General features: G+C 28.7%; 1 protein-coding gene and 5 non-coding genes across 6 annotated transcripts; 2 read left to right on the top strand and 4 right to left on the bottom strand.

Annotated features, from left to right (window-relative positions):
• Positions 1-22,460: 22,460 nt before the first annotated feature.
• On the top strand, positions 22,461-22,532 carry TRNAT-UGU (transfer RNA threonine (anticodon UGU)). Its single transcript has one exon. It is a non-coding gene; the product is annotated as a tRNA-Thr (tRNA).
• Positions 22,533-25,583: 3,051 nt separating this feature from the next.
• On the top strand, positions 25,584-25,655 carry TRNAT-UGU (transfer RNA threonine (anticodon UGU)). The gene has a single exon. It is a non-coding gene; the product is annotated as a tRNA-Thr (tRNA).
• A 327-nt stretch (positions 25,656-25,982) lies between these two features.
• TRNAT-CGU (transfer RNA threonine (anticodon CGU)) lies at positions 25,983-26,054 on the bottom strand. The gene has a single exon. It is a non-coding gene; the product is annotated as a tRNA-Thr (tRNA).
• Positions 26,055-30,409: 4,355 nt separating this feature from the next.
• TRNAT-CGU (transfer RNA threonine (anticodon CGU)) lies at positions 30,410-30,481 on the bottom strand. Its single transcript has one exon. It is a non-coding gene; the product is annotated as a tRNA-Thr (tRNA).
• A 6,277-nt stretch (positions 30,482-36,758) lies between these two features.
• On the bottom strand, positions 36,759-40,016 carry LOC142239569 (uncharacterized). The gene is made up of 6 exons (XM_075311362.1): positions 39,876-40,016; positions 39,723-39,796; positions 38,448-39,556; positions 38,234-38,282; positions 37,127-38,140; positions 36,759-36,789 (listed from the first exon to the last, which is right to left on the bottom strand). Exons 1-6 carry the CDS (start codon positions 40,014-40,016, stop codon positions 36,759-36,761), a joined length of 2,418 nt encoding a protein of 805 aa, XP_075167477.1.
• An 8,773-nt stretch (positions 40,017-48,789) lies between these two features.
• Positions 48,790-48,861, bottom strand: TRNAT-UGU (transfer RNA threonine (anticodon UGU)). Its single transcript has one exon. It is a non-coding gene; the product is annotated as a tRNA-Thr (tRNA).
• Between the last annotated feature and the right edge of the window lie 23,228 nt (positions 48,862-72,089).

Genomic DNA, 72,089 nt, shown 5'->3' on the forward strand with positions numbered 1-72,089 from the left:
TTTTATGTGAAAATAAAATTTTGACAAAATTTTCTATAGAAAATAAAATATTGAAAAAATTTTGACAGTATTTTCTATAGAAATAAAATTTTGATAAAATTTTCTATAGAAATAAAATTTTGACAAAATTTTCTACAGAAATAAAATTTTGGCAATTTTTTTTTTTAGAAATAAAATTTTGACAAAATTTTCTATAGAAATAAAATTTTGACAAAATTTTCCATAGAAATAACATTTTGACAAAATTTTCTATAGAAATAAAATTTTGACAAAATTTTCTACAGAAATAAAATTTTGAAAAAAATTTTTTGTAGAAATAAAATTTTGACAAAATTTTCTATAGAAATAAAATTTTGGCAAAATTTTGCATAGAAATAAAATTTTGACAAAATTTTCTATAGAAATAAAATTTTGACCAATTTTTCTATAGAAATAAAATTTTGAAACAATTTTCTATAAAAATAATATTTTGACAAAATTTTCTGTGAAAATAAAATTTTGAAAAAAATTTCTATAGAAATACTATTTTCGATAGGAATAAAATGTTGACAAAATTTTCTATAAAAACAAAATTTTGAAAAAATTTTCTATAGCAATAACATTTTGAAACAAATTTCTGTAGAAATAAAATGTTGACAGAATTTTCTGTTAAAATAAAATATTGACAAATGTTTCTATTGAAATAAAATGTTGTCTAATTTTTATATAGAAATAAAATTTTGACAAAATTTTCTATAGAAATAAAATTTTGACAAAATTTTCTATAGAAAAAAAATTTTGACAAAATTTTTTATATAAATAAAATTTTGAAAAAATTTTCTATAGAAAAAAAATTTTTGAAAAAATTTTCTTTAGAAATAAAATTTTCTATAGAAATAAAATTTGGACAAAATTTTCTATAGAAATAAAATTTTGACAAAATTTTCTATAGAAATAAAATTTTGACAAAATTTTCTATAGAAATATAATGTTGACCAAATTTTTATAGAAATAAAATTTTGACCAATTTTTCTATAGAAATAAAATTTTGAAACAATTTTCTATAAAAATAATATTTTGACAAAATTTTCTGTGAAAATAACATTTTGACAAAATTTTGTATAGAAAATAAAATATTGGCAAAATTTTGACAGAATTTTCTATAGAAATAAAATTTTGACAGAATTTTCTATAGAAATAAAATTTTGACAAAATTTTCTATAGGAATAAAATTTTGATAAAAATGTTTATAGAAAAAAAATTTCAGTCTAATTTTAGTTTTAGAAACGAATAGTCCATCAAAATCAATAATATCACTCTGTCTGCAAGTAGGGTGACTCCAAAGGAAAACATATTTGCCTCTAAACACACATACACAAAATATCTTGGCTCTTCTAACTTGATTTAGCGATGATTATTTCATCTTCATAGTTGCTGCTCTTTGAGGGTGACAATGTGACCATAACATAAAGTGGTCACTTATTTACTTCACTTAACATATGAGCACATCTAAATATCTCAAATTGCTTGCCCAATAGAATCGAAAACATATGCAGACATACTACTCGTCGGCTACATAGTTTCCATTTACAACTGAAAGGCATATGCATAAATGCTTCAGCCCATCCATCTAGATATTCAGAGTAAACAGAAGGATGAGGTCGCTGATAAAGCAAAAATCCCATTATTTTTGCCTAAGACTAAAGCCATCATTTATTATTTTTACCATTGCCTCTTTCCAAGCTTCGTGCTTTTTTTATGTTAGACAATGGAGAGTTAGTTTTTTAACACCAAATCACTATGGGTCTTTGTATCCAGATTAAGTTGGAACATAGCCTTAACGCTCTACACTACCCTACCACCTTGAGGGCTAAGAAAAATTGAACAATCTCTGCGTGTGTCGGCCAAAGACAACGCATGTTTCTAATGTCTTTTTCAAAATGGCTTTTTTTGACCATTGCCAATGCCAATGATGACAATGATTGGAAGCTGATTTCTGCTTGGGTAGTAAGGTCCTTCTCTCAATGTTTCACATATATGAACTTAGGCTTGAAGAAGTTTTTGTTTTTGTCTCCATATGAGGAATCACCATCATCACCTTCCATGTTCAAATTTTTGGTCCATATTTGATTTACTCTTGGTGGTTTAGGATTTCACGAAAATACACGAAACCACATTTGTCAATCTTTGATTGATTGAGTCTTATATGGAGAGGAGATGGAGAAGATATGTCAATTGCATTCCATATTCCAATGGGGGCGGGGTCTAGCTTCTGCTGCCACCAAACCATGTGATATGGGTGCTTCGAATAAATCAACATGCCAAGTTATAAATCATTTAATAGGCAAGTTTTTAAAAAGTTTTCAGGCTATCGAGCTAACCTGTTAGAAAAAGTTGAAATCGAAATTTTCACAATTCACAAAAATCGACAATACAAAATTTAAAAAATACCCATTTTGAAATTTTTTGATCAAACTTTCGAGGATGGTATGGGAGAAACGCTAGTCTTTCAAAGAAATATTTGGAACACAAACGCCGGATTTTTTTTTTAATGCTTGAGATTTTTTTCCCAAAAACAAATTGTGAAATTTTGTTTGTTAGCCACTTGCCTTTCTGGCAGGGTACGGATACCTCGATGAAAAACGACTCGTCTTTTGACTCAATCCACGAATCGACCCAATTTATGGCTTCCTCAAAAGAAATGCTGATGAGCTAGGTCACGCGTGATCAAACGGACCAAATGACAATCAGAAGAAGCCAAATGTGGTCTATACGGAGGCTGGGGTAGGACTCCCCATATGAGTGTTTCCAATAGAATAAGTTTTTACATGTCGTGCTGCAAGATCACCTTGCCGTCAAGTTACTTGCTGGCGGTTTTTGCAGTGGTGACAAAGAATCCTTGTTGATTGCATATAAGGCAATTTACCGGGTCAGTAAACTAAGCAGCGCTAGAGTAGACACCTCAGTGAAACATACCAGGATAACATATGTTACAGACCTGTCAGAACCCTGCCCGTGGAGACCACGGACATCCCCGTGAGTAGGCACAATTACATGTTGTCAAAGCAATATCTCTTGGGTTGTTTTGTTACCATCCTTTGATAGGAACTCACCAACCAGGATTGTAAGGGGTTGATATTCACCTTCTAGAACGGGAGATCCAGCCTTACAATAGAGAGCCTGCCTCTAAATCAGGCAACATAATTAGGCAGATCTGAAGAGCATGCATTGGGATACTGAGGATAGGATTAACTACAAGGTTAATGCTCTTCTGGAATGTCTATGGTCTGCCGCCATAATGGAGTCCTACTGGTCTCCATTATGGAATGCCCATGGTCTGCCGCCGAAATTTTTCTCTGTTCAGAGCTTCTTTAGGACTTTGCTGTCTTGAGGACATTTTCCCGATAATATGCTTCAATTAGTTTGACCCCACGGTCAATTAATACGAGCAAGGAGAAGCAGTCATTATCATCGGCGGCGCTTGAGGTCTGGTCACCGCCCAGTCGGTGGTATAAGTAGTCAGCAGACTTCTTTGGTAAGTAAACCCGATCATTTTTTGTTTGTTTGGAATGGCTTCTCATAAATAGGAAAAAACCAAATTCGATAACTGGCCAGTTTCGTGTAAGCGAAGCAACTCCTTGGCTCTTTCCAGTCTAACATTTTGTTGCTCTTGCACTTCTTCAATTGCACTTTCAATGTTGTCCAAAATGGAGGGGAAGATAGCTGCTTCTGATTTCCGGATCCTCATCAGTTTCCTTCATTTAGAGATTTACCCATTCTAATTATGAGACTGTAATGGTAAAGTCGTTGTTCATCCATTCTTCCGATACGAGCATGTTTTCTACAACTGCGGGGTAGCATTCAGTTTTCGGATCATTTCTTGTGTTGTTACCGTTTTTTTCGTCCACTTTTTGGATGCTATGCAATCACGGTTGCTATCGTTGGTAGAATTCTACCAAATATGGTAGATTTTTTACTGTTTAGTAAATTGGTAGAATTCTTGATGTTTTGGTAGAATTTGCAAAATATTCTATAGAAATAAAATTTTGACAAAATTTTCTATAAAAATAAAATTTTGAAAAAGAATTCTATAGAAATAAAATTTTGTATAGAAAAAATTTTGAAAATTTTTGAAAAAAAAATCTATAGAAATAAAAGTTTGCCAAAATTTTCTATAGAAAAAAAATTTGACAAAATTTTCTATGGAAATAAAATTTTGAAAAAATATCTATAAAAATAAAGAAGACAAAATTTTCTATAGAAATAAAATTTTGGCAATATTTTTTAGAATTCTACCAAATATGGTAAATTTTTTACTGTTTGGTACATTGGTAGACATTAGCGTAGCTAGACAATTTTCCTAGGGGGGGGGCTATAGCCCCCCTAGCTAAAATTTGTAGACTGAACTTATAGGTTCAATTAATGTTTTATTTCATAAAATTGAATAAAAAATTAGACATCAAAATAACTCGACAAACAATTTATAATAAAGCAACTAAAAGTAGTTCCACACTTTTCCCAGCAAAAAAATTGTGAGTTGTTCTAAAGGAACAACTTTAAAAGTACTTCCAAAAATGTCCTCAATTATTTTAACTACACAGGAAGTTTTTTTACTTAATTTTTTTTTTCATATTTTAATGTGTAATTTTTTGTTTTCTTTTTTTTTTCAAATAGTTTAAAAAAAGAGTAAGAATAAATAAATTGGTACAAATTATTCAAATTTTGCCACAAACTTGCTAAATCCATTATAGAAAAATCGATAATTTTGGAAATTATTCCAGGAAAAACGTTTCAAACAAGCGTCAGAATGCATTAAAAATCATAAAAACAATATAAAAATTATTTATTTGGGAAAAAATTTTTTAATTCACATTCAAAACACTGAATTCGGATCTCACCTTAAGAAGTGATGCAAATTCATTGCAACGGCTGTTGAAACGGTGGACATTTGTCGTATGACAAGCTCATATTACATTCATTGCTTCTCCGCCAATTTTGCACCACTTCTAGACCAAAAAAGAACATTTTCACTACTTTTTTGGCAACGCTTTTTCGCAGCATTATTAAGATATTAATTTATGAAAGAATAGTTTTAATATTAACTACTATTTTTTTAATTATATTGACTAAACTAAATCAATCATAAGTTCAACCACAGCTTTATTTCATAAATATCTGACTTCAAACATTGCCATCGGCAACTGCTACCACAACCCAAGTAATTCGATTCTTCATGAAAGTCTTTAGCGGAAATTTGTGCGATTGTATATACTTGTTTAATTTTTATAAAAATTAAAAAAACTATTGATATTTATTGAAAAATGGAAAATCATAAATAGAGTTTCAAATTCTGGGGGGGGCTAAAATTTGTCTGGGGGGTCTAAGCCCCCTCCCCAGAGGCCTTCCTACGCTTATGTTGGTAGAAATGACATTTTGGTAGATTTTGCAAAATGTTGTATAGAAATAAAATTTTGATAAAATTTTCTATAAAAATAAAATTTTCAAAAAGAATTCTATAGAAATAAAATTTTTGAAAAATTTTGAAAAAAATCTATAGAGATAAAAGTTTGCCAATATTTTCTATAGAAAAAAAAATTAACAAAATTTTCTATGGAAATAAAATTTTGAAAAAATATCTATAGAAATAGAAGACAAAATTTTCTATAGAAACAAAATTTTGACAAAATTGTCTATAGCGGAAATAAAATTTTGACAAATTTTTTTATAGAAATAAAATCTTGACAAAATTTTTTATAGAAATAAAATTTTGACAAAATTTTCTTTAAGAATAAAATTATAGAAAAATTTTCTATAGAAATTAAACTTTGGCAAATTTTTCTACGGAAATAAAATTTTGTCAAAATTTGCTATTGACAAAATTTTATTCTATAGTGGAAATAAAATTTTGGCAAAATGTTCTATAGTAATAAAATTTTGACAAAATTTTTATAGAAATAAAATGTTGGCAAAATGTTCTATAGAAATAAAATTTTGACAAAATTTTCTATAGATGTTCAATTTCACTTTGGGTTTAGTGAATTACCCGAATTTATTCTAATAATTGGTTGATAGTTTTGCTGCAAGTAGAGGATGCTTATGAGGAATGTGGTAATTCCGAATCTCGCAGTCTATAGGGCCTTGTTCAAAAAAATTTGACACGAATACTTTTCCTCTGTTGGTTAAGCTATTCTTGAACTAAGCTGAAATCAAAACATCAGTAATGAAATAAACTTCGACAAAATTTTCTATAGAAATAAAATTTAGATAAAATAAATTTTTGACAAAATTTTCTATAGAAAAAAAAAAATGTTAACAAAATTTTCTATAGAAATAATTTTTTGAAAAAATTTTATACAGAAATAAAAATTTTGACAAAGTTTTCTATAGAAATAAAGTTTTGCAAAAATTGTTCTGCGGATATAAAATTTTGCAAAAATTTCTATAGAAATAAAATTTTAACAATTTTCTATGGAAATCAAAATTTTGACAAAATTTTCTATAGAAATAAAATTTTGACAAAATTTTCTATAGAAATAAAATTTTGGCAAAATTTTCTATAGAAATAAATTTCCTATAGAAACAAAGGCTCCATGAAATAAGTCCCCATGAAATAACTCCCCGAAATATAAAATGAAATAAGTCCCCAATTTCCTCTACAGAGAACAAAAACAACGATTTTTGGGGAGTTTGTTATTTCATATTTTGCCGAGCTCTTTCATTTTCAATTTTGGGGAGTTAATGAAATAACACCCACATTTGTCATAATGAAATAATTCCCCAATATGGATTTTGGGGGGGTTATTTTTCTTTCTTAAATTTTAAAATAATTTATAAAAGTAGTGGCGGGAACCGTTATGTTTATGCATTTTTGTGTAAGTCTATAGGTATGCTTAGTTTTTGAAAAAAAAAAAACGTGAAGCGGTAAAGATATAAAATGAATAACGATTTATAAACGGGCGTAGAAAAAAATAGTAAATTATCCTACGTTGTGGATCAAAAAACAGATTTCTCAAAAGAAATCTATACAATGGTGAGTGCAGGTTTAAGTCGTGTCAAGCGAGAGTAATACGGTCACTCTCGCTTTACACGACTTAAACCTGCACTCACCATTGTATAGATTTCTTTTGAGAAATCAGTTTTTTGCAGATGAATAATATGTTATGGTAGTATATTGAGTCATTTTTGGACGCAGGTATTCGAGTATACTGCAAGTGATCCCAAAGGTTAATAATATTTCGTCTGTCAGCATCGCGCGAATTTTTTAATTTCTGTTTCTCGTACGCACAAAAACTAAAATATATTTTGCCTTTGCATTCACCGAATTGTATGTCTTCCACTCCTTCTTCTGCAAAAGCAAAAGTAAAAAATTTTTTAGTTTTTGGAGCGAGCGAGAAACAGAAATTAAAAAATTCGGAGTCTAATAAGACTCCTGGTTGATTGTCGTACTTTAGTTAAAAATTGGTTACAAATATATACCCAAATAAATATTCTACTACATCTGTTAGAAGTTGAAATTGTTATGAACTATAATGAATAAATAATGTATTTTATTCATAAAATTATTATTATTTTTACGAAATAAGTCTCCAAAATATTGGGGATATATTTCATTTTGCGTTTTGGGGGCTTATTTAATTTTTTGGGGTATAATTTCATAAAATATTTTGGGGATTTATTTCATAATGAAATAAGTCCCCAATTTTATGAACTTATTTCATTTTTCATTTTGGGGAGTTATTTCATGGGGACTTATTTCATGGTGCCAGAAATAAAACCTTAAACAAATTTTCTATATTTTCTATAAAATTTTGACAACATTTTTGTGTGGAAATAAAATTTTGGCAACATTTTTATGTGGAAATAAAATTTTGGCAAAATTTTTATGTGCAAATAAAATCTTGACAAAATTTTCTTTAAAAAATAAAATTTTGAAAAATAATCTATAAAAATAGAATTTTGATAAAATTTCTAATAGAAATATAATTTTGACAAAATTTTCTAACGAAATAGAATTTTGACAAAATTTATTACAAAAATAGGATTTTGACAAAATGCTCTTTAGAAATAGAATTTTAACAAAATTTATTATAGAAATAGAATTTTGACAAAATTTTCTATTGAAATAAAATTTTGAAAAAAATTTCTATAGAAATAACATTTTGAAAAAAAATTCTATAGAAATAAAGTTTTGACAAAATTTTCTATAAAAATAAAATTTTGACAACATTTTCTATACAAAAAAAAAAAATTTGCATAAATTTTCTATAAAAATAAAATGTTGAAAAAATTTCCTGTAGAAATAAAATTTTGATAAAATTTTCTATAAAAATAAAATTAAGACAAAGTTTTCTATAGAAATAGAATTTTAACAAAATTTATTACAGAAATAGAATTTTGACAAAATTTTCTATAGAAATAAAATTTTGACAAATTTTTCTATAGAAATAGAATTTTGACAACATTTTCTATAAAAATACAATTTTGACAAAATTTTCTATAGAAATACAGTTTTTACAAAATTTGTCTAAATGTTCTAACAGGATTGACTTAGAAATCATAGCAAAGTTGGTCGCAATACACAATAACCACCTTGTGTTTTATGACTCTTCTTGTTCGTGTTTTTATAGGACCTATCACTCTGTTAATGTCTTCTTTAATTGGTTATATATTGCAGCTATGAATGTTTATACTCAGTTTAAAATTTTCTTATGTAATTCCATTCTCCTTAGTTCTTCCCCCTTCAGTTTTTTCCAATAAAAGATCACTAAACTTAGTCCATGTTATTTTAAAAATATCTTTCTGCTTTTTTGGAGACAATCACTTGCAAGTAAAATCCTCTGTTATGGTTGCATCAGACCGCCATAATATCTGCCCCATCCCCTTCTTCTTGTAAAAAAAAGTAAATATGTGATTGTGGCCGGATGTCGACGACCCCTCCATACACTCATTTGAATATTTTCCATAAATAAATTCATTAGTTCTTTTCTACGATGTATGAGTTGTTTTTCTTTTCACTTCATTTTTGTTCAGACATAAAAAAAAATGTTCTTAATTTAGAAAAAAATTTCGTCAATAAATGAAGGGGGAGAATTTGTGGTTGGAGTACATGTGATGAAGTTCTTTCATTGGTTTATCTGTGGAAGAACTAACGAAATTTTTGAAAAAGACATTCCTAAGGAATTCGTTTCATTTCTTGCATAAGTTTCGAACGAAAGGGATTGGTTGAAAAAGGGGTGAAGCTCCGCCTCTCATTGCTGTTCATGTTCAGTGTTGTCTTGCTACGAATTGGAGGAGTATGGGATAGGTATTAATCACTAAGGTGTAAATAGAGATATAGGAATTCGTAAATATAACGAACTTTTTTGTTATTACAAACAGATTTTTGCCAAACAACGAAACTTTTTACACTATTAACGAAAATTTCCATTGTATACTATACATGTAAAATATTCACTACAACATATAAATGAAAAAATTTGGTTTGATCTAAAAAAAAGAAGGGTGGGACGACCGAACATTGGCTTAGTTACCATTAAGAATTTACAAAAAAGTGACACAAAAAGTGTCACATGTCATTGCTATAAAGCAAAAATACAAATTAAAATAATTCTTTAATCCAGCAAAAAAGCTTCGCGAAAACAGTAGTGAAAATGTTCTTTTTGGATCCGGAAGTGGTGTAAAATTGTCGCAGAAGCGATGATTTTAACATGGACTTGTCATAGAGCGGATGTCCACCATTTCAGCAGCCATTGCACTGAATTTGCATCACTTCTAAAGGTGTGATACAAATTCAGAGTTTTGGATGTAAATTGACAAAATTTTCTATAGAAATAAAATCTTGACAAAATTTTCTATAGGAATAAAATTTTGACAAAATTTCCTATAGAAATAAAATTTTGACAAAATTTTCTATAGAAATTAAATTTTGACAAAATTTTGACAAAATTTTCTATAGAAATAAAATTTTGACAAAATTTTCTATAGAAATAAAATTTTGACAAAATTTTCTATAGAAATAAAATTTTAGCAAAATTTTCTATAGAAACCAAATTTTGACAATATTTTCTATAGAAATCAAATTTTGACAAAATTTTCTATAGAAATCAAATTTTGACAAAATTTTCTATAGAAATAAAAATTTGATAAAATTGTCTATAGAAATAAAATTTTTACACAATTTACAATGGAAATAAAATTTTGACAAAATTTTCTATAAAAACAAAATTTAGACAAAATTTTCAATAAAGATAAAATTTTGACAAATTTTTCTATAGAAATAAAATTTTGACAAAATTGTCCATAGAAATAAAATTTTGACACAATTTTCTATGGAAATAAAATTTTGACAATATTTTCTATAGAAATCAAATTTTGACAAAATTTTCTATAGAAATAAAATCTTGACAAAATTTTCTATAGAAATAAAATTTTAACAAAATTTTTTATAAAAATAAAATTTTGACACAATTTTCTATAGAAATAAAATTGTGACAAAATTCTCTATAGAAATAAAATTTTGACAAAATTCTCTATAGAAGTAAAATTTTGACAAAATTTTCTATGGAAATAAAATTTTGACAAAATTTTCTATAGAAATAAAGTTTTGACAAAATTTTCTACAAAAATAAAACGTTGACAAAATTTTCAATAAAAATAAAATTTTGACAACATTTTCTATAGAAATAAAATTTTGACAAAATTTTCTATAGAAATAAAATTTTGACACAATTTCTATAGAAATACAATTTTGACACAATTTTCTATAGGAATACAATTTTGACAAAATTTTCTATAGCTATAAAAATTTTACAAAATTTTCTATAACTATAGACCGATACGGACCAATTTTGGCATGGTTGTTTAGCAGCCATATACTAGCGCAATGTACCAAAGTACAACCGTATCGGATGAATTTTGCTCCTCCAAGAGACTCCGGAGGTCAAATCTGGAGATCGATTTATATGGGGACTATACGTAAAAGTGGTGCGATATGGCCGATTTGCAATACCATCCGACCTACATCAATAACAACTACTTGTGCCAAGTTTCAAGTCTATAGAAATAAAATCTTGACAAAATTTTTTATAGAAATAAAATTTTGACAAAATTTTCTATAGAAATAAAATTTTCACAAAGTTTTCTATAGAAATAAAATTTTCACAAAATTTTCTATAGAAATAAAATTTTGACAAAATATCCTATAGAAATAAAATTTTCATAAAATTTGCTATAGAAATAATATTTTGACAAAATTTGCTATAGAAATAAAATTTTGACACAATTTCCTATAAAAACAAAATGATGAAAAAATTGTCTATAGACCAAAAATTTTGACAAAATTTTCTATAAAAATAAAACTTTGACAAAATTTTCAATAAAAATAAAATTTTGACAAAATTTTCTATAGAAATAAAATTTTGACACAATTTCTATAGAAATAAAATTTTGACACAATTTCTATAGAAATACAATTTTGACACAATTTTCTATGGGAATACAATTTTGACAAAATTTTCTATAGAAATACAAGTTTGACACAATTTTCTATAGGCATACAATTTTGAAAAAATTTTCTATAGAACTAAAATTTTGACAAAATTTTCTATAGAAATAAAATTTTGACAAATTTTTCAATAAAAACAAAATTTTGACAAAAATTTCTATAAAAATAAAATTTTGACAAATTTTTCAATAAAAACAAAATTTTGTCAAAATTTTCTATAAAGATAAAACTTGGACAAAATTTTCTATAGAAATAAATTTTTTACAAAATTTTCTATAGTTATAAAATTTTTAAAAAAATTTCTATAGATATAAAATTTGGCAAACTTTTCTATAGAAATAAAATTCTGACAAAATTTTCTATAAAAATAAAACTTTGACAAAATTTTCTAGAGAAATAAAATTTTGACAAAATTTTCTATAGAAATAAAATTTTGACACAATTTCCTATAAAAACAAAATGATGAAAAAATTGTCTATAGACCAAAAATTTTGACAAAATTTTCTATAAAAATAAAACTTTGACAAAATTTTCAATAAAAATAAAATTTTGACAAAATTTTCTATAGAAATAAAATTTTGACAAAATTTTCTATAGAAATAAAATTTTGACACAATTTCTATAGAAATACAATTTTGACACAATTTTCTATGGGAATACAATTTTGAAAAAATTTTCTATAGAAATACAAGTTTGACACAATTTTCTATAGGCATACAATTTTGAAAAAATTTTCTATAGAACTAAAATTTTGACAAAATTTTCTATAGAAATAAAATTTTGACAAATTTTTCAATAAAAACAAAATTTTGACAAAAATTTCTATAAAAATAAAATTTTGACAAATTTTTCAATAAAAACAAAATTTTGTCAAAATTTTCTATAAAGATAAAACTTGGACAAAATTTTCTATAGAAATAAATTTTTGACAAAATTTTCTATAGTTATAAAATTTTTAAAAAAATTTCTATAGATATAAAATTTGGCAAACTTTTCTATAGAAATAAAATTTTGACAAAATTTTCTATAGAAATAAAATGTTGACAAAATTTTCTGTAGAAATAAAATGTTGACAAAATGTTCTATAGAAATAAAATTTTGACAAAATTTTCTATAGAAATAAAATTTTGACAAAATTTTCTATAGAAATAAAATTTTGACAAAATTTTCTATAGAAATAAAATTTTGACAAAATTTTCTATAGAAATAAAATTTTGACAAAATTTTCTATAGAAATAAAATTTTGACAAACTTTTCTATAGAAATAAATTTTTCACAAACGTTTCTATAGAAATAAAATTTGACAAAATTTTCTATAGAAATAAAATTTTAACAAAAATTTCTATAAATATAAAATTTTGACAAATTTTTCAATAAAAATAAAATTTTGACAAAATGTTCTATAAAAATAAAATTTTGACAAACTTTTCTATAGAAATAAAATTTTGACAAAATTGTCAATAGAAATAAAATGTTTACACAATTTCCTATAAAAATAAAATTTTGACAAAATTGTCTATAGAAATAAAATTTTGACGAAATTTTCTATAAAAATAAAATTTTGACAAAATTTTTTATAAAAATAAAATTTTGACAAAATTTTCAATAAAAATAAAATTTTGACAAAATTTTCTATAGAAATAAATTTTTGACAAAATTGTCTATAGAAATAAAATTTTTACAACATTTTCTATAAAAGAATAAAATTTTGACAAAATTTTCTATAAAAATAAAATTTTGACAAAATTTTCTATAGAAATAAAATTTTGACAAAATTTTCTATAGAAATAAAATTTTGACAAAATTTTCTATGGCTATAAAAATTTTACGAAATTTTCTATAACTATAGACCGATATGGACCAATTTTGGCATGGTTGTTTAGCAGCCATATACTAGCGCAATGTACCAAAGTTCAACCGTATCGGATGAATTTTGCTCCTCCAAGAGACTCCGGAGATCAAATTTGGGGATCGATTTATATGGGGACTATACGTAAAAATGGTGCGATATGACCGATTTGCAATACCATCCGACCTACATCAATAACAACTACTTGTGCCAAGTTTCAAGTCGATAGCTTATTTCGTTCGGTAGTTAGCGTGATTTCACCAGACGGACGGGCGGAATGACAAAGTTTATACACCCCCATCCTATGGCGGAGGGTATAAAAATGGGGCCGCCATTATACCTAACCTAACCTCTCGCAAAGGACTTGGTAATAATCTAAATTTCTTAGTTTCACTGTTCCACTGCCGAAAATGTTTGTCATCATCAGCGTCATTGGAACCATTGTTCCAATGACGCTGTTTTAGGGAGGGCGATATAGTAAAATTCTATCAATGTCCTCCCGCTGGTTTTCCTCAAGGTATTTCGTCTTCCTCAGGGGCATTCGATATTGTCAATATTTATGCTACCAAATGACACAACAATTCCATCTTGCCATCTTACAATGGCCAAGTAATTATTGTGGTCCTCTGAGTAAACATATGAAGCATTACGTAGGCGAAATTTGTTCTTCATTATTGGGATTTTACAAAGGCTCTTAAGCAAACACATGCACTGGAAATTTTATCAAAATCTAAGGAGTTTCGATAGAATTGAAAAAACAAAACAAAAGACTCTAACTATTGATGTCACGTTATCCAATATCCAATTCTAGGAGATTAAGATTAGGCGCATGTCATTGGTTAGCATTTGGAAAACTGCGTAATATATTTTTTTGTTTTTCAAGGAAGAAGGGAAAGAAAGGGAGAAGACATTGTTACCAATGACACATCAGCAGTTGCATCAACGAATTAAGCAGCTAGGCATGCGTCTAATGTCCTTAGCAATGATTATGCAAGTTGTGTTGTAATTGCAATTGTATAAATTTTCTTATTCCGCTGCCATCAAAACTCCAATATCTCCAGACACATTTATCGGCCTTTGTTTACTATGTTACCATATGCTACTGCTGGTTACCTTGTTTTTTCAATAACAAATACTTGTGGATGATGTCCTTTATATTTTGGTCCTTTAGTCTGATTGTGTGGGTCTTGTTTAAGATGAAATATTACTACAGATATTCTCGTTTCGTTGTTGTTTTTCTTTTTTTTTTGTAAAATTTTGGTAGAGCATGGCATGTGTTTCTCTTTATTTTGCTAAATTTCAAGTGGTCAGTTTATGGGTTTTTCTAGTTGTTAGGCATTATTTTCCATGTTTTTGAGGTTATACCTGCAGGTATCTGCATATGAAGTAACCGATGGAATGACCATAATCTTATCTTAAATGTGGTAACATTTGCCACAAGTTTAATGTTGCAGTTGTCCAACCAATTTAAGACTGACCATATTGTAATCTATGCATATATGACAGTTGCAAACTAACATCTAAAATACGTAAAAACTACACTGAGGACAATATTTTCCTAATACGAAGATTAAACAGCCTCAATATTAGGATACTACATCAAAGAGGATATATTTCTTAAAATAAAAAAATTAATTAATATAAAATTTAAATTTGTTAAAACATTATTTCTATAGAAAATTTTGTCAAAATTGTATTTCTATAGAAAATTTTATTTCAATAGAAAATTTTGTCAAAATTTTATTTCTATAGAAAATTTTGCTAAAAATTTATTGCTATAGGAAATTTTGCCAAATTTTATTTATCTATATAAAATTTTGCCACAATTGTATTTTTTGAAAATTTTGTCAAAATTTTATATCTATAGAAAATTTTGTCAAAATTTTATTTCTGTAGAAAATTTTGTTAAAATTATATTTTGTTTGGAAATTTTGCCAAAAGTTTAATTCAATAGAAAATGTTTATTAAAATTGTATTTTTACAGATATTGTTTGTCAAAATTTTATTTCTATACGAAATTTTTTCAATATTTTATTTCTATAGACAAGTTTGCCAAAATTTTATTTCTATAAAAAATTTTGTCAAAATTTTATTTCTATAAAAAAATTTTGTCAACATTTTATTTCTATAGAAAATTTTGTCAAAATTTTATTTCTCAAGGAAATATTGTCAAATTTTATTTCTATAGAAAATTTTGCTAAAAATTTATTGCTATAGGAAATTTTGCCAAATTTTACTTGTCCATAAAAATTTTTGCAAAAATGTAGTTTTTTGAAAATTTTGTCAAAATTTTATTTTTTTATAAAATTTTATTTCTATAGAAAATTTTGTTCAAATTATATTTTGTTTGGAAATTTTGCCAAAAGTTTAATTCCATAGCAAATATTTATTAAAATAGTATTTTTATAGATATTGTCTGTCAAAATTTTATTTCTATAGAAATTTTTTTTTTCAAAATTTTATTTTTAAGCATTGTTGTTGTTTTTTATTGCAGCTTAAAACCATGCATTGACTAAACTACAAGTGTAGCTTAACCAACAGAGGAAAAGAATGTTTATCAAATTTATTTGGACAAAGCCCTATGACTGCAAGATGGTTGAATGGACGCACGTTTCGGAATTACCACATTCCTCATCAGCATCATCTACTTGCCGCAACACTATCAACCAATTATCAGAATAAATTCAGGCAGTTCACTAAACCCAAAAGTGAACCACACTTGAACCTTCCGAAAAAAGGTTTTACATGATAGCCGGCTTATGCCGAAATAAATTCGTACAAACATCTCTTTTCCAAAGGTGAACTGCCGGAATTTATTCTTATAATTGGTTTATAGTTTTGCTGCTAGTAGAGGCTGTTGATGAGGAATGTGGTAATTCCGAAACGTGGGTCCATCCAACCAAATTGCAGTCTATAGGGCTTTGCCCAAATAAATTTGACAAACATACTTTTCCTCTGTTAGTTAAGCAACTCTTGTAGTTAAGGTTTTAAAGCTAAGATGAAAACAACAAATATGATTGAAGTATAAACAAACTTTTTTACTATAGAAAATTTTGTCAACATTTTATTTCTATAGAAAATTTTTTCAAAATTTTCTTTCTATAGAAAATATTGTCAAAATTTTAGTTCTATAGAAAATTTTGTCAAAATTTTATTTCTATAGAAAATCAAAATTTTATTTATGTAGAACATTTTTTCAAAATTGTATTTATAGAGTATTTGGTGAAAATTTTATTTCTATAGAAAATTTTGTTTTTTTTTTTAATTCTGTCAATTTTTTTTTAACGAAAATATTGCCAAAATTTTATTATTAACAAAATTATCGAAATTTTATTCTATAAAAATTTTGTCAAAATTTTGTTTCTATAGAAAATTTTATTTTTTATAGAAAATTTTGTCAAAATTTTTTTCTATAGCAAATTTTATTTCTATAGAAAATTTGTGAACTATTTTGCAAAATCTACAAAAACTTCAGGAATTCGACCAACTACCAAACAGTAAAAAATCTACTATTTTTGGTGGAATTCTACCAACTGTGGCAACCGTGCTTGCTGAGCTTCCTTGAGATGGAATTTCATCCGATCTGGTTGAAATTTGGTATATGGTGTTAGAATATGGTCTCTAATAACCACGCAATAATATATCGATATCGACCTAAAATTATATATTCCCTATATAAACCGAACCCCAGATTTGGCTTGCGGAGATGGTTGCCACTCGAGCCAAAAATAATCTACCAAAGTTTGGAGTAAATTTTACCACAAAACTATCAAACAACAAAAATCTTTTATTTATTTTATTTCTATAGAAAATTTTGCCAAATTTTATTGTTATAGAAAATTTTGTTAAAATTTTATTTCTAAGAAGATTTTGTCAAAATTTCATTTCTATAGAAAATTTTGCCAAAATTTCATTTCTATAGAAAATTTTATCAAGATTTTATTTCTATAGAAAATTTTGTAAAATTTTATTTCTATAGAAAATTTTGTAAAATTTTATTTCCATAGAAAATTTTGTCAAAATTTTATTTCCATAGAAAATTTTGCTAAAACTTTATTGCTATAGGAATTTTTTATCAAAATTTTATTTGTCTATAGAAAATTTTGCCAAAATTGTATTTTTATACCCACCACCATAGAATGGTGACGGGGGTATAATAAGTTTGTCATTCCGTTTGTAACACATCGAAATATCGATTTCCGACTATATAAAGTATATATATTCTTGATCAGGGAGAAATTCTAAGACGATATAACGATGTCCGTCTGTCCGTCTGTCTGTCTGTCTGTTGTAATCACGCTATAGTCTTCAATAATGAAGCAATCGTGCTGAAATTTTGCACAAGCTCGTCTTTTGTCTGCAGGCAGGTCAAGTTCGAAGATGGGCTATATCGGTCCAGGTTTTGATATAGTCCCCATATAAACCGACCTCCCGATTTGGGGTCTTGGGCTTATAGAAATCGTAGTTTTTATCCAATTTGTCTGAAATTTGAAATCTAGAGGTATTTGATGACCATAAAGAGGTGTGCCAAAAATGGTGAGTATCGGTCCATGTTTTGGTATAGCCCTCATATAGACCGATCTCCCGATTTTACTTCTTGGGCTTATAGAAACCCCAGTTTTTATTCAATTTACTTGAAATTGGAAATCTAGTGGTATTGTAGGACCACAAATACGTGTGCCAAAAATTGTGAGTATTGGTCCATGTTTTGATATGGTCCCCATATAAAACGACCTCCCGATTTGGGGTCTTGGGCTTTAGAAACCGTAGTTTTTATTCAATTTGTCCGAAATTGGAAATCTAGGGGTATTTTAGGACCATAAAGAGGTGTGCCGAAAATGGTGAGTATCGGTCCATATTTTGGTATAGCCCCCATATAGACCGATTTCCCGATTTTACTTCTTGGGCTTCTATAATCCGAAGTTTTTATCCTATTTGCCTGAAATTGGAAATCTAGAGGTATTTTCGGGTCATAAAGAGGTGTGCCGAAAACGGTGAGTATCGGTCCATATTTTAGTATAGCCCCCATAAGAACGATCTCCCGATTTAACTCCTTGGGTTTCTAGAAACCGTAGTTTTTATCTAATTTGCCTGAAATCGTAAATATTCTGGTATTTTAGGCTCACAAAAACGTGTATCGGATAAAGTTTTTATCGGTCCATTTGGTAATGCCTCCATATAGACCGACTTCACTTCTTGAGGGTGTAGAAGGCGCACTGATCATGAAAATTGCTTGAAACTCAATGTAAAATTTCCAAATTTACTTCTACAGATTTAAGATTTCAAATCAAGACGTTATTTTATAATTTTCTTGCACACTTACAAGAGATGTTAATGATTCCTCTAAAACTCAAACAAAAATGGTTCTTATAAATCCAGAATCTGATATAGTCCTCATAGGTGAAATCTTTAAATTTATCTTCGGGAAGTGTCCTCACGCCCTGAAGCCCTCCTAAAATTTCAAAGGAAACCCTAATATTTGGTTCATGGTGGTGGGTATGTAAGATTCGGCCCGGCCGAACTTAGTGCTGTATATACTTGTTTTCATTCGTTTTGTTTTGTTATTGTTGGTTTTGTTTTTTTTTTTATTTCAGCTTAAAACCATGAATTGACTAAATTACAAGTGTAGCTTCTTAAACAACAGAGGAAAAGAATGTTTGTCAAATTTATTTGGGCAAAGCCCTATAGACTGCAAGATGGTTGGATGGACGCACGTTTCGGAATTACCACATTCCTCATCAGCATCCTCTGGGTTTATTTTGAGCGAGCTTCCTCTTTTTTTTGAGGAAGCACGCTCAAAATAAAACCAGCCAACTGCACTCAAATCGATGATTTGATGGTGGCAAAGGAAAAGAGAAATGTTTGTATGAATTTATTTCGGCATAAGCCGGCTATCATAAACCTTTATTCGGAAGGTTCAAGTGTGGTTCATTGTTGGGTTTAATGAGCTGCCTGAATATATTCTGATAATTGGTTGATAGTTTTGCTGCAAGTAGAGGATGCTGATGAGGAATGTGTAATTCCGACTCGTGTGTCCATCCAACCATCTTGCAGTCTATAGGGCTTTGCCCAAATAAATTTGACAAACATTCTTTTCCTCTGTTGGTTAAGCTATACTTGTAGTTTAGTCAATTCATGGTTTTAAACTGAAATCAAAAAACAACAAAAATTTAATTTCTATAGATTTTTTCCAAAATTTTATTTCTATAGAAAATTTTGTCAAAATTTTATTTCTATAAAAAATTTTAGCAAAATTTTTTCCTATAGGAAATTTTGTCAAAATTTTATTTCTGTAGGAAATTTTGTCAAAATTTTATTTTTCACGGATAAGTTTGTCAATATTTTATTTTTATTGACAATTTGGTTCAAATTTTATTTCTATTGAAAATTTAGTGCAAATTTTATTTGTATTGAAAATTTTGTCCAAATTTTATTTCCATAGAATATTTTGTCAAAATTTTATTTCTATCGAAAATTTTGTCAAAATTTTATATCTATAGAAAATTTTGTCAAAACTTCATTTCTGTAGAAAATTTTGTCAAAATTTTATTTCTATAGAAAATTTTGTCAAAATTTTATTTCTATAGAAAATTTTGTCAAAATTTTATTTCTATAGAAAATTTTGTCAAAATTTTATTTTTCATGGATAAGTTTGTCAATATTTTATTTTTATTGAAAATTTGGTTCAAATTTTATTTCTATAGAAAATTTTGTCAAAATTTTATTTTTCATGGATAAGTTTGTCAATATTTTATTTTTATTGAAAATTTGGTTCAAATTTTATTTCTATAGAAAATTTTGTCAAAATTTTATTTTTCATGGATAAGTTTGTCAATATTTTATTTTTATTGAAAATTTGGTTCAAATTTTATTTCTATTGAAAATTTAGTGCAAATTTTATTTGTATTGAAAATTTTGTCCAAATTTTATTTCCATAGAATATTTTGTCAAATTTTATTTCTATCGAAAATTTTGTCAAAATTTTTATATCTATAGAAAATTTTGTCAAAACTTCATTTCTGTAGAAAACTTTGTCAAAATTTTATTTTTATAGAAAATTTTGTCAACATTTTATTTCTATAGAAAATTTTGTCAAAATTTTATTTTTCATGGATAAGTTTGTCAATATTTTATTTTTCATGGATAAGTTTGTCAATATTTTATTTTTATTGAAAATTTGGTTCAAATTTTATTTCTATTGAAAATTTTGTTCAAATTTTATTTCCATAGAATATTTTGTCAAAATTTTATTTCTATAGAAAATTTTGTCAAAATTTTATATCTATAGAAAATTTTGTCCACATTTTATTTCTATAGAAAATTTTGTAAAAAATTTATTCCTATAGAAAATTTTGTCCAAATTTTATTTCTATAGAAAATTTTGTAAACAATTTATTTCTATAGAAATTGTCAAAATTTTATTTCTATAGAAAATTTTGTCAATATTATATTTCTATAGAAAATTTTTTAAAAATGTTATTTCTATAGAAAATTTGTGAAGTAGCTCTTAGATGGAGAGTTGGCCTCAAACCTATTTCAATAATTGTAATGGCTTTAACCCAAATTCCTTGAATACTGATATATTTGAATGAACAAAAATTCTTTAAGCTTTATAAAATATTAACTTAATATTCTCTCTCATTTTTTTTTTGTTTTTTGCTAAATATCCCAAACAACAAAAAACCCTCATAAGAAATTCCTTAAATCATAGCTCCTTTTTAGGGAAATCTTCGACCCCATTCATACACTTGCCATTTTGTATGAATATATGCGTATGCGTATATTCAAGATTTATGTTTCATTTAAATTCTAAGCTTCTCATGTATATTAAGTTTTACTTCCTTCCTTTAGATCCCAAAAAAAAACAAACAACAAACTGAAAAACTATCCCTTTTTTTAGACCAACATATACGCATAAATAACATAAAAAGGGTCCAAGCAAATATAACCCCAACTCCACCTTCTCTGAACCACCCTTCCAGGCTAGCCCAAGCAAAACAAATTTTAACTCGTGCCAATTCATGAAGAGGGAGGTGAAGGCGTAAAAAACTCGTGTAACCTTTCCCTATGTATGCCAGCAGCGTTGGAATCAAAACACTAAACACAACGCATGCATGGATACAACGAAACCCCAACAATCAACTGAATTTCTAAAATTGCCATTAGCATTTTTCTGTTTTTGGCTCGACCTTACCCCCATCCACAGAGATGTTTCACCCACAGGAATGGATGATGAATGAAAATGTCAAAAAATGCCAATGCCAAAAAAAAACAACAAACAACAAAAAACGGACTGGCCCTACCCAAAACAACCGGTTCCGAGTCCAAGACATCAGGCTAAAAAAAAAAAAAAACATCAACCTATGAACGGATAACGCATGGTAAGGAAACAGCATCCGCATCAGAATAGGAAATCAAATTGATACACATGGGTAAAGTCGCCACGGATACATCACCATCCCAAAACAACATGTGAGTCCATTTGAATTAACCCAACGCACTGATGGGGGGGGGGGGGGGGGACATATGAGGTCGGGTTGTTGAAGTTGGTTTAGCAAAGTATCGCAAATGTTTTGCAGTTTACTACGTTAGGTTACGTTGAAAATGGCATCCAGAGTTCCCCGTTGGATGTCAACTGACATACACCTAAGATTGTTTCACATTTTAGGAATTGGCTTCCCAATTCCCATTCTTTAAGTTGAGCCAGGTCTGCATTATGTCTTCCCCCATGTGGCAGCCCGTCTCATATCCGCTGACATATGTCTAAGTCCCTTTCAAATTTTAGAAATTGATTTCCTTAATGAGTCCCCCAGATAGTCTCCAATTCCTATTCTCCAAGTTACGCTGGGTGTGTATTATCCGGCGGCCTGAAATACAGGTGATTTTCCTGCATTAAATTTACTTAAATTGAGAGGATTCAAAGAAAATTTTTAAAATTTGCAAAATTTGTTTATCTCTTTAAGAACTTTGAAATCTGGAAGAGATGTCGATTAATGTGTTTGTATAAAATCAATAACACGCTTCCAAGCTGCAAATGAATAACTCGTTCTTAAGATATCGTTCTTGGCTCGATTCTACATTTTGGTAGATTAATCAATCAATTATTGTATTGATGCATCGATTATTGTAGCCTCTTTAGCTCAGTGGCAGAGCACTGGTCTTGTAAACCAGGGGTCGTGAGTTCAATCCTCACAGGAGGCAGATTTTTTTGATTATTTTTATTGCTGTGTAAAATCATAAATGTAAGAGAAGATCCTTCAAATTGACGTACCTTTAAGTAGCACTTAAGTAGCAATTTTGGTGTTCCAAATTATATTTAGGAAATCTTAAATCGTTCTTATGTATTCGCTTTAATACTACGTTCACACTATGCTCGAAATCTCGCTGCTTGGAGATTTTCAAAACGCCTTTTCATATAAAAGCGAATGTAAACAAGTATATACGGCCGTAAGTTCGGCCAGGCCGAAGCTTATGTACCCTCCATCATGGATTGCGTGGAAACTTCTTCTAAACACTGCCATCCACAATCGAATTACTTAAGTTGCGCCATCTTCTAAATTGTATGTAAGTCCATACGTGGATATATTAAATCAAAAAAGATCGATCCAACACGTATATAATTCAGTTTGACAAAGTAGACATACAATTTTGACAAAATTTTCTACAGAAATAAAATTTTAACAAAATTTTCTATAGAAATAAAATTTTCACAAAATTTTCTATAGAAATAAAAATTTTCTATTGAAAGAAAATTTCGACAAAAATTTCTACAGATATAAAATTTTAACAAAATTTTCTATAGAAATAAACTTTTGACAAAATTTTCTATAGAAATAAAATTTTGACAAAATTTTCTATAGAAATAAAATTTTGACAATGATGAAAATTTTACTATGAACCGAATAAACTTTTAACAAAATTTTCTCTAGAAATAAAATTTTGACAAAATTTTCTATAGAAATAAAATTTTGACAAAATTTTCTATAGAAATAAAATTTTGAAAAAAAAATTCTATAGAAATAAAATTTTGGTAGATTATTTTTGGCTCTAGTGGCAACCATGATTATGAACCGATATGGACCAATTTTTGTGTGATTGGACCTTTTTGGTATGGTTGTTAGCGACCATATACTAACACCACGTTCCTAATTTGAACCGGATCGAATGAATTTTGCTCCTCCAAGAGGCTCCGGAGGTCAAATCTGGAGAACGTTTTATATGGGGGCTATATATAATAATGGACCGATATGGACCAATTCTGGCACGGTTGTTAAAGATCATATACTAACACCATGTTCCACATTACAACCGGATTGGATGAAATTTGCTTCTCTTGGAGACTTCGCAAGCCAAATCTAGGGATCGGTTTATATGGGTTGTTAGAGACCATATACCAATACCATGTACCAAATTTCAGCCGGATCGGATGCAATTTGCTTCTCTTTGAGGCTTCGCAAACCAAATCTGGAGATCGGTTTATATGGCGTCTATATATAATTAAGGACCGATATGGACCAATTTTCGCATGGTTGTTAGAGACCATATACCAACATCATGTACCAAATTTCAGCCGGATCGGATGAAATTTTCTTCTCTTTGAGGCTCCGCAAGCCAAATCTGGGGATCGGTTTATATGGGGGCTATATACAATTATGGACCGATGTGGACCAATTTTTGCATGGTTGTTAGAGACCATATACCAACATCGTGTACCAAATTTCAGCCGGATCGGATGAAATTTACTTCTCTTTTAGGCTCAGCAAGCCAAATCTGGGGATCGGTTTATATGGGGGCTATATATAATTACGGACCGATGTTGACCAATTTTTGCATGGTTGTTAGAGACCATATACCAACACCATATACCAAATTTCAGCCGGATCGGATGAAATATGCTTCTGTTAGAGGCTCCACAAGCCAAATCTGAGGGTCCCTTTATATGGGGGCTATACGTAAAAGTGGACCGATATGACCCATTTTCAATACCATCCGACCTACATCGATAACAACTACTTGTGCCAAGTTTCAAGCCGATAGCTTGTTTCGTTCGGAAGTTAGCGTGATTTCAACAGACGGACGGACGGACGGACATGCTTAGATCGACTCAGAATTTCACCACGACCCAGAATATATATACTTTATGGGGTCTTAGAGCAATATTTCGATGTGTTACAAACGGAATGACAAAGTTAATATACCCCCATCCTATGATGGAGGGTATAAAAAGGGTGATATCGGGCTTAGTGTGAATTCCTATAAAGGTTGGTTAAATTGTAAGGGCCGATGCTGAATGTGAACCACACCTAAACGCCAAGTTTTTTTCCGAATTTTTTTTTGACATTTCTCTATTTCAGACTTACTCAATTTGAAAAATGGAGAGATACACAATCCAACAACGTGTTAAATGGTTCCAAGAAATGGCAACAGTGGATGATCAATTTTCGAAGAAAATCATCTTCAGTGATGAGGCACATTTTCACCTCAGTGGTTTCGTCAATAAACAGAATTGCCGCATTTGGGCGAGTGAGAATCCAAGAGTGATTGTCGAAAAACCAATGCACCCACAAAGAGTGACTGTTTGGTGCGGTTTATGGGCTGGCGGCATCATCGGGCCGTATTTTTTCCAAAATGAGGCTGGTCAGGCAGTTACTGTGAATGGTGCTCGCTATCGTGAGATGATAACGAACTTTTTATGGCCCGAATTGGAAGATATGGATGTGGACGATATGTGGTTTCAGCAGGACGATGCCACTTGCCACACAGCTAACGAAACAATGGCTCTTTTGCGCAACAAATTTAATGGCCGTGTTATCTCACGTAATGGCGATGTCAATTGGCCGCCAAGATCATGTGATTTGACACCGTTGGAGTTTTTTCTTTGAGGTTATTTGAAAGAAAAGGTGTACGTCGATAAGCCAGCAACAATTTAAGAGCTAAAGGATGAGATAATTCGGCACATTAACGGCATAGAACCTCCATTATACCTCAGCGTCATCGAAAATTTGGACCATCGGATGAAGGTGAGCCACCGATGTCGCGGCGCCCATTTGGCCGATATTTTGTTCCATTCGTAATTGAGTAATACCAATATATCATAATAAAATAAAATTACAATAATTTCCTAAATAGTTTGTGTTGTGTGGCCCTTTAAATTTTAACCACCCTTTACATTTTAATAAAATAATCAGTAAGAATATGTATTTATTAGTTTTTCAAATGCAATAGTACTGAATTGACACAGCTATCACTACAGCCTCTTTAGCTCAGTGGCAGAGCACTGGTCTTGTAAACCAGGGGTCGTGAGTTCAATCCTCACAGGAGGCAAAGTAATTAAATTTTTGAATTTATATCATTAACTTATTGTGTTTTTTTCTCTTTAACGGATAAAAAAAAAAACTTTTCTAGATGGCATATTCGCTGAAAAATAAGGATTTGTCTTTATGAAGGTATTCGTCTATAAAGGTTACATTTGTAACTTTTGTACTGAAAATTTATTTTCTTCACACTGACAAAAAAATGTTTACTATTGTTTTCTAAAATGTATGCTCCTTCATCTTTCATATCAAATCAATAATTTTTCCAATGTTGATATGCCACCCTATGAGTTTTCTAAGCAATCCTAAATAGGTCTTTTGAAACAATAAATTTCGTTGCCTCCTGTGAGGATTGAACTCACGACCCCTGGTTTACGAGACCAGTGCTCTACCACTGAGCTAAAGAGGCTGTGTACTTTTCGAAACCTTCAAAAAGATTATTTGGATCCAGAAGTTTTGAAATTACTTGTTAGTCCAACAGTGGAGCATCTTTAAAATAAAGACATTTTTTGACAAAATTTTCAATAAATATAAAATTTTGACAAATTTTTTTATAGAATTAAATTTTGACAAAAATTATTGTAGAAATAAAATGTTAACAAAATTTTCTATATACATAAAATTTTGACAAAATTGTCTATAGAAATAAAAATGTTGACAATTTTTTCTAAAGAAATGAAATTTTGTTGTTTTTTTTTATTTCAGCTTAAAACCATACATTGACTAAACTACAAGTGTAGCTTAACCAACAGAGGAAAAGAATGTTTGTCAAATTTATTTGGGCAAAGCCCTATAGATTGCAAGATGGTTGGATGGACGCACGTGTCGGAATTACCACATTCCTCATCAGCATCCCCTACTTGCGGCAAAACTATCAACCAATTATCAGAATAAATTCAGGCAGTTCATTAAACCCAACAATAAACCACACTTGAACCCTCCGAAAAAAGGTTTTATATTGATAGCCGGCTATTGCCGAAATAAATTCATACAAACATCTCTCTTTTCCTATGCCACCATCGAATCATCGATTTGAATGAAGTTGGCTGTCAAAATGTTTTATAGAAAAAAAAATTGTGAAAATTTTCTATAGAAATAAAATTTTGTGCAAATTTTCTATAGAAATAACATTTTGTGAAAATTTTCTATATAGTAATAAAATTTTGTGAAAATTTTCTATAGAAATAAAATTTTGTGAAAATTTCCTATAGAAATAAAATTTTGTGAAAATTTTCTATATAGTAATAAAATTTTGTGTAAATGTTCTATTGAAATAAAATATTGATAAAGTTTCAACAAAATTTTCTATAGAAATAAAATTTTAACAAAATTTTCTACAGAAATAAAGTTTTGTGAAAATTTTCTATGGAAATAAAATTTTGACAAAATTTTCTATAGAAATAAAATTTTGTGAAAATTTTCTATATAATAGTAATAAAATTTTGTATAAATGTTCTATTGAAATAAAATATTGATAAAATTTTATATAGAAATAAAATTTTAACAAAATTTTCTATAGAAATAAAATTTTGTGAAATTTGCTAACAAATAACATTTTGACAAAATTTTCTATAAAAATAAAATTTTGTGTAAATTTCCTATAGAAGTGAAATTTTGTAAAAATTTTCTATATAAATGAAACTTTTGTGAAAATTTTCTATAGAAATAAAATTTTGTGAAAATTTTCTATAGAAATAAAATTTTGACAAAATTTTCGATAGAAATAAAATTTTGAAAAAATTTTCTATAGAAATAAATTTTTGTGAAAATTTTCTATAGAAATAAACCTTTTACAAAATATTCTATAGAAATAAAATTTTGTGAAAATTTTTTATAGAAATAAAATGTTGACAAAATTTTGCATAGAAATAAAATTTTAACAAAGTTTTCTATAGAAATAAAATTTTGACAAAATGTTCTATAGAAATAAAAATTTGACAAAATTTTCTTTAGAAATAAAATTTAGTGAAATTTTCTATAGAAATAAAATCTTGACAACATTTTCTATAGAAATAAAATTTTGAGATAACTTTCTATAGAAATAATATTTTGTGATAATTTTCTATAGAAATAAAATTATGTGAAATTTTCTATAGAAATAAATTTTTGTGAAAATTATCTATAGAAATACAATTTTGTGTAAATGTTCTATTGACATAAAATTTTAATAAAATTTTATATAGAAATAAAATTTTAACAAAATTTTCTATAGAAAAAAATTTGTGAAAATTTTCTATAGAAATAACATTTTAACAAAATTTGCTAAGAAATAACATTTTGACAAAATTGTCTATATAAATAAAATTTTGTGTAAATTTTCTATAGAAATGAAATTTTGTAAAAATTTTCTATATAAATGAAACTTTTGTGAAAATTTCCTATAGAAATAAAATCTATAGATATCTATAGAAATAAAATTTTAACAAAATTTTCTATAGAAATAAAATTTTGACAAAATTTTCTATAAAAATAAAATTTTGTGAAAGTTTTCTATAGAAATAAAACTTTTACAAAATATTCTATAGAAATAAATTTTTGTGAAAATTTTTTATAGAAATAAAATGTTTGCACAATTTTCCATAGAAATACAATTTTGACAAAATTTTCTATAGAAATAAAATTTTGACATAATTTTTATTGGAAATAAAATTTTGTAAAAATTTTCTATAGAAATAAAATTTTGTGAAAATTTTCTATAGAAATAAAATGTTGTAAAGTTTTTCTATAGAAATAAAATTTTGTGAAAATTTTCTGTAGAAATTACATTTTAACAAAATTTCTATAGAAATGAAATTTTATGAAAATTTTCTAAAGAAATAAAATTTTGTGAAAATTTGCTATAGAAATAAAATTTTGACAAAATTTTTTATAAACTAGAATGTTGACAACATTTTTATATAGTAATAAAATTTTGTGAAAATATATATATATATAGAATAAAATTCTGACAAAATAGAAATATAGAAATAAAATTCTGACAAAATAGAAATAAAATTTTGTGAAAATTTTCTATACAAATAAAATTTTGTGAAAATTTTCTATAGAAAGAAAATTTTGTGAAAGTTTTCTATAGAAATAAAATTTTGTAAAAATTTTCTATAGAAATATAATTTTGTGAAAATTTTCGATAGAAATAAAATTTTTTGAAAATTTTCTATGGAAATAAAATTTTAACAAATTTTTCTATAGAAATAAAATTTTGTGAAAATTTTCTGTAGAAATAACATTTTAACAAAATTTGCTAAGAAATAACATTTTGACAAAATTGTCTATATAAATAAAATTTTGTGTAAATTTTCTATAGAAATGAAATTTTGTAAAAATTTTCTATATAAATGAAACTTTTGTGAAAATTTTCTATAGAAATAAAATTTTGTGTAAATGTTCTATCGAAATAAAATTTTGACAAAATTTTCTATAGAAATAAAATTTTATGTAAATTTTCTATAGAAATAAAATTTTGACAAAATTTTCTATAGAAATAAAATGTTGACAAAATTTTCTATAGAAATAAAGCTTTTACAAAATATTCTATCGAAATAAAATTTTGTAAAAGTTTTCTATAGAAATAAAATTTTGTGAAATTTTCTATAGAAATAAATTTTTGTGAAAATTTTCTCTAGAAATAAAATTGTGTGTAAATGTTCTATTGAAATCAAATATTGATAAAATTTTATATAGAAATAAAATTTTAACGAAATTTTCTATAGAAATAAAATTTTGTGAAAATTTTCTATAGAAATAACATTTTAACAAAATTAGCTACGAAATAACATTTTGACAAAATTTTTCTATAAAAATAAAATTTTGTGTAAATTTTCTATTGAAATGAAATTTTGTAAAAATTTTCTATAGAAATAAAATTTTGTGTAAATGTTCTACAGAAATAAAATTTTGTGAGATTTTCTATAGAATTAAAATTTTGTGTACATTTTCTATAGAAATAAAAATTTTCACAAAATTTTCTTTAGAAATAAAGTTTTGTGAAAATTTTCTATAGAAATAAATTTTGACAAAATTTTTATAGAAATAAAATTTTGACAAAATTTTCTATAGAAATAAAATTTTGACTAAATTTTCCATAGAAATAAAATTTTTACAAAATTTAATATATAAAAATAAATCGGATTTTCCTTCCTGACGCAATAACTACAATAACGAACGAACCGATTTCCACGATTTTGCATTCGTTTGAAATTGCATAGAAATGAATTTTTGACAAAATGTTCTATAGAAGCAAAAATTATGAAAATTTTCTATAGAAATAACATTTTGTGAAAATTTTCTATAGAAAGAAATTTTTTTGAAAATTTTCTACAAAATTTTGACAAAATTTCTATAGAAATAAAATTTTGACAAAATTTTCTGTAGAAATACAATTTTGTCAAAATTTTCTATACAAATAAAATTTTGACAAAATTTTCTATACAAAAAAAATTTTGTGAAAATTTTCTAAACAATAAAATTTTGTAAAAATTTTCTATAGAAATAAATTTTGTGAAAATTTTCTATGGAAATAAAATTTTGTGTAAATTTGCAATAGAAATAAAATTAAAAATAAAAATTATAAAAATAAAATTTTGTGTAAATTTTCTATAGAAATAAAATGTTTACAAAATTTTCTATAGAAATAAAATTTTTACAAAATTTTCTATGGAAATAAAGTTTTGTAAAAATTTTCTATAGAAATAAAATTTTGTTAAATTAGTTATGGCTCGAGTGGTAAACGTGATTCCAGCCCAATTGTGAAGCAATAAATATTATTGCCTCCTGTGAGGATTGAACTCACGACCCCTGGTTTACGAGACCAGTGCTCTACCACTGAGCTAAAGAGGCGGTGATGACATCCGATTTCTTTGAATATTGAGTTTTAGAAAATTGATTTTTTTGATTTCCGTAGTTATAAATATCACCTTATCTTTTATCGGCATCATTATTCCTTATCAATGATAGTTGATCAAAAAATTTAATAAATTGTCTGTTTTTCACCATACTGATAAGAATACGTTCTCAAACAAATATGGAATAAAAATTATAAAAAAAAAATCTATTGTCATCTTCAAATCAATATCTTCATTGTCTGCCCATAATTACCTTTACAATTAGCTTCTCCATAAATTTATATGAATTTTTCCCCCAACTTACCTTACTGCCCTCGTACGTGATCTCTCTGCTTTTTAACTTGAAAACTTGGAGTGTGTGATGTATAAGACATCTTCGGATAAAAGCAAAACAATAAAAAAATAAGAAAATTTCCCTTTTTCCGTTAAGATGCCATGATGGCGCAAAATATAATATGGTAAAGTGGAATTCGAAAGCATTCGGGAAGGGGGTTGGGGCTAGGGCACAGCAAAATAGGAAGAAACATTTAACTGGAGGCTGTTTTTTTATTTATGCACGAGACATAATCAAAACCCCTAAAAAACAAACCCCATGACAGCACACAGCCGCACAGCACAAAAAAGGGCCAACGAAAGAAAATTAAAGGGGGAATCTTTTTAACATATGAATGAGTTGGTGAAAATAAATAATGGCAGCAATGGAAGCCATCAGACATACGCATGCCATGGAGACGTCTTAGACGCAAAAAAAAAACAGCAAACACACATACACACGACCTAACAAGAAACACACATTTGTACATACATACGTACATGTGTGAGGATAACATATGAAACCATAAGACCACCCCTTTTATGTACTCAATGTTGAGTTTTGCAAGTAGAGACATGTCAGACAGGCACAATTGGCAATGATGGCAAAAAATCTCAATCGGTCTATATGTGGCAAAGTCTGTACTTACACGCACAGAAAAACCATGTTTGGACATGGTTGCCGCATCCATTTAATGCTTATCTAGAGCATGTAATTGCCGCGAAAACCATGTATTTTGTCTTTGTAAAAATAGTTTTTGAGCGGAGAAAAATGTATGGTGGCAATAAGCATTTGAATGGTTCTCAAATAGCGCAAACATGTTCTATCATTTAAATGATAGAATTTGAGACCATTAAATGGTCGGGAAAATCATGTATCTGACCATTCAATTTTTTTACTTTTTTACAGGGAAAAAAGTATTTTTATAGGTTAAATATAGACGTGTCTAGAACCATTACATGGCCATAAAGACCATTTACATTTTTTTCGTGACCATTTAATTTTTTAACTTGTTTGCAGCGAAAAGAATTTTATAAAAACATTCAGCAGGTACACACGATTTTCATTTTGCGCGTCAGTCGTGTGTTGATTGTTTCTTGGAATGGACGGAGAATACGGATTTACTGTGTTTTGTGTTAATTTATTTATTCAGAAGTGGCACGTGGTTTTATGTGAACACAAAAAAGGAAAGTGTAATTGAAAAAAAATGTACCTGTTTTTTGTTCTGCATTTTGCTATATGGTATCATTTATTTTTATTTGCAGTTACATGATGTCTGTGTTTGTACATTTGATGCGCACGATGTAAATATGGAATAATTACTTATTGTTGAAATTGAAATAAAATAGAGTGTGTAAAAATATATGACGTTTGCTTGAACGGCATTATAAATACAAATAAACAACTTTATTTGTTTGTTTTTATTTATTTATAAACTAAATAAATAAAAACAAACAAATAAAGTTAATGTTGTGTTTTCTTTTCTCAAGTGGCGTCCTTTTTTCGACGATGAAAAAAGTTTTCTCATAAAGATCAAAACATTTTAGGTTGTGACCATGTTCTTTTAACTAGGAGAAAAACATTTTTAATGAATACCATAACATTTTAAATCTTGACCATTGTCTTTTCATTCAAACAAAATTCTTTTTATCAATATAATAACATTTTAGATGAGGACAATTACATTTTTCTTAGAACCATGTTCACTGAGCCAACATGGTTGCAAGTTAAAATGTTAAATGGTCGCCGCAAAAATAGCTCCTATCATATTATTTTGCTCTTCGAATATGATTGTGACAATCATGTTTCTTCTCTGCGTGTAGGCACACCGTATTCAGTACTCCTATTTATGGAACTAAATTATGTCTAGATTTTTAATTTCAAGCAAATCGTCAGTAGATCGGTCTATATGGGAGATATACCAAACCATGGATGGATACCCAAAATATTCTGTACACACTTTTGTGGACCTAAAATCCGTCAAATTTCAGACCAATCGGATGAAAATTACAACAAGTATATACGGCCGAAAGTTCGGCCAGGACGAAGCTTATGTACCCTCCACCATGTATTGCGTAGAAACTTCTACTGAAGCCGATGGCAAGGTATCGTAAAACTTCCTAAAACCGTAATATATACCACATAGTCCATACTTGGTATATATTAAACAAAAAAAGGCCGATTAAATACGTATATAATTAAGTTTAAAGTTTCTATAGAAATAAAATTTTGACAACATTTTCTATAGAAGTAAAATTTTGACAAAATTTTCTATAGAAATAAAATTTGAAAAAAATTTTGCTATAGAAATAAAATTTTGACAAAATTATATATAGAAATAAAATTTTGACAAAATTTTCTATAGAAATAACATTTTGACAATATTTTCTATAAAAATAAAATTTTGGTAGATTATTTTTGGCTCGAGTGGTAACCATGATTATGAACCGATATGGACCAATTTTTGTGTGATTGGGGATCGGCTATATATAACAATAGACCAATATGGACCAATTTTGGCATGGTTATTAGCGGCCTTATACTAACACCACGTTGCAAATTTCAACCGGATCGGATGAATTTTGCTCCTTCAAGAGGCTCCGGAGATCAAATCTGGGGAACGGTTTATATGGGGGCTATATACAATTATGGACCGATATTTACCAAGTCTTGCGTGTTTGTTAGAGACCACATTCTAACACCATGTTCCAAATTTCAACCGGATCGGAAGAATTTTGCTCCTCCAAGAGGCTCCGGAGGACAAATCTGGGGATCGATTTATATGGGGGCTATATATAATTATGGACCGATATGGACCAATTCTTGCATGGTTGTTAGAGACCATATACTAACACCACGTACCAAATTTCAACCAGATCGGATGAAATTTGCTTCTCTTAGAGGCCTCGCAAGCCAAATTTGGGGGTCCGTTTATATGGGGGCTGTACGTAAAAGTGGACCGATATGGCCCATTTGCAATACCATCCGACCTACATCAATAACAACTACTTGTGCCAAGTTTCAAGTCGATTTCTTGTTTCGTTCGGAAATTAGCGTGATTTCAACAGACGGACGGACGGACGGACATGCTCAGATCGACTCAGAATTTCACCACGGCCCAGAATGTATATACTATATGGGGTCTTAGAGCAATATTTCGATGTGTTACAAACGGAATGACAAAGTTAATATACCCCCATCCTATGGTGGAGGGTATAATAAAGATGCTCCAGAAACCAAATCGGGTGTCACTTTATAAGAGAGCTATATCAAAACTTGGACCGAAAAAATCCCATTTTCAAACTTCACCTGCTTGCGGACTCGACTATGGAATTTAGACGCAGAGAAGTACTATAAACACTTCACCATATTTTTTTGGCAAGGAACATGTAACATATTTGAGCAATCATGTTTTTTTATCGCAATTTATGTATCTGATTTATATGTTGGGTGCAAAAAAAAATTTTTTGCAACAAAAATGTTCCATGTTTCCCTTTCTAAAATACCAGTTTGCTCTTGAAACAGGTTTGAGGCGATCTTTTTTTCCTTTTCTGTGTGTAGGTATCGATGTCACACATCTCCCACTGTGCTTAGCAGTTTCTCTTCGTTTGTAACGATGATGATGATGCTGATAATGATGATGCTGCTTCGGCGGCCTTAGTAATAATGACGTTTGTCAAAAGTTGTATCACACTTTGAGTTTCATGCTTTTGTGCTTTCATTGCCCCCCCCCCCTCCCCCCCCCATTCTCTTTAACTTTAATGGGGTTGTCCTAAGAATTATATGTATGTCTATGTAGACATGCTCATATGCAAAGATGGAAGGATGGCTGACTGAGCTACAGCCATCCTTCCAAGCACTCAAGCAGCCATATTAGCATATGTGTTCATTTGCAATGTTTTGGGGGGAGCGAGCTATGGCGTGTGCCAGCATTGATGGAGGTTACATGTGAGCTTAGTTCTTCTGTTTGTTTGTTCGTTTGTTTGTCACTTTTATTTCTCCAGTGGCATAAATTTGCCACCATTTTTTTATGGCATCTTCAATTTAAAAGATGGTTGGTTGATTGTAGATTTTTGTTTTTACGATTCGAAGGGATTTTATTAATGCATGGATCACTCAATTTAATGAATTATTTTTCTTATTTTTGGCAACAGATTTTCTGAGTTATGCGCGTCTTGACCAGTTTTTTTGGGGTTGCAAAATTTTATAGCCAGAATTTTTTTAATGGAGGATATTTTTGGGTCATTTGTTAAACGAAATTTATTTAATTCTTTTTGGCTAGTAAAGAATAAATGAGTGTATACAGGGTAGCTGATATGTAAGGCAATAAAGTAAAGCGGTATATTTTTTTCGTTTCTGTAATTTTATTATTCAAAATTGTCGGAAATAACATCAAATTTAAGAATTACTATGAAAAAAGCTTGCCCGATTCCAAAAATTTTGATATTGATTCTGAGAAGCGGGGAATTGAAATACGGGTACCCTTCAGACATAATTCTCATTTAAATTTAAGAATTGCGTACTTGGTACTGGGAAATAAATTTGACAAAACGACTTTATCGAAAAGCTTGTCGACTTTTGCCCACAAGGCTTCACACGCGGTACGAAAGTGGCTCTGTACACAACACAGTGGCTCTGACTCAATCACTAAATTAATTGATCCAATTAATTTTTTAATTGAAATGTCTTCAATCACAGAAATAATAGTATCAATTAAAAAATTAATTGTAAGTCAATTAAAAAATTAATTGATACTATTACTTTTTGTGATTGATTTTTGTTTTAATTAAACAATTTCTTGAATCAATAAAATTTTTAATTGAATATTTTTAAAACTCAATTAAGATTTTAATTGGAAACTTTTTCGTGAACAAATTTTTCTGTGTGCGGTATTTTGGTTAATTCCCGCCGAAGCGCTGTCTTGAAATGATCGACAATTTGGTATTTTTTAGTGCCAACTTTATTCTTTAAAATGCTCCAGGCGCAAAATTCCAACGGATTGATATCCGGAGATTTAGAGGGCTATTGTGCGATAGAAATGAAGCGAGGAACCACCTTTTGAAGCCTTTCTTATTTGACGCAGGCTGAGTGCCCTAAATGTCTGTCTGCCCGGAACTTCAATACTGTCTTTACGACATGTTCCCGATAATATTATTTAGACCCCGTTACGGCGGCTATGGTGGCCAACAGCGTTGCCACAATTAATTTTCATTTTGGACCAAGATTTTTGCAAAATTGGACCAAAATTCCTACCAGCGGACCATTTTTCCAAATTAAATTAATATCATTTAAAAGTTAAAACTTTTCCAAAACTTTACTTCGATTGAAAATTTTTATTTCTATTCAAAACTTTCATTTCTATATTTTTCTATAGAAAATTTTGTCAAAATTTTATTTCTATAGAAATTTTTGTCAAAATTGCATTTCTATAGAAAATTTGTTAAAATTTTATTTCTTTAGAAAATTCGGTCAAAATTTTATTTCTATAGAAAATTGTATAAAAATTTTATTTCTATAGAACATTTTGCCAAAATTTTAAAATGTTATTTCTTTAGAAAATTTGTTAAAATGTTATTTCTTTAGAAAATTCGGTCAAAATTTTATTTCTATAGAAAATTTTGTCAAAATTTTATTTCTATAGAAAATTTTGTTAAAATTTTATTTCTATAGAAAATTTTGTAAAAATTTTATTTCTGTAGAAAATTTTGTACAAATTTTATTTCTATAGAACATTTTGCCTAAATTTTATTTCTATAGAACATTTTGCCAAAATTTTATTTCTATAAAACATTTTACCAAAATTTTATTTATTTATTTATTTTATTTATTTTATTTATGCGAATTTCCTATACAACAAGATATAAATCTTATAATTATAGCATAGGAATATATATTGATTAAGTTATATGGTTCAGCAAAATTAGGTATATAATATGTAAAACTAATACAATTTATATAATCACAAACAAATTAAACGTAACCGTGAAATTCTAAGTATTTAAAAAGTAGTTATATATTTTTGTTTTGAATTGATAGGTGTTTCTGATGGTTTGTAGTGTTGATGGTAGGGCATTCCAGAGACGCACAGCGTGAATAAAGAACTGCCACTCTGATGTTAAACTTTGGTGTCGAAAAGGTACCAGCTTCTTCCCTCTGTTTGACCTACAGAAAATCAATCTTTCGTATAGGTAATCTGGTTCATTGTGATGTATAATCTTGTGCAAGCAACACAAGGCTTTACTTTTTAAAAGAGTTTCAAAGGATACACCATATATTTTAGTTTTGAAAGTAGATATGTGATCATATTTCCTCAAGCCATAGACATACCTTGTTATGTTATTAAATAGAAGATTGAGTTTTCGCTTGCTGTTTGCGTCAGTGTTTGAAAAAAGCTCGCATCCATACAGTATGGTAGGCATTATATAAGACTTCACAATCAAGGTTCGAGTTTTTTGTGGTGTATAATATTGTGTATTCCAAAGAACGCGCAGTTTGTTGTAAGCTGATCCAATTATATTTCCAATATGAGTGGACCATGTAAGTGACGAATTGAAACATATACCGAGGTTTTTGGCATTTTCAACAATTTCGATTCTTTCGTTGTTTAGAATTATATCAACATTCAAACTGATTTTCAGTGATTTTTTCTTTATTAAAATGCACTTTGACTTCGATGGATTTAAGCTTAAGCCATTTGCGCATGCCCATTTATGGACTCTTTGCAAATCCAAATTTATGTTTCTAACAGTTTCCTGTAACTTGTTTATATCGCCTGCTAAGTACATTTGAGCATCATCGGCATACAGATGCATTTTGCAAAATTGTAATTGATTTGGCAAATCATTTGCATACAAGGTGAATAGAAGGGGTCCCAGTATGGACCCTTGAGGTACACCCCGAGTAACTAAAAGTGGATCTGATCGGGTATTCATTACAAAAGCTGATTGATATCTGTTGGACAAATAAGATTGGACTAGTTTAATTGCCGATTTCGAGAAGCGAAACATGTACTTAAGTTTTGTTATCAAAATGTCATGATCTACAGTATCGAACGCCTTTGAATGATCTAGTAAAACCAGAATATTAATTTTATTATTTTCAATCTCAGAACGAATATCTTCGCTGACATTTAATAGCGCTGTAGTACAGCTACGTTGAGCTCGAAATCCGGATTGTCCTGATGTCAGTAATTTGTGTTTATTTATAAAATAACTTATCTGGCGATGCAGTAATTTTTCGAAAACCTTTGATAAGAAAGATAGAATTGCTATAGGTCGTAGTTCTCCATTGGGTTTTGGTATAGGAATTATTTTTGAATGTTTCCAGCTATTGGGGTAACTACTGTTTTTAATGATGCAATTAAAGAAATAAACAATGAAAGGTAATACAACAGGTAAAATAATTTTTAAGAACCTTGGATGCATGTTGTCATACCCAACAGAGTTTGATGTTATCTTGGAACAGGTTGCGAGAAAGTCCAACTCTGTAATTTGGATAAATTCAAGTTTATTAAAAGAAACCATATTCTGGTCATAAAGGAAATTGTAATGGCTTGGGATGGATTGTATCATGGGTATATTGACAAAATTACTGTTAATTTCATTTACATCCACGTTCCCTTGAATTGTGTTTTCTGACCTCCCAATACCAATTTCTCGTATTGTACGCCAAGTTTTTTTTGCACTGACTGCATTGTAGAAACGATTCTGATAATAAGCAGTCTTTGCTTTCTTTATTTCTTCATTCACTTTTTTTCGTTTACTACGAAAATGTTCTTTCATGTCATCCAGTTTAAAACGTTTCCATCGTTGATAAGCAAGATCTCGATCTATAATCAACTGTTTTATACGATCTGAAAACCACGGGCTATTGCAGTTTTTAATAGTTTTGGTTTTTAGCTTCACAGTACTTTCATATAGTTTCTCAATATTATTCTCTAGGAAAAATGCTTGATCATCTACTGAGGCCATAGTATATATATAATCCCATTCAATCTTGAAAATCTCATTCTCCAATTTTTCGTAGTTTATGTTTTTGAAATCCCGATATGTATATTGTGATTTAGGTGAGTTCACTTGAACGTTGTAGGTGATAAAAATCAGGTCGTGTTTCGAAAAACAAGGAGCAGAAAGTTGATCGTATAAAAGAATTTTGGTTTGATCGTTTACAAAGAATAAATCCAGTAACGTGCTTGATGTAGATGTAAAGTGTGTGGGTAACTGATAATTTGTTGGTGAAAGGCCAATAGAGTTCATGTTGTCAACAAGACTCATGTCGTACAGTATATTAGCATTAAAATCACCAACTAATATAATATCGTTATACGAAAGAGCAGCGGATTCCAATTTGTTCATGAAAGTGTCGGTTTTTATCATAGAATTTGGTCTATAAACTGTTCCCATAAATATATTGCATTCTTTTGTGCTGATATCCAAGAAAATGTGTTCAATCTGATCAGTTTCACCAGTGCATGAAATTACTTTTGCGTTAATGCCGTCTTTTACGTAAATTGCTACACCACCTCCGTGTGATTTCCTATCAGCTCTATATAGTTTATATCCTTTTACAGATACAAAAGCATTAGTTATAGAAGTATTAAACCAGGTCTCAGATAAACATATGACATCAACCTGCGAATGTTCAAAGGTCCATCTAAATTCGTCAATTTTGTTCTTTAGACTTTGTGCGTTTATGTGGCAAACATGAAGGCCAACACGTTGTTTTACAAGGACTTTAACCATATCTGCTAATGCGCCTCTGTAAACATTATTGTTATTTAATGACATATTTTAAATAGTTTCTGTTAAATAATAAGCCATCAGCAACACTCAAAAAATTTTTAAATATTGATTTACAATAAGAATGTTCTTCAGAACTATTAGTATTATTGATATGTTTATGAAGTTTGTAGAAATAGTAGTACATAAAAGGTATTGTATAATTATTTATATTGGACATAATGATAACTTCGAATATAAATATGATTTTAGTTTTGTTCTGTTGGATTGCGAAAAAGTTTTGTTAGTTTATCGATAGAATTAAGTTGTATTGGGTCATCGTTCTCTGTGCATTTTACATATACGACACCTCTCATAGTGTATACAGAGTGCAGACGTTTCTCGTTTTTGTATCTTCTCGCTTCTCTAAACACTTTGAAATTATGCTGAGATAATTGTTCATTTATGTAGAATGGATTACCAGAATTAAACCCAAGCATGTTTAAGCGGAGTAAATCTTTAGTTTTGCGGCGGTGTGCAGTAATATTTTTGAGAAAGAAATATCTTTCATACGGAGTTATACATTTGACAATTATTGTTGGAGCAGTTTCATTATTATTCTTGGTTTGTATTCTGTAGATCGTTTTAATTTCCGGTGGACGTATTTGTATACAGTTGCAAAGATTTCCAATTAGATCAAATAAGTTTTCATTATCATAGAAAGGTACTCCGTTTATTCTGAGATCACACGCCACTAAGGAGTTTTCTTGCTGCGATAACTTTCTATAGAAAGTTATCGCAAATGTTATTTCTATATAAAATGTTTACAAAGTTTTCTTCCTATACAAAATGTTTGCATAATTTTGTACCTATACAAATTTTTTAAAGTTTATTTCTGTACAAAATGTTGGCAAAATCTTATTTTGATAGAAAATATAGTTAAACTTTTATTTCTATAGAAAATTTTGGAAAAAATACCGATTTGACGACAGTGGAGCAAAATCAGCCATATTCCATTTGGTCCGACCATCGGACCAAATTTAAATTGAATAATTTTTTGGACCAATTTTGGTCCGATCGGACCAAAATGGTCATTTTCAGCTGACCTCTTTGACAAGTAAACTCGATCATTTTGTTTGTTCACAAACCGCTCAATTTAGAATGGAAATTCGATAACTGGCCACTTACGTGCAAGCGAAGCAATTCCTTGGCTCTTTATAGTCTAACTGCTTTTGCACATCGGTAAGCTCTTGTACTTTTTGGACCTTCAATGGCTCGAGTCCAAACCAATTTTTCAATATGTGTTGCATCCATACTCGCGATAGTCTAACTCACGACCAAATTTCTCAAATCTGGTCTTTTCGGACAATTTTCGGTATTGTTAACGTTTTTCTTTTCGTCCTCTTTTTGGATTCGATGCAACACTATCAATATCATGGTAACAAGCAATGACGCTTTTGTAAGCATGTAAAAAATAAAATGAACTGTCATTGGAATAAATCTGTAAGTGGTCAGGTGGGCTTTAATAATCATTCAAAAAGTGGTTCATACTTGGATGTGCTTCGTGCGCGAGCAATTTTTGTTGGAGTTGTCTCATCTTTAAACACCTATACAGTCGAGTGCTGTTTACTATCGGGCTCATACGTATTTCGAAGGACAGCGATTGTATTTTTAGGGAATTTCTTTTGACAAATCGACACGAGCCTTTTTTTTCTTTGAGCGATTGACAAATTGTGTGGGATCCAAAGCGAACAGTTTTTTTTTTTTTTTTTGACGGGCAATTTTCATGCAATTTTAAATGTATGCTGGTCCCACGAATGATTAAGGTTGTCTCAATCTCACGATAGGTCACGTGACGATCTTGCAATATCAGTTGATGCACAGCAACAATGGTTTCCGATCTTCACGAAATTCATATTGGAGTTGAATTCACCACCATACCAACGATAACCACTGGCCCTTGACGGAGCTACATCGCCTGAAATTCATCGATGCACTACTGTTTACTTTATCCACCACGAAAATTATAAAAATAATCGTACGAAAATATTCATGATTTAAATCCATTTATTTTGGCGAAATGAATATTTTGAGTAAACAACACTAATAGAGCTGTGGGTACATAACCTCAAAAATGCCAAGCTATACAATTGCAACACTAGGGTTACCCAATCCTGCCAAATAAACGGCAACCCTCGTATCGGTCCATATCTATTTGTAGGGCCCATATAAATCGGTTCCTTGATTTTGGCTTTTTGAGCCTCATGGAGGAACAAATTTCATCCGATCCGATTGGAATTTGGTATACGATGACATTATATATACTGTGCGGAAATTGATTCATTTCGGTTCATAATTAGTGGCTCATTTGAAATGCCTTCCCACCTACATAAATAAAAGCTACTTGTGGCCAATTTCAAGCCGATAGCTAAATGGAAGGACGGACTAAGTCGTCACAAAATTTGGAAAATTATAAATTTGTTTCGATGAACATCTGGAGGACTAATAGCAATCTTATTCTGGGCTCCATATGGATGAAATGATCATCGGAATTATTTGTTTTCCCATTTTTTTCCAACGAAAACCTCGCCCGCATAATGACATACCCTTTAAGGCAACCTCAACTAATGACTTAACCCCTTATGGAAGGTCACTCAACTCAACCCTTTTGCCTACGGTAGGTTCATCCTAAAAATATATTTGAACATTTATCAAGAAAATTGCTCTACAATTATGATTATCATCTCACGTCATCACTATAAAGGATCCCCTATATTTAAAATAACCAAAAAAAAAAACAAGGATAACGGAAATCCCCTATCTAACGTGTAAACAAAACAATTTTCAACCCATTTCATTCACCTTGTATGGAGTTCAAAGGATAATTCAAATGGAAAATTATCTGTTAATGGTATTTTTATCCTTTGGTTGGGTGGCAAATATACGGGGGAGAGTAATCAAAAATATGTCAGTATCAAAAGAAAAACACAAAAATTCCTAGACCATATGGCAAATCATTTTATGAGTGGGACCAGGGTAAAACGTCTGACGCTGAGCGATAACCTGAAATCATAATCGATGATGGAAATGTGGGCCTTTTATTTATTGGTGGACAATTAAAAAACAATAAAAAAAGGGCTAAATTTTATGGCATATTAAATATAAAAGGGTAGACAAATAAATGCATTCGTTTGTATTTGTGTATGTTTGTGAGAGAGTATAACGTCAATATACGTTAGTGGTGCTAGTTAGTGTTGCCAGTATTTTTCTGGCTCTTGTCATCAAATTATGTTGTTCTCGTCCCCAAAAATCTCTCTCGTCTCTCGTCAAAAAATTTAAATTCCTCACAAAAATCCCCAATACATTTTTGACAAGTTTTTTAGCAAAAAAAATAAAGCAAAAGGTTCTGCTGTAGAAAATCAGCAATAAATTAAAATTGTCAAATCCAGCAAGCTGCCATAAGATCACGATTTCGAACCACAACACAACAAATGCTGGAGATATGAAAACGGGAGTTCGGTCACCTTGTATTTATGCACGAAAACTTACTTCTAAATATTCAAATAGTAAAATTGGGTGGTAGACAATGATGGTAAAATTCTACGAGAAATGGTAGATTTTTTTTATTGTTTGGTAGATTGGTAGAATTTTTTATGATTTGTTAGATTTTGCAAAGAGATACATCATAAATTCTCTATAGAAGTAAACTTATGACAACATTTTCTATACAGGAATAAAATTTTGCAAAAATCTTCTATATAGAAATAAAATGTTGAAAAAATGTTCTATATAGAAATACATTTTCTATATAGAAATAAAATTTTGACAAAATTTTTTATAGAAATAAAAGTTTGACAAAAATTTCTTTAGAAATAAAAGTTTGACAAAACTTTCTATAGAAATAAAATTTTGACAAAAATTTTTATAGGGAAATAATATCTTGACCAAATTTTCTACATAGTAAAATCTTGACAAATTTTTCTATATAGAAATAAAATTTTAACAAAATTTTCTATAAAGCAATAATATTTTTACAATTTTTTTTTTATATAGGAAAATAATTTGGAGAAAATATTCTATTTAGAAATAAAATGTTGACAAAACGTTCTATATAGAAATAACACCGAGACAATTTTTGTTTACAAAATTTTTTATAGAAATACAATTTTAACAAAATTTTCTATATAACAAAAATGAGAAAGTTTCTACACAGAAATAAAATTTTGACAACATTTTCTATATAGAAATAAACCTTTGACAACATTTTCTATATAGAAATAAAATTTTGACAAAATTTTCTATATAGAAATAAAATGTTGAAAAAAATTGAGAAAGTTTTCTACACAGAAATAAAATTTTGACAAACTGTTCTATATAGAAATAAAACTTTCACCAAATTTTCTAGAACGAAAAAAAATTCTGACAATTTTTTTATATAGAAATAATATTTTGACAACATTTTCTATAGAAATAGATTTTTGAGAAAATTTTCTAATAAAAGTTTAACAAAATTTTCTATAGAAATACAATTTTTGAGAAAATTTTCTATAGACATACAATTTTGACCAAATTTTCTATAGAAATAAAATTTTGACAAAATTTTCTATATAGAAATAAAATAGTGACAAAATTTTTTATATAGAAATAAAATTTTGACAAAATGTTCTAGGTATATAGAAATAAAATTTTGATAAAACTTTTTATATAGAAATAAAATTCTGACAAAATTTTCTATATAGAAATAAACTTTTTACAAAATTTTCTATAGAAATAAAATTTTGACAAAATTTTCTATATAGAAAAAAAAAACTTTTTACAAAATTTTCTATATAGAAAAAAACTTTTTACAAAATTTTCCATAGAAATAACATTTTTACAAAATTTTCCATAAAGAAATAAAATTTTTACAAACATTTTTATATAGCAAAATAAATTGGAGAAAATGTTATGTTTATAAATAAAATTTTGACAAAATTTTTTATATAGAAATAAAATTTTGACAAAATTTTCTATATAGAAATAAAATAAAGAAATAAAATTTTGACAAAATCTTCTATATAGAAATAAAATAGTGACAAAATTTTCTATATAGAAATAAAATTTTGACAAAATTTCCTATAGAAATAAAATCTTGACAAAACTTTCTATAAAAATAAAATTTTCACAAAATTTTCTATATAGAAATAAAATAGTGACAAAATTTTTTATATAGAAATAAAATTTTGACAAAATGTTCTAGGTATATAGAAATAAAATTTTGATAAAACTTTTTATATAGAAATAAAATTCTGACAAAATTTTCTTTTTACAAAATTTTCTATAGAAATAAAATTTTGACAAAATTTTCTATATAGAAATAAACTTTTTACAAAATTTTCTATAGAAATAAAATTTTGACAAAATTTTCTATATAGAAATAAACTTTTTACAAAATTTTCTATAGAAATAAAATTTTGACAAAATTTTCCATAAAGAAATAAAATTTTTACAAAATTTTCCATAAAGAAATAAAATTTTTACAAAATTTTCCATAGAAATAAAATTTGTACAAAATTTTCCATAAAGAAATAAAATTTTTACAAACATTTTTATATAGAAAAATAAATTGGAGAAAATGTTCTGTTTAGAAATAAAATTTTGACAAAAATTTTTATATAGAAATAAAATTTTGACAAAATTTTCTATATAGAAATCAAATTTTCACAAAATTTTCTATAAAGAAATAAAATTTGGCAATTTTTTTTTATAGAAATACAATTTTGACAATATTTTGTATAGAAATAAAATTTTGAGAAAATTTTCTAAAAAGAAATAAAATTTTGATAAAATATTTTCTATAGAAATAAAATTTTGAAAAAATTTTCTATAGCAATAAAATTTTGACAAAATCTTGTATAGACATAAAATATTGAGACAAATTTTTCTATAGAAATTAAAGTTTGACCAAATTTTCTAAAAAGATGTAAATTTTTTTACACAATTTGTTATATAGAAATAAAATTTTAACAAAATTTTCTATATAAAAATAAAATTTAGACAAAACTTTCTATATAGAATAAAAATTTTGACAAAATTTTCTATATAGAAATAAAAGTTCGACAACATTTTCTATATAGAAATAAAATGTTGACAAAATTTTCTATTGAATTAAAATTTTGGCAACATTTTCTATAGAAGTAAAATTTTGACCAAATTTTCTATAGAAATAAAATTTTGACAAAGTTGTCTACCATATAGAAATATAATTTTGACAAAATTTTCTATATAGAAATAAAATTTTGACAAAATTTCCTATAGAAATAAAATCTTGACAAAATTTTCAATAGAAATAAAATTATGACAAAATTTTTTATATAGAAATTTTGACAAAATTTTTTATATACATATATAACTTTGACAAAATTGTCTATATAGAAATAAAATGTTGATAAAATTTTCAATAGAATCAAAATTTTCTCAGAAATTTCTATAGAAATACAATTTTGACAAAATATTCTATAGAAATAAAAGTTTGACACAATTTTATATAGAAATAAAGTTTTGACAAAATTTTTTAAGAAATAAAATATTAACAAAATTTTCGATAGAAATTAAATTTTGAAAAAAATCTTCTATAGAAATAAAATTTTGACAAAAATTTTTCTATAGAAATAAAATTTGGACAAAATTTTCTATAAAGAAAATAATATTTTGACAAACTTTTCTATATAGAAATAAAATTTTGATAAAAATGCTTATATAGAAAAAAAATTCTGAAAAAATTGTCTATATAGAAATAAAATTTTGAAAAAATTTTGTAAGGAAAAAAATTTGACAAAATTTGTTATAGAAATAAAATTCACAAAATTTTCTACAGAAATAACATTTTTTATATAGAAATAAAATTTTGAAAAATGTTCTAGGTATATTAAAATAAAATATTGATAAAAATTTTTATATAGAAATAAAATTCTGACAAAATTGTCTATATAGAAATAAACTTTTTATAAAATTTTCTATAGACAAATTTTCTATAAAGAAATAAAATGTTTACAATTTTTTTTATACAGAAAAATAAATTGTAGAAAATGTTCCATTTAGAAATAAAATTTTGATAAACAATTTTATATAGAAATAAAAATTTGACAAAATTTTCTATATAGAAATAAAATTTTTCAAAATTTTCCATAAAGAAATAAAATTTTGAAAAATTTTTTTATATAGAAATAAAATGTTGACAATATTTTGTGTCGAAAAAAAAATTTTTAAAAAAATGTTTCTATAAACAAATAAAACTTATATAAATTTTATATATAGAAATAAAATGACAATGTTTTCTATAGAAATAAATGCTTGACAAAATTTTCTGTAGAAATAAAATTTTGACAAAATCTTCTATAGAAATAGAATTTTGAAAAAATTTTCTATAGACATAAAATTTTGACAAAGTTTTCTATTGAAATAAAATTTTGGAAACATTTTCTATAGAAATAAAATTTTGACAAAATTTTCTATAGAAATAAAATTTTCGTGTTTTGTTTTTTTTTTTTTTCGGAGGGTTCAAGTGCGGTTAACTTTGGGTTTAGTGAACTGCCTGAATTTATTCTGATAATTGGTTGATAGTTTTACTGCAAGTAGAGGATGCTGATGAGGAATGTGGTAATTCCGAAACGTGCGTCCATCCAACCATCTTGCAGTCTATAGGGCATTGCCCAAATAAATTTGACAAACATTCTTTTCCTCTGTTGGTTAAGCTACATTTGTAGTTTAGTCAACACAATGGTTTTAAAGCTGAGATCAAAACAACAAATATAAATAAAATTTTGACCAAATTGTCTACCATATAGAAATAGAATTTTGACAAAATTTCCTATAGAAATAAAATTTTGTTAAAAAAAAGATTAAACCGATTTCTCGAAAGTCCCCAAATTTATGGAAATTTCCCACCTAATCCTCAAGTCCCCAACTCAGAAATTTCGTCCCCACTCAAGAAAAAGTATCCCCAGTTTGGGAAACAAATTCCCAATACTGGCAACACTGGTGCTAGTGGTCAGCAAATAGCTTTCTCCCATACTCAACACAATCACTCTCTCTTTCTCTCTTGCCCTCTCATATACCCAATGAAGTCATAGTCAAAAACTCTTTCCCTCTTAACCCCTTGGTAAACAAAGAGTTTAGCCTTTTTGTTAACCCCCTCGTGTATTTACTACCATTTGTCTCAAGTGTGGATTTCCTTTGTTCTTGTGAAGGGATATCATTGGATCGTTCGTGTTGTATTCCCATTTAAATTGATTATAAACAAATTATGGTTTCCTAAGAGGTCTTCTAGACCAGCAAATACAGCGTTTGTTTATTTTCTGTCATGCGAACAAGGACTTATTTCAGCAAAGGGTTTTCATGGGACATGGGTTTTCTTGTTTCTTGCGACTGGCGGCGCCATATGAAATATGAACTTTTTTTCGGTTGTTATTTATTTTGGTGCCTTGGAAAAAAGGGTTGTTTTCTATGGTTGTTGTAAGCGGAAAGGTCCTTTGCGTTTGTGTGTGTGACACGCAAACACTTCATAAAAATGTTTTTATTGATGGCCAATTAAAGGGTTAGCAATGGTTGATTTAAGTTTCTCCACCCCCCATTGTTTCTATAATGGAATTGTCATTAATTTGTCAGATGATAATTTTTGAGAAAACAGCAGGATGTTGTTATCAACATTTGATTTGGAGGACAATAAAACATATGATATTTTTATTGTATGATATATGAAGAAAAACGTAAACAACGCAAGAAATGTTCCCGTAAGTGAAAGTCAGATTTTATCGAATTCCCACCGGTGGTAGAAATTTTTCTCGTTAGCTGAACATATCGCAAAAACGGATGGCTCTTTCGAGGAGCATGTGTTCATTTTATCGGCTGTTTGAAGGCCATAATTCGTGCAAAAAATAGCCAATACGATCAAATCTGAACTGTTTCCGAAAATTTGATGTAATTTCTGAAGCTTTTTGCTTTTGATATAGATTTAACTTCTGAAAGAGTACATCTCATCCAAACCGGTTGAATTGGTCCATAAGTTAGTCCATATCGGTCCATAATTATATATACCCCTCATTCAAACCGGCCCGCAAATTTGACTTTTGAGCCTCATGGAGGAACAAATTTGATATGCTCAGGCGTGGCTTATGGGCTGGTGGCATTATTGTGACATCAAATAAAGATTTCATAAATTTTTCTGATTTTTTTTTAATTTTCCTATAGCTCTTAAACAAATCACCTTTAATAAAATATAAAAACATATGTATCTGCCTCCTGTGAGGATTGAACTCACGACCCCTGGTTTACAAGACCAGTGCTCTGCCACTGAGCTAAAGAGGCTATAAACAACTGCCTCCATCATCGGATTTCAAACAATTTTCGAATGAATCATACACTGTCAAATGATAGACAATCGGTATAATTTATTGATGCTCAATTATTATCAATTGTTAAATGATACACATTGTAGATAAAATTGAGAGCAAACAAGTATATACGGCCGTAAGTTCGGCCAGGCCGAAGCTTATGTACCCTCCATCATGGATTGCGTAGAAACTTCTTCTAAACACTGCCATCCAGAATCGAATTACTTAAGTTGCGGTAACGCTTGCCGATGGCAAGGTATCTTAAAACCTCCTAACACCATCTTCTAAATTGTATGTGAGTCCATACGTGGTATATATTAAATCAAAAAAGATCGATCCAATACGTATATAATTCAGTTTGACAAAGTAGACATACAATTTTTACAAAATTTTCTACAGAAATAAAATTTTAACAAAATTTTCTATAGAAATAAAATTTTCACACAATTTTCTATAGAAATAAAAATTTTGACAAAATTTTCTATAGAAAGAAAATTTTGACAAAAATTTCTACAGAAATAAAATTTTAACAAAATTTTCTATAGAAATAAACTTTTGACAAAATTTTCTATAGAAATAAAATCTTGGTAGATTATTTTTGGCTCGAGTGGCAACCATGATTATGAACCGAATAAAATTTGAACAAAATTTTCTATAGAAATAAAATTTTGACAAAATTTTCTATAGAAATAAAATTCTGACAATGATGAAAATTTTATTATGAACCGAATAAAATATTAACAAAATTTTCTCTAGAAATAAAATTTTTACAAAATTTTCTATAGAAATAAAATGTTGGTAGATTATTTTTGGCTCTAGTGGCAACCATGATTATGAACTGATATGGACCAATTTTTGTGTGATTGGACCAATTTTGGTATGGTTGTTAGCGACCATATACTAACACCACGTTCCTAATTTGAACCGGATCGGATGAATTTTGCTCCTCCAAGAGGCTCCGGAGGTCAAATCTGGAGAACGTTTTATATGGGGGCTATATATAATTATGGACCGATATGGACCAATTCTGCCACGGTTGTTAAAGATCATATACTAACACCATGTTACAAATTACAACCGGATTGGATGAAATTTGCTTCTCTTGGAGACTTCGCAAGCCAAATCTGGGGATCGGTTTATATGGGGGCTATATATAATTATGAACCGATGTGGACCAATTTTTGCATGGTTGTTAGAGACCATATACCAATACCATGTACCAAATTTCAGCCGGATCGGTTGAAATTTGCTTCTCTTTGAGGCTTCGCAAGCCAAATCTGGAGATAGGTTCATATGGGGTCTATATATAATTATGAACCGATGTGGACCAATTTTTGCATGGTTGTTAGAGACCATATACCAACATCATGTACCAAATTTCAGCCGGATCGGATGAAATTTGCTTCTCTTTGAGGCTTCGCAAGCCAAATCTGGGGATCGGTTTATATGGGGGCTATATATAATTATGGACCGATGTGAACCAATTTTTGCACGGTTGTTAGAGACCATATACCAACACCATGTACCAAATTTCAGCCGGATCGGATGAAATTTGCTTCTCTTTTAGGCTCCGCAAGCCAAATCTGGGGATCGGTTTATAGGGGGGCTATATATAATTATGTACCGATGTGGACCAATTTTTGCATGGTTGTTAGAGACCATATACCAACAGCATGTACCAAATTTCAGCCGGATCGGATGAAATATGCTTCTGTTAGAGGCTCCACAAGCCAACTCTGATGGTCCGTTTATATGGGGGCTATACGTAAAAGTGGACCGATATGGCCCATTTTCAATACCATCCGACCTACATCGATAACAACTACTTGTGCCAAGTTTCAAGTCGATAGCTTGTTTAGTTCGGAAGTTAGCGTGATTTCAACAGACGGACGGACGGACATGCTTATATCGACTCAGAATTTCACCACGACCCAGAATATATATACTTTATGGGGTCTTAGAGCAATATTTCGATGTGTTACAAACGGAATGACAAAGTTAATATACCCCCATCCTATGATGGAGGGTATAAAATAGTGTCTTTTGATTGATAAAACAAAAAACTTCATGTGATTCCATTACCCACATAGCAGCACAATAATGCAACAAATTAAAGCGCAATATATATTTTTTAAAAATTTTCTTTTTATACCCTGCGCCACACTGTGGAACAGGGTATTATAAGTTAGTGCATATGTTTGCAACACCCAGAAGGAGACGAGATAGACACATGGTGTCTTTGACAAAAATGATTAGGGTGGGCTCCTGAGTCGATATAGCCATGTCCGTCTGTCCGTGAACACATTTTTGTAACCAAGGGATTAGGTAGTAATTTAAGGCCAATCAACTTCGAATTTGGCACAAGTATGTGTTTTGGGTCAAAATAGACCCCTATTGATTTTGGAAGAAATCGGTTCAGATTTAGATATAGCTCCCATATATATCTTTCGCCCGATATGCACTTATACGGCCCTAGAAGCCTGAGTATTACCCCAATTTGGTTGAAATTTTGCACTAGGAGTACAATTGGTAGTATAGTCAAATGTGCAACATTTTATTGAAATCGGTTCAGATTTAGATATAGCTCCCATATATATCTTTCGCCCGATATGGACTAATACGGTCCCAGAAGCCAGAGTTTTCCTCCAATTTGATTGAAATTTTGCACAGGGAGTAGAATTAGCATTGTAGCTATGCGTGCCAAATTTGGTTGAAATCGGTTCAGATTTAGATATAGCTCCCATATATAGCGTTCGCCCGATTTACACTCATTTGCCCACAGAGGCCAATTTTTTCCTCCGATTTAGTTGAAATTTTGCACAGGGAGTAGAATTAGCATTGTAGTTATGCGTGCCAAATTTGGTTGAAATCGGTTCAGATTTAGATATAGCTCCCATATATAGTTTTCGCCCGATTTACGCTCATATTACCACAGAGGCAAATTTTTAACTCCGATTGAGTTGAAAGTTTGCACAGGGAGTAGAATTATCATTGTTGCTATGCGTGCCAAATTTGGTTGAAATCGGTTCTGATTTAGATATAGCTCCCATATATATGTTTTTCTGATTTCGACAAAAATGGTCAAAATACCAACATTTCCCTTGTAAAATCGCCACTGCTTAGTCGAAAAGCTGTAAAAGTGACTCTAATTTTCCTAAACTTCTATTACATATATATTGAGCGATAAATCATAAATAAATTTTTGCGAAGTTTCTTTAAAATTGCTTCAGATTTAAATGTTTCCCATATTTTTTTACTAACAGTGTGTTCCACCCTAGTGCATTGGCCGACTGTCCAGATCGAGTGATATTTAAATATATGTATTTGGGACAAACCTTTATATATAGCCCCCCCCAACACATTTGACGGATGTGATATGGTATCGAAAATTTAGATCTACAGAGTGGTGCAGGGTATAATATAGTCGGCCCGCCCGACTTTAGACTTTCCTTACTTGTTTAATTTTATTTTAGATACTGTTTGGAATTTTATTTGGTCGAATTGTATACCTTTGGCACAAATTAATGTCTTGAAACAGCCGAAAAAGCTGCACGAAAATGGCTCTGCGGTATTTTGGCACATCCCCACCAAAAGGCCGCCCCGAGAAGATGAACACTTTGGTATTCTGTTGTGCCAGCCTTACTCCGCAAAATGCCCCGACGCAAGAGTCCAATGGACTGAGATCACACTTGAATCACTTTTCAATTCCATTAGAGCTTTCGTCAGCTTGTAAACAATAAAATCGAGTCTCACTGGAATAAATCTATCATTTGTAAGACGAGTGGTTTAGAAATTATAGCAACCTGAAGTGGGTTGCAATCAATGTTGCCACAGTTGGTAGAATTCTACCAAAAATGCTAGATCATATTGTAGATTTACACATTTTCCATGGAAATAAAATTTTGACAACATTTTCTATAGAAATAAAATGTTGAGATAATTTTCTATAGAAATAAAATTTTGACTAAATTTGTTATAGAAATAATATTTTGACTAAATTTGTTATAGAAATAAAAGCTTGACAAAATTTGTTACATGTTTGAAACATGTACAGTCTAGTCGTGTATAGATTTGTATCTGGCGTTTTCTTTTCAATGGTTCTATTGATCAAATTCCTTGACCTATTTTGTCCATAAAGCTCGAAAAAAATTAATTGTAATATTAAGATATCATGCATTTGGACGTTAATCGCCTGTTTCAATATCAGGCTAACATGAAAAGTAGTAAAATTTTGACAAAATTTTCTATAGAAATAAAATTTTGACAAAGTTTTCTATAGAAATAAAATTTGGACAAAATTTTCTATCGAAATAAAATTTGGACAAAATTTTCTATAGAAATAAAATTTGGACAAAATTTTCTATAGGAATAAAATTTTGAAAACATTTTCTATAGAAATAAAATCTTTACAAAATTTTCTATAGAAATAACATTTTGACAAAATTTTCTACAGAAATAAAGTTTTGAAAAAAAAAATTCTATAGAAATAAAACCTTGCAAAAATTGTCTGTAGAAATAAAATTTTGACAAAATTTTCTATAGAAATAAAATTTTGACAAAATTTTCTGTAGAAATAAAATTTTGACAAAATTTTCTGAAGAAATAAAATTGTGACAAATTTTTCTATAGAAATAAAATGTTAACAAAATTTTCTATAGAAATAAAATTTTAGGCAAAATTTTCTACAGAAATAGAGTTTTGAAAAAATTTTCAATAGAAATAAAATCTTTACGAAATTTTCTATAGAAATGAAATTTTGACAAAATTTTCTACAGAAATAAAGTTTTGAAAAAAAAGTTCTATAGAAATAAAACCTTGCAAAAATTGTCTGTAGAAATAAAATTTTGACAAAATTTTCTATAGAAATAAAATTTTGACAAACTATTCTATAGAAATAAAATTTTGACAAAATTTTCTAAAGAAATAAAATTGTGACAAATTTTTCTATAGAAATAAAATTTTGACAAATTTTTCATAAGAAATAAAATTTGGACAAAACTTTCTATAGAAATAAAATTTTAACAAAATTTTCTATAGCAATAAAATGTTGAAAAAAATTTTCTATGAAAATAAAATTTTGACAAAATTTTTATAGAAACAACATTTTGACAAAATTTTCTATAGAAATAATATCTTGCAAACTAAGACCTTTTTGTGTGGTAGTATTTTGGTAAATTTCTCTGCACAATTTGGTAGATTATTTTTGACTCGAGTGGCAATAAAATATTGACAAAAATTCCATTGAAGTAAAATTTTGACTAAACAGAAATAAAATTTTGAAAAAATTTGTCTATAAAAATAAAATTTGTCTATTAAAAATAAAATAAAAAGGTCAACGATAATCAATCAGAAATAGAAATAAAATTTTGACAAAATTTTCTATAGAAATTAAATTTTGACAATATTTTATATGGAAATAAAATTTTTGAAAACATTTTCTATAGAAATAAAATTTTGAAAAACAATTTCTATAGAAATAAAATTTTGAAAAAAAATTTCTATAGTAATAAAATTTTGAGAAAATTTTCTGTAGAAATAAAATTTATAAAATTTTCCATAGAAATAAAATTTTTATAAAATGTTCTATAGAAATAAAATGTTTATAAAATTTTCCATAGAAATAAAATGTTAATAAAATTTTCTATAGAAATAAAATTTTGACAAATTTTTCTATAGAAATAAAATTTTGACCAAATTTTCTATAGAAATAAAATTTTGACAAAATTTTCTATAGATATAAAATTTTGTGAAAATTTTCTATAGAAATAAAATTTTGTGAAAATTTTCTATAGAAATAAAATTTTGACAAAATCTTCTATAGAAATAAAATTTTGACAAAATTTTCTATAGAAATAAAATTTTGACTAAATTTTCTATAGAAATAAAATTTTGACAAAATTTTCTGTAGAAATAAAATTTTGTGAAAAATTTCTATGAAAATAAAATTTTGACAAAATTTTCTACAGAAATAAAATTTTGTGAAAATTTTCTATAGAAATAAAATTTTGTGAAAATTTTCTATGAAAATAAAATTTTGACAAAATTTTCTATAGGAATCAAATGTTGACAAAATTTTCTATAGAAATAAAACGTTGACAAAATTTTCTATAGAAATAAAATTTTGACAAAATATTCTATAGAAATAAAATTTTGACAAAATTTTCTAAAGAAATAAAATTGTGACAAATTTTTCTATAGAAATAAAATTTTGACAAATTTTTCATAAGAAATAAAATTTAGACAAAACTTTCTATAGAAATAAAATTTTAACAAAATTTTCTATAGCAATAAAATGTTGAGAAAATTTTCTATACAAATAAAATTTGGACAAAATTTTTATAGAAACAACATTTTGACAAAATTTTCTATAGAAATAATATCTTGCAAACTAAGACCTTTTTGTGTGGTAGTATTTTGGTAAATTTTTCTGCAAATTTTGGTAGATTATTTTTGACTCGAGTGGCAATAAAATATTGACAAAAATTTCTATAGAAGTAAAATTTTGACTAAGCAGCAATAAAATTTTGAAGAAAATTGTCTATAAAAATAAAATTTGTCTATTAAAAATAAAATAAAAAGGTCAACGATAATCAATCAGAAATAGAAATAAAATTTTGACAAAATTTTCTATAGAAATTAAATTTTGACAATATTTTATATGGAAATAAAATTTTTGAAAACATTTTCTATAGAAATAAAATTTTGAAAAACAATTTCTATAGAAATAAAATTTTGAAAAAAAAATTTCTATAGTAATAAAATTTTGAGAAAATTTTCTGTAGAAATAAAATTTATAAAATTTTCCATAGAAATAAAATGTTTATAAAATATTCCATAGAAATAAAATGTTAATAAAATTTTCTATAAAAAAAATTTTTGACACAATATTCTATAGAAATAAACTTTTCACAACATTTCCTATAGAAATAAAATTTTTGACAAATTTTTTTAAAGAAATAAAATTTTAACAAAATTTGTTATAGAAATAAAATTTTGACACAATTAGCTAAAGAAATAAAATTTTAAAGAAATTTTCTAAAGAAATAAAATTTTGACAAAATTTTCTATAGGAATAAAATTTTAAAGAAATTTTCCACAGAAATACAATTTTTATAAAAATTTTCTACAGAAATAAAATTTTGACAGAATAAAATTTTTATAAAATGTTCTATAGAAATAAAATGTTAATAAAATTTTCTATAGAAATAAAATTTTGACAAAATTTTCTATAGAAATAAAATTTTGACAAAATTTTCTATGGATATAAAATTTTGACAAAATTTTCTATAGAAATAAAATTTTGACAAAATTTTCTATAGAAATAAAATTTTGACAAAATTTTCTATAGAAATAAAATTTTGACAAAATTTTCTATAGAAATAAAATTTTGACAAAATTTTCTATAGAAATAAAATTTTGACAAAATTTTCTGTAGAAATAAAATTTTGACAAAATTTTCTATAGAAATAAAATTTTGACAAAATTTTCTGTAGAAATAAAATTTTGTGAAAAATTTCTATGAAACTAAAATTTTGACAAAATTTTCTACAGAAATAAAATTTTGTGAAAATTTTCTATAGAAATAAACTTTTGTGAAAATTTTCTATGAAAATAAAATTTTGACAAAATTTTCTATAGGAATAAAATGTTGACAAAATTTTCTATAGAAATAAAATGTTGACAAAATTTTCTATAGAAATAAAATTTTAAAGAAATTTTCTATGGAAAAAAATTTTTTGACAAAATTTGTTATAGAAATAAAATTTTGACACAATTTTCTATAGAAATAAAATCTTTACAGAGAAATAAAATTTTGAAAAAAATTTCTATAGAAATAAAATTGTGACGAAATTTTCTATATTTAGAAATAAAATCTTGACAAAATTTTCTATATAAATAAAATTTTGACAAAATTTGTTATAGAAATAAAATTTTCACAAAATTTTCTATCGAATAAAGATTTTGATAAAATTTTCTATGGAAATAAAATTTTGACAAAATATTCTATAGAAATAAAATTTTGAAAAGTTTTTCCACAGAAATAAAATTTTCTGAACAAATAAAATTTTGACAAACTTTTCTATGAAAAAAAAATTTGACAAAATTTGTTATAGAAATAAAATTTTGACACAATTTTCTATAGAAATAAAATTATGAAAAAGAAAATTTTATAGAAATAAAATTTGAGAAAATGTTCTATAGAAATAAAATTTTGACAAAATTTTCTATGGAAATAAAATTTTGATAAAATTTTCTAAAAAAAATAAAATTTTGAAAAATTTTTCTATAGAAATAAAATTTGGCAAAATTTTCTATAGAAATAAAATATGGACAAGAATTTCTATAGAAATAAAATTTTGACAATCTTTTCTATAGAAATAAAATTTTGACAAAATTTTCTTTAGAAATAAAATTTTGAAAAAATTTTCACATTGACCACAAGGACTCTTAACCTAATTCTCATCCTTTCCCCAAAAACTCATAAAAATTCAGTTTTATATTTCTTCACAAAATCTGCGTTCAACATAAGTTTTGATACAAGCATCATAGAATGGTTTAATGAAAATCTAGTGTATGGGAAATAATTTCATTTGTATGACATTTTTGGGTGTTTTAGTTTTACAAGGCCATTATTAGGATTAACCTGAGAATTAAATTGTACCTCAACGAAAACGGACGATAGCCTCATAAAGGACACTTGGACTTTTATGGAGATATAAAAATTGTTTAATTTCTCTTTAGTGGAGTGATAAAAAAGATTTAAACAATGTCAAATGAAAACACTTACCATACAAATTGAAGAGATATTTTTTTGAAGATAAAGCAACACCAACAAGGCAAAAACAACAAGTCCTCCACCAAGGATTTGTTATGTATGACACCATATAACCTGTGTTATAGCAAGGATCTGTAAAGAAGTAAATCTGGATTAGAGAACAACTACAACCTCATACACACACAGAGAGACATAAGAATAAGCCACAATATCTACAAATACTAGAGTATGAAATCCTAAGAATATTTCTCACTTTAATGTTTCATCTCCAAGGAATCAGAAGGAATGGTGGAAAATATCCTTAAGGTGGTTGCTCCATATTGCAAGGATTTGAAAACAACAGGTAACTGGTACTCTAATACGCAATAAACATTGCTCAAAGAACTAGAATATCTACCGCTCTCTCATTGCACTTTCACTCCCCTGGGTTGATAGTTAATATGGGTTACACCTTAAACATTTTGTTTTTGGAAGAAGGTGGAAGGATTAGAAAGTATTAAGGTCCTTTGGTAAGACGACTTTTTCCCGTATGTGTTTATGGCCATCTACAATTTCTCGGTCATTCCATTCATTTTCATTCGCTTTATAGTCTTTGATCTTTGGGCGACAAAATTTAAGCCTATGTTTTGCCAGGTCCTTTCTATGATCTTAGGATTTGGGTTAGTAGATCGATCGAGAATGAAGGACATGTTTTTGTTAGAAATTATTTTAAAATTTCTCTACCCAATCGCATGTGGTTTTTAATTACACTTTATTTTTTGTTCATTATGGCTTGGGTGGACATTATATCCTACCTGGTTTAAGCTTCCGCATTTTGTTGTTGTAAGGACCTGCTTTCTGATTCTTGTTTTTTCTTTAAGAGGAAATTTAAGGTGTTGATGTCTTGAGTTGGGTTTTTTAAATTGAAATCGAATGTTTTTTTCACTGGAAATTAGTTTTTTAAGTCCATCTTTGATGTATGACCGCGCAATGTACTAAATTGCTTTGATATTTTTGGGAAGTGCGGCATTTTTGAACCAAATAAAAAACAGGGATTTTATTTAAGCGGATATTCGCCGAATGAAATATTAACAAGAAATTTGAGAACATTACAAGGAAATTAATATCTAAGGGCCGTATGTGTGCGACCTCCATCCTTCTGAAGGAAATTAAATCGGAAGACCGGTTTATATAACAGCGGGGTTTGAGAGTACAAGCAGAGAAGGTATATGATCACCTGCTAGAGCAACATGTTATTTTTCGTTAGGGAGAAAACAAAATTTTTGCATGAAAAATTTAGTTTTCTTGTCAAACATAAAATGGTTGTCGAAATCAGATACATAATGTGTGAGAAAACAATATGGTTGCGACAAACATGTTACATGTTCAACGCCCAAAAAAACCTTTTTGCTCTAGCAGGTGATCATATTCCTTCTCTTGGTGTAAAATTCAAAGAGGGCTTATGATAACGCAAAACAGTATAGGTGGCCGGTTTACGGTTGAGGGTTGAAAGTAGCATACACCCATAGAAAAAATCATGCACCCAGAGAAGAAATATGATCACCTCAAACATGTTTTAATAGCAAAATGTTATTTTTGGGTGGTGACCATGTAACATGGTTTTCGCAACCATGTTATTCTCTCTGAAATCATGTATCTGATTTCGGCAAGCAGGTTATATTTGACGAGAAAATAACATTTTAGTGACAAACATGTTACATGGTCACCCTACAAAAATAACATTTTGCTCTTGAAACATGTTTGAGGTGATCATATTCCTTCTCTGCGTGTGAACGACGTGCTCATTTCAAAACGATTCATGCACGAAAGGGAATCAACACACATGTGGTGTCAAACGGAGAACAGACGGTATCGATCAGACAACATCTGATCTGATCTGAAGACGTAATGGTTACGACTTTATAAACAAAAACAGACGCCTTAGCGCATTGCACCACCGACGGAATTGCCATAAGAACGTCTAACAGATATTTTAGGACTTTTTATGGCCAAAGAAAAACGAAAGCCATTCATGAAATCGTGAACATAGGTGGACAAAACCGTGAACATTCCGTTTTGAATTTTTGTAAACGTTTCCGTTTCATTTTTTCACCGTCCGTTCACGATTGTAGAAAGTAATTTATTCTATTAGTGTATGGACTTTAAACATTATTCTATGGGCAAAATGCCAAGTGGGCTAAAGATAACCTAAATTGGAATAGATGGTTGGCTTTCGACCGGGCTTTGATACTTTCTACTATGAATAGATTCAACAGTTGACTAAAGCGAACCCAAACTAGCATATGTGGCTGTTTAATACTTTCGCCTGTGAACAGAACCCAATGTGGACTAGGTTACGTTAGGTATAGTGGCATAAAGAAAAAATGAGACTTTGGTAGTATGACCTAAAACGAAAATTACACCTTTTATACAAAGTTTAGTCAACATTTAATTTTTATAGAAAAATTTGTTAAAATTTTATTGCTATTGAAAATTTTCTATAGACAATTTTGTCAAAAAATTTTGTCAAAATTTTATTTCTTTAAAAAAAATTTGTCAAAATTTTATTTCTGTATAGAAAATTTTGTCAAAATTTTATTCCTATAGAAAATTTTGTCAAATTTTATTTCTATTGAAAATTTTGTCAAATTTTATTTCTATTGAAAATTTTGTCAAAATTTTATTCTTATAGAAAATGTTCTCAAAATTGTATTTCTATAGAAAATTTTGTCAAAATTTTATTCCTCTAGAAAACTTTGTCAAAATATTATTTCAATTGAAAATTTTGTTAAAATTTTATTTTCAAAGAAAATTTTGTTAAAATTTTATTTCTATAGGAAATTTTGTCACTATTTATTTCTATAAAAAATTTTGCCAATTTTTTTTTTAATTCTGTCAAAATTTTATTTCTATAGAAAATTTTGTCAAAATTTTGTTTGTATAGAAAATTCTGCAAAAATTTTATTTCTATAGAAAATTTTGTTAAAATTTTATTTCCAAAACACATTTTGTCAAAATGTTATTCCTATACAAAAATGTTTGTCAAAATTTTATTCTTCTAGAAAATTTTGTCAAAATGTTATTCCTACAGACAATGTTGTCAAATTTTATTTCTATTGAAGATTTTATCAAAATTTTATTCCTATAGAAAATGTTGTTTGTCAAAAATTTATTCCTATAGACAATTTTGTCAAATTTTATTCCTTTAGAAAATTTTGTCAAAATTTTTTTCCTATAGAAAATTTTGGCAAAATTTTATTTCTATAGAAAATTTTGTTTAAATTTTATTTCTATAGGAAATTTTGTTAAAATTGTATTTCTATAGAAAATTGTATCACATTTTTATTTCTATAGAAAATTTTTTCAAAATGTTTTTCCTATACAAAAATTTTTGTCAAAATTTCTATAGAAAATTCTGTCAGATTTTTATTTTTATAGAAAATTTTGTCAATTTTTTTTCCTATAGGTTAGGTTAGGTTAGGTTATGTGGCAGCCCGATGTATCAGGCTCACTTAGACTATTCAGTCCATTGTGATACCACAGTGGTGAAAATTTTATCACATTTTTATTTCTATAGAAAATGTTTTCAAAATGTTTGTCAAAATTTCTATAGAAAATTATTTCAGATTTTTATCTCTATAGAAAATTTTGTCAATTTTTTCTTCCTATAGAAACTTTTGTCAAAATTTTATTTCTACAGAAACTTTTGTCAACATTTTATTTCTAAAGAAAATTTTGTCAAAATTTTATTTCTATAGAAAATTCTGTCAATATTTTATTCCTATAGAAAATGTTGTCAAAATTTTGTTTCTATAGAAAATTCTGTCAAAATTTTATTCCTATAGAAAATTTTGTCAAATGTTATTTCTATTGAAAATTTTGTCAAATTTTATTTCTATTGAAAATTTTGTCAACATTTTATTTCTATAGAAAATTTTGTTAAAATTTTATTTCCAAAGAAAATTTTGTTAAAATTTTATTTCCAAAGAAAATTTTGTTAAAATTTTATTTCTATAGAAAATTTTGTTAAAATTTTATTTCTATAGGAAATTTTGTCACTATTTTATTTCTATAGAAAATTTTGTCAATTTTTTTCAAATTCTGTCAAAATTGTATTCCTATAGAAAATTTTGTCAAAATTTTGTGTCTATAGAAAATTCTGTCACCACAGTGGTGAAAATTTTATCACATTTTTATTTCTATAGAAAATGTTTTCAATATGTTTGTCAAAATTTCTATAGAAAATTATGTCAGATTTTTATCTCTATAGAAAATTTTGTCAATTTTTTTTTCCTATAGAAACTTTTGTCAAAATTTTATTTCTACAGAAACTTTTGTCAACATTTTATTTCTATAGAAAATTTTGTCAAAATTTTATTTCTTTAGAAAATTCTGTCAATATTTTATTCCTATAGAAAATTTTGTCAAAATTTTGTTTCTATAGAAAATTCTGTCAAAATTTTATTCCAATAGAAAATTTTGTCAAATGTTATTTCTATTGAAAATTTTGTCAAATTTTATTTCTATTGAAAATTTTGTCAACATTTTATTTCTATAGAAAATTTTGTTAAAATTTTATTTCCAAAGAAAATTTTGTTAAAATTTTATTTCCAAAGAAAATTTTGTTAAAATTTTATTTCTATAGAAAATTTTGTTAAAATTTTATTTCTATAGGAAATTTTGTCACTATTTTATTTCTATAGAAAATTTTGTCAATTTTTTTCAAATTCTGTCAAAATTGTATTCCTATAGAAAATTTTGTGTCTATAGAAAATTCTGTCACCACAGTGGTGAAAATTTTATCACATTTTTATTTCTATAGAAAATGTTTTCAATATGTTTGTCAAAATTTCTATAGAAAATTATGTCAGATTTTTATCTCTATAGAAAATTTTGTCAATTTTTTTTTCCTATAGAAACTTTTGTCAAAATTTTATTTCTACAGAAACTTTTGTCAACATTTTATTTCTATAGAAAATTTTGTCAAAATTTTATTTCTTTAGAAAATTCTGTCAATATTTTATTCCTATAGAAAATTTTGTCAAAATTTTGTTTCTATAGAAAATTCTGTCAAAATTTTATTCCTATAGAAAATTTTGTCAAATTTTATTTCTATTGAAAATTTTGTCAAATTTTATTTCTATTGAAAATTTTGTCAACATTTTATTTCTATAGAAAATTTTGTTAAAATTTTATTTCCAAAGAAAATTTTGTTAAAATGTTATTTCTATAGAAAATTTTGTTAAAATTTTATCTTCAAAGAAGATTTTGTTAAAATTTTATTTCTATAGGAAATTTTGTCACTATTTTATTTCTATAGAAAATTTTGTCAGTTTTTTTTCAAATTCTGTCAAAATTGTATTCCTATAGAAAATTTTGTCAAAATTTTGTGTCTATAGAAAATTCTGTCACCACAGTGGTGAAAATTTTATCACATTTTTATTTCTATAGAAAATGTTTTCAAAATGTTTGTCAAAATTTCTATAGAAAATTATGTCAGATTTTTATCTCTATAGAAAATTTTGTCAATTTTTTTCCTATAGAAACTTTTGTCAAAATTTTATTTCTACAGAAACTTTTGTCAACATTTTATTTCTATAGAAAATTTTGTCAAAATTTTATTTCTATAGAAAATTCTGTCAAAATTTTGTTTCTATAGAAAATTCTGTCAAAATTTTATTCCTATAGAAAATTTTGTCAAATGTTATTTCTATTGAAAATTTTGTCAAATTTTATTTCTATTGAAAATTTTGTCAAAATTTTATTTCTATAGAAAATTTTGTTAAAATTTTATTTCCAAAGAAAATTTTGTTAAAATTTTATTTCCAAAGAAAATTTTGTTAAAATTTTATTTCTATAGAAAATTTTGTTAAAATTTTATCTTCAAAGAAAATTTTGTTAAAATTTTATTTCCAAAGAAAATTTTGTCACTATTTTATTTCTATAGAAAATTTTGTCAATTTTTTTTCAAATTCTGTCAAAATTGTATTCCTATAGAAAATTTTGTCAAAATTTTGTGTCTATAGAAAATTCTGTCAAAATTTAATTTCTATAGAAAATTTTGTTAAAATTTTATTTCCATAACACATTTTGTCAAAATGTTATTCCTATACAAAAATGATTGTCAACATTTTATTCCTCTACAAATTTTTGTCAAAATTTTATTCCTATAGACAATTTTGTCAAATTTTATTTCTATTGAAAATGTTGTCAATATTTTATTCCTATGGAAAATGTTGTTTGTCAAAATTTTATTCCTATAGACAATTTTGTCAAATTTTAGAAAATTTTGTCAAAATGTTATTCCTATAGAAAATTTTGGCAAAATTTTATTTCTATAGAAAATTTTGTTTAAATTTTATTTCTATAGAAAATTTTGTTAAAATTGTATTTCTATAGAAAATTGTATCACATTTTTATTTCTATAGAAAATTTTTTCAAACTGTTATTCCTATACACAAATTTTTGTCAAAATTTCTATAGAAAATTCTGTCAGATTTTTATTTCTATAGAAAATTTTGTCACATTTTTTTCCTATAGGTTAGGTTAGGTTAGGTTATGTGGCAGCCCGATGTATCAGGCTCACTTAGACTATTCAGTCCATTGTGATACCACAGTGGTGAAAATTTTATCACATTTTTTTCCAATAGAACATTTTTTCAAAATGTTATTCCTATACAAAAATGTTTGTCAAAACTTCTATAGAAAATTCTGTCAGATTTTTATCTCTATAGAACATTTTGTAAAAATTTTTTCCTATAGAAACTTTTGTCAAAATTTTATTTGTATAGAATTTTTTTCAACATTTTATTTCTATAGAAAATTTTGTCAAAATTTTATTTCTATAGAAAATTCTGTCAATATTTTATTCCTATAGAAAATTTTGTCAAAATTTTGTTTCTGTAGAAAATTCTGTCAAAATTTTATTTCTATAGAAAATTTTTTTAAAATTTTATTTATATAAAACATTTTGTCAAAATGTTATTCCTATACAAAAATGTTTGTCAACATTTTATTCCTCTTGAAAATTTTATCAAATTTTATTCCTATAGACAATTTTGTCAAATTTTATTTCTATTGAAAATTTTGTCAAAATTTTATTCCTATAGAAAATTTTGTCAAAATTTTATTCCTATAGACAATTTCGTCAAATTTTATTTCTATTGAAAATTTTGTCAAAATTTTATTCCTCTAGAAAATTTTGTCAAAATTGTATTCCTTTAGACAATTTTGTCAAAATTGTATTCCTCTAGAAAATTTTGTCAAAATTTTATTTCTATCGATTTTTTTTTTTAAATTTTATTTCTATAGGAAATTTTGTCAAAATTTTATTTCTATAGAAAATTTTGCTTAAATTTTATTTATATAGGAAATTTTGTTTAAATTTTATTTCTATAGAAAATTTTGTCAAAATGTTATTCCTATACAAAAATTTTTGTCAAAATCTTATCCTCTAGAAAATTTTAGTCCTATAGACAATTTTGTCAAGTTTTATTACTATGGAAAATTCTGTCAAATTTTTATTTCAATAGAAAATTTTGCCAAAATTTTATCCCCGTAGAAATTTTGTGAAAATTTTATTTCTATAGAAAATTTTGTCAAAATATTATTCCTCTAGAAAATTTACTCAAAATTTAATTTCCGTAGAAAATTTTGTGAAAATTTTATTTCTATAGAAAATTTTGTCAAAATTTTATTTCTAGAGTAAATTTTATTTCTAGAGAAAATTTGTAAAGTACGTCTTAGTTTGGCAAAATCTGTACATCACACATCAAGAATTCTACCAATCTAGCAAACAGTAAAAAATCTAGCGATTCTGGAAGAATTCTACCAACAGGGGCAACCGTGGATAGAACTCCTTCTTGGGGAATAATCCTATTCAGAAACGTATGAATGTTCGCTTGATCCAGAGTGGCTAAAATGTGTCACTGCATTAGGATTTCACCAATCAAACTCTATATATCTCGATAAGAATTTATATTAGGCACCCATCTCAAGCCTGCGGCATTTGCCACATAGCTGGCACATAAGATATACCGCATATAACACAAAGAAAGGCTCTCCTAGATATTCTCTCAATCTAATGCGATACGATTCACCCATTGAAATAACTGAGCAATTTTCATGGCTCATATTTAACTATTTAGTGAGAGCACAAAATTCCAAGAATTTAATCTTTGATTCCCCATATCATACTGATATTTGCTAAACATTGTAAGGACAATATAGGCTAATAAATCAAAACACCTTCAAAGCCATATCATTCATCAGCACAAACCTTGTACCGTGGGACAATAGGAGCCTTAACACAGGTTCTTTTAATAAATCCTTGGAGAAAAATTGAGCATAGAAAATTGAGAGAATCCTTTCTTTTTCAACTGTATCGCCAGGATTATTCCATTAATAAAAGAATCCGTTTTTTAATCAATTGTTAGTTATAAACGTTTTAAGATCTTATGGTTGAGATGCCATCAAAGGATAAGGATTTCAAACTTGATAAAAATGGTGTTAAATGTTGGGGTTGTATAAGCCATCGTTTTTTCTTAACCTTTTCTCGCCTTTGTATACCCAAATCGACAAGAATGTATGACAAATTCCTTTGAGTCTTTAGGAATTTCATTCATTGATAGTTTTGGCTTTCTTGCACGCTTATATTCTTTTTTTTTTTTTTGCTATGAATGAAATGAAAGGATGATTGTGTTATTTACCGCCTTGAAATGTGTAATTCATTTTTTATAGATCCTTAAAAATGTCTATCGGTTCGTTTGAGTCATTTTCCATGGGTTTCGAGTAACCGTACTTAAGGGTTAAATTGTTATCCTTAGGGATTATATGCCAGCCAGGGTTCCTTTCCTTTTAATAGAATCCCCCCTTTATATTCAATGGTTAGAGAAGTGTTTTTTGTGGCTTCCAATACAAATTGTTGTGCGTATCATAAGATCAAGATCTTGGGATAAGCTATTATAATGTCATAAAAAAAACGTAGTGAAGAAAGTGTTAATCAAACTGAAGAAGGGTGTGAATTTTATTGTTCCATTTTCCTTTTTCACTTACAGTCGTTGCAACTGTAATCTGGAAGATAATCGTTGCTCCTGTGGGGGAATTTTTATTGGCATATTTGAGGAAATTAAAAATGGGAAATTTGTAAAGAAAATATTTTCAGTGCAACTGAATATTAAAATATAGAATGCGGACAAAATAAAGAAAACAGAATCTCACTTAAACAGTAGGAAAAACTAATGGAGGCGTCCTATATAAGCCCTACCAAAACCTGTAAGAACAAGTATATACGGCCGTAAGTTCGGCCAGGCCGAATCTTATGTACCCTCCACCATGGATTGCGTAGAAAGACTGTCATCCACAAATTTCAACTCACTCGGATGAAATTTGCTCCTCCAAGAGGCTCCAAAAGCAAATCTGGGGATCGGTTTATATGAGGGCTATAAATGATTATGGGCTGATATGGACCACTTTTGGCATGGTTGCTAAATATCATATACTACGTACCAAATTTCAACCAGATCGGATGAATTTTGCTTCTCCAAAAGGCACCGGAGGTCAAATCTGGCGATCGTTTTATATGGGAGCTATATATAATTAAGGACTAATAGGAACCAATTCCTGCATGGTTGTTGGATACCATATACTAACATCACGTACCAAATTTCAACCGAATGGGAAGAATTTTGCTCTTCCAAGGTGCTCCGGAGGTCAAATCTGGGGATCGGTTTATATGGGGCCTATATATAATTATGGACCGATATCGACCAATTTTTGCATGGGTGTTTGAGGCCATATATTAACATCATGTACCAAATTTCAGCCGGATCGGATGCAATTTGTTTCTCTTAGAGGCTCTGCAAGCCAAATCGGGGGATCGGTTTATATGGGGGCTACATATAATTATGGACCGATGTGGACCAATTTTTGCATGGTTGTTAGAGACCATATACTAACACCATGTACCAAATTTCAGCCTGATCGGATGAAATTTGCTTCTCTTAGAGGCTCCGCAAACCAAATCGGGGGATCGGTTTATATGGGGGCTATGTATAGTTATGGACCGATGTGAACCAATTTTTGCATGGTTGTTAGAGACCATATACTAACACCATGTACCAAATTTCAGCCGGATCGGATGAAATTTCCTTCTCTTAGAGGCCTCGCAATCCAAATTTGGGGATCGGTTTATATGGGGGCTACATATAATTATGGACCGATGTGGACCAATTTTTGCATGGTTGTTAGAGACCATATACTAACACCATGTACCAAATTTCAGCCTGATCGGATGAAATTTCCTTCTCTTAGAGGCCTCGCAATCCAAATTTGGGGGTCCGTTTATATGGGGGCTATATATAATTATGGACCGATGTGAACCAATTTTTGCATGGTTGTTAGAGACCATATACTAACACCATGTACCAAATTTCAGCCGGATCGGATGAAATTTCCTTCTCTTAGAGGCCTCGCAATCCAAATTTGGGGGTCCGTTTATATGGGGGCTATACGTAAAAGTGGACCTATATGGCCCATTTGCAATACCATCCGGCCTACATCAATAACAACTACTTGTGCCAAGTTTCATGTCGATAGCTTGTTTCGTTCGGAAGTTAGCGTGATTTCATCAGACGGACGGACGGACCAACATGCTCAGATCGACTCAGAATTTCACCACGACCCAGAATATATATACTTTATGGGCTCTTAGATCAATATTTCGATGTGTTACAAACGGAATGACAAAGATAATATACCCCCATCCTATGGTGGAGGGTATAAAAATAAGTAAAACAGGAAGCTCATCCAACGCATCATCCGCGAAGAAGGGAAACCCAATTATGACGATATTATTGTCACGGACAAAACTGATGGACTTTAAAAAGTGTATGTTACAACCTTCCCATACCAACGGAGATACGAGAGAATCTCACCTAAGAAAAGTCTAACAGAGAGTGGCAAGATCCGCTCAGATACAAAAAAAGCAAGTTCACCCACAAAGAAGAGAAACCCAATTATGACGATATCATCATCACGGACGAAGAAGATAAACGTTGAAAAGTGTATCATGCAAAGTTCCTACGCCAACGGTGGATGCCACAACAATGCAAGATCGTATAATTGAAGAGGCCAACTGCTCCCAAAGAGAGTCTAAACTAAAAAGAATCGTGTAGAGGGCGGCAAGATCGGTTCCGATACAAAGACAGCAAGCTCATCCACCGCATCATCCGCGAAGAAAGGAAAACCAATTATGACGAAAACATCGTCACGGACAAAGAAGATGGAATTTGAAGAGTGTAACCTGCAACCTTCCCATGCCAAATCCAAAAGAATAGTGGTGGAATCCGCAACAATATATAACGATGGCCATGGCCACCAAGTGAGACACACCAACGCCAAACCACAGTCCTGGGATGGATCGAAGATGGGTGATAGGTCGGGACCGGGCGCACAAGGGCGTTGTAGATCGAGACACTGAGCTCCCAGCACGATTATCAGACCACAGCATAGTACTGCAGGAAGAAGTGGGACCTCCGAAATAACACAAATATGCGAAGAGCAATGAAATGTCGATCCATTTGTATGCAAACCGGACATGGGGCTCCCGTGCTCCGTCCGAAAAATATTTTTCTCATCCCTACTAATGACTTTGCCGAGGATGAAAAGCAACCCTGCTTTCAAGTAAACTACCCCCTAAAGAGTCTCAACTAAGCAAAATCGATCAGAGAGCGACAAGATCGGCTCAGATATAAAGACAGCAAGCTCATCCAACGCATCATCCGCAAAGAAAAGAAACCCAATTATGACGACACCATCGTCACGGACAAAAAGGATGGACTTTGAAAAGTGTACGTTACAACCTTCCTATGCCAACGGAGATACGAGAGAATCTCAACTAAGCGAAATCGAACAGAGAGCGGCAAGATCCGCTCAGATACAAAAAAACAAGCAAGCTCATCCACAAAGAAGAGAAATCCAATTATTACGAAACCATCATCGCGGACGAGTAAGATAGACGTTGGAAAGTGTATCATGCAAAGCTCCTACGCCAACGTAGCTACGAGATGCTCGAAATGAGGTCTTAATCCAAAGATGAAGAATGTGGTGGATGCCACAACAATGCAAGATCGTATAATTGAGGAGGCCATGTTTGCCGAGTGTAACATAGCAATTGCGCCCAATGAAAGCCTCAACTAAGTAGAATCGTACAGATAGCGGCGAGATCGGTTCAGATACAAATAAAGCAACCCCATCCACCGCATCATCCGTGAAGAAAATAAAATTAATTATGACGAAAATTAATTATGAAGAGTGCATCGTGCAAACCCATGCCAACGGGGCTACGATATGCTCGAAATGAGACCTGAATCCCAAGAACAGTGGTGAATACCGCAACAATCTATAACGATGGCCATGGCCGCCGAGTGTGACACACTAACGCAGTCCTTTTAAGAGTATATCCTACAATCTTCCCATGCCAATGGGGCTAGGAGATGCTCGAAATGGGACCTGAATTCAAATAATAGTGGTGGATACCGCAACAATCTATACCGATGGTCATGGCCGCCGAATGCGACACATCAACACCAAACGACAGTCGTGGGATGGATCGAAGATGGGTGATATTTCGGGACTAGGCACACAAGGACGTTGTAGATTCAGAACTCCCACTACGATTATCAGACCACAGCATAGTCCTGCAGACAGAAGTGTGAGCTCAGAAATAACACAAATATCCGAAGAACAATGAGAGTAATGTCGAACGGTATTGGAATTCTAAAGACTAATCGTCGATTACTCGGAATACAACAAGATCCCCATCGTAGACTTACCGGAATATTAAGAAGATGCTTAAAGGCCGATAAGATCTAGAATACCAAGGGAAGCAAACTTAGGGAACGCAACGACCATAGAAGCTAGGCGAGTCGAGTTGGATAAATCGAAACGGGAAACAATAATGCGACGCTGAATAGTGTAACAGTCATAAGGACGAAGAAATTACTATGGTGTGACCCAATCAAAAACAAATGACTGAAGAAATACTGAAAGAGAATAGAACGATATGCCGAAGCACCATAGGAATCATGACCACATACCTAGAGTTGTGGGCACATCTAAGCCGAATAGTAGCATTGGATAATTGGGGAGAAAGAGAGCTTTGAAAAACTACCTAACTCTCTGCACTGATTTTAAGATCAAGAGGGAGAGGTGATTCGGGATCTGGTCCATTTTAGAAACAGGGATTGGAAAAGCAGAATACAATGGAATTAAGAAGTTGGAGTGCAAACAAAGATCTGAATATTGTCAGATCGTAGGTGTATTCCCCTCGACATGAGACATGTTAAGCCAAATCATCGTTTCAAGAAGAAATGCCATCGGAAGGAGCTATGTTATACGGTGATCCAGTAAAAGCTTATGGGTGCGAAGGAGTCGCCTTAGTGAGAAACGAGAATATACCAGAACTAACAAAGATTAGGGTTTACATTAATGAATGGGGCAGCAAGTAGAACATCAAAGGAATTAGGCGTAAAGAAATTGTAGGTTGTCCACAAAAGAAGCAGTATTTGGCCAGTATTTGTATTTGTTAGGCCAGTATTTGGCCACCCTGACCAAAGCCATTGCATTGGCGTTTTTCGTATATTTTTTTTTCAAAAGGGAAAAGACAAAATTCAATTAGGAGATTCCAGAAAAGGTAAGCCGGAAAGCAAGGAATTGGAGCCAAAGAAACACACGTTAGTGATAATATCAGCGAAAAAGTTGGTCCAACTAGGTTTAAGATAGCTAGACCAGAATCGAAAAGATTTTTCGCAATAAGCCATCTCCGACAGGATAAATTCGGGACAAAAAAAGACTCTACCAAGAACGATTTAAACTAGACTGTCCAGAGTTACTAGGTAATGATAAATCGAGAATAAAAGACCCTGAATGACACAAGACATTCTTAACTTTCAGAAGGAAGTCCGCAAGCTTTACAATAGGACATGCCTAAATAGGACGAATTATACTGGAGTGCTTACCACAGAAGCCTCAGAGAATACCATAGATCTCGAGGTCAGCGAAAAACAGCCTAGGCCTAGACAGCGGCCTAGACATGGTTTTACCAAGACGTCAAGTATGAAAATAGTCCACCAATAAAAGAACCGAGAAAAATCCAGGAAACCAGGAAGGCGAGAAGTTAGCAAATTCCAAGAAGATAGAACATCTAGGGTAGATTTGGGAGCCACCGTGGTGCAATGGTTAACATGTCCGCCTTGCATACACAAGGTCGTTGGTTCTATTCCTGCTTCGACCGAACACCAAAAAGTTTCAACGGTAGATTATCCCACCTCAGTCATGCCGGTGACATTTCTGAGTGTTTCAAAGCTTCCCCAAGTGGTTTCACTGCAATGTTCGTACTCGGCTATAAAAAGGAGGTCCCTTGGCATTGAGCTTAACACGGAATCGAG

This window comes from Haematobia irritans, chromosome 5 (genome assembly GCF_050003625.1).
Source record: "Haematobia irritans isolate KBUSLIRL chromosome 5, ASM5000362v1, whole genome shotgun sequence".
NCBI lineage: Eukaryota > Metazoa > Arthropoda > Insecta > Diptera > Muscidae > Haematobia > Haematobia irritans.

What these genes read in the sequence shown, in the direction of transcription:
- LOC142239569 (XM_075311362.1), bottom strand. Translation starts at nt 40,016, where the DNA reads ATGCTTGGGTTTAATTCTGGTAATCCATTCTACATAAATGAACAATTA. An exon ending in GCGTACAATACGAGAAATTG is followed by an intron (nt 38,283 to 38,447) that starts GTATTGGGAGGT and finishes TCCAAATTACAG; the next exon opens with AGTTGGACTTTCTCGCAACC. An exon ending in ATAACATCAAACTCTGTTGG is followed by an intron (nt 38,141 to 38,233) that starts GTATGACAACAT and finishes CATTAAAAACAG; the next exon opens with TAGTTACCCCAATAGCTGGA.